This window comes from Canis lupus, chromosome 1, assembly GCF_011100685.1.
Source record: "Canis lupus familiaris isolate Mischka breed German Shepherd chromosome 1, alternate assembly UU_Cfam_GSD_1.0, whole genome shotgun sequence".
NCBI lineage: Eukaryota > Metazoa > Chordata > Mammalia > Carnivora > Canidae > Canis > Canis lupus.
In genome coordinates, this window is record NC_049222.1 from 11,533,207 (window position 1) to 11,605,295 (window position 72,089).

The window sequence follows — 72,089 nt, forward strand, 5'->3', positions numbered from 1 at the left end:
TTCTTCCTAAAAATTTAAAGTCTTTAAGTGGAATTATTCATAGTATTTATGCCTTATCTAAAGTAAATTTAAAATGGTTTTTAATTTTATATAAATAATTTCTTGACAGCTGTTGAAAATTGTGCAGCCCATGTTTGTCTTTTCTACTATCCTGGTGTCTATTCTACAGATTCTAGTATGTTTCTACTATTTTCTACTATCCTGATATATGTTCCAAAAACATGGCCCAAGGAGAATTTGAACAACATAGAATATATCCCATTATGTTCCCACATGAAATTTCCTAATATGGTCATTAAGCATGTTAAGTATTTGTACTTTAATATTTCTCCTAGTTTATTTACATATTTTGATATTTTCTTTCACCTTATTTTGGCTTTTATAAAGCCACTACGCAATTCTGAGAGCTCACCTTTACAGAGCTTCACCCAGATTACAGACACCTTAATTCTCAAACTGTTAACGGCACCACTGTTCACTCTGTCATTTAAGTCAGAAATTTATTTTTGAGTCATTTTTTCTCCTACTTCATATACTGTGAAAATGATTCCCATTTCAGAATTATATCCAGATTTTTAAAAATTTACCTACAAAATAAGACGTAATACTAGATTATTTTTGGCATGAGTCTTGAATAGGTACTTCTCAAAACAGTATCCTAATTGACAATACAGATATTAAGACATCCTGTCTCCTTATCCATCAGGGAAATGCAAACTAAAACCTAACCATATAACACTAAACACCAAATGGCTTATTGCAAAGAAAAGTAATAGAATAAAAAAAGATAATCCCAGTGGTTGCAAAGAGAGGGAGCAATGAAATTCTTACAGATTCTTACAGTTAAGAACATAAACTGAAATTCTTACAGTTAAGAACATAAACTGAAATAAGCACTTGAGCAAACTGATAGCATTTATTAAATTTGACTTTATGAATACCTATGGCTAATAATGACCAATTATATACCCAAAAGAAATGTATGCATGTGTTCACCAAAAGACTTAAAAGAATGGTCAAAGGAACACTAATAGCAAGCTAATCCTGGAAATCATTTAAAACACATTTGTTGATATTTGATTATATGGGTAGTATACTGAATGAAAAAGTAATGAACTGATTTCAGATATATACATATATAAAATAATTCTATATTGTATAGGATATTATATATTGGCTATATGGATAAATATAAATGCATTAGATGTTTTATAAAATGAACAAATGCACAGAAATGTTTGTGGTGAGTCTCACATTTGCATAACTGTGGTATCAACACAGCAGAGACAGGATTCTCAGATAAACATAATATTGAAACAAAAATATGTACTTTGGAGAGACGATATACAGATGTTTCATAAAGAAAATGCTACGTAAACTTTAGTAAAAGGCGATCTCAATTAAAATATCATCAAAATAATATTGAATTGTATATTCGAAATTATATATTTTTTGTGATACTATTCAATTCTGAAATTTTCCATATACAACATTAGGCATCTGTAAATAGATTATTATTGAGTGTATTGTGCTGTTGGATGTTTAAAAAATTGCTACCCAGTCTGCTATGCACAAAATTGTGCTCCCCTCCCCACAATGCCCAATTCATATGTTGAAGCCCTAGCCCCCAGTAACTTGGAATATGACTGTATATAGAAAATATATTTATTTTTCTTTAAATTTTGCCTGCAATGCCTAAATATGGTACACTGTTTCCTTTGAGGTATAATATTTCTGCTATATCCTATCTTGGTGTTCTGTAATGTACATTGAGACTTAATGGGCTATGATAGAGCTTTAAATCTACAATTTTTATTTTTTTTAAAAGATTTTATGTATTTATTCATGAGAGACAGAGAGATAGGCAGTGACGTAAGCAGAAGGAGAAGCAGGCTCTATGCAGGGAGCCTGACGTGGGACTCGATCCCGGGACGGTGAGATCACACCCTGAGCCAAAGGCAGGTGCTCAACTGCTGAGCCACCCAGGCGTCCCTAAATCTACAATTTTTAAATCTAATATTTCAAATATATTCCTTCTAGTATGGCTTTCTTTTTTTTAATTTAATTTTTTTTAGTATGGCTTTAAAAACTATTTTTGCACATGTATTCTCTACTCTTACCCATTTGTAACAACTATATATATTACATATAATATATAGCATATATATATACACACACCACAATATAAAGTATATGTCATTTATATCTTTCTTTTCTAATTTCTGTGTCATTCTCTCCCTCCTTCCCTCCTTCTGTCTCAGTCTCCCTTCTTGCCCTGTGTTTCTGTCTGTATGATATTCTAGAACTTTTCTCCATGTCACTCATTCCAAATTCTGCTCAGTTCATTTCTGCTGAGTTCATCTCTGCTCTGCTTTTGCATCTTTAATTCAGTTGTACTTTCAGAATTGATGTATATCTTATTTTAATCACTTGTGCAAAATATGTCACTAAACTATATAGTATATTAGACCATGAAAAATTTAAAAAATAAGACAAAAATATTTTAGAAAATGTACGATTTTACAAAATTGGGGTGGTTGATGATATAATTTCTCATAAAATGATGATTAGGTAAGTCTCACTAAGAAAATTAATTTTGAGAAAAGGCCTAGAGTAATTTAGCCAAGTAGATATACTGGAGAGGGTCATTCTGTTTAAAGGAATTAACAAGAACTGACACAGATTGGAGTGTAAAATATCATGCTTTATGAGGACAGGGAGATCGGAGAGGAGGTCCTGCAGAGGGTAGGGAGTGGAGGGAGAGATTGCAGTTCCTGGAAATAATTTTGATTTCTATTCTGAGGGATATAGGAAGCCATAAAAGGATTTTGAAGAACAGAATGATATCTTATTTAAAGTTTAATAGAGCACTTTGACTGTTGTACTGAGAATTAACTGGAGAATAATAACGGTAGAAGCAGGAAAGATAATAATGGTGGTAGAGATGACACAAAATGCTCTACTTTATTATAGACTCTGCTTTCAATTATTAAAACTTTTTAATTGCATACACATAAGATTTACTGCCTTAACCATATTTAAGTGTACATTTCAGTAGTGTTAAACATATTCCCATCATTGAAAAAACAGGTCTCCAGAACTTTTTCATTTTTTTCCAAAACTTTTTCATATTAAAAACCTGAAGCTCTGTACCTATTAAGCAATACCTCCATTTATTCACCCTCACTCTAGCTCCTAGTAACCACCATTCTACTTTGTTTCTATGAACTTCTCTACTTCCTGTATTTCTGATGATTGGAATTATAAAGTATCTTTTGTGTCTGACTTATTGCATTAGCATTATGTTCTTAAAATTTAACCATGTTATATTATCACAGAATTTCCTTCATTTTTAAGGCTGGATAATATTCCATTGTATGTATGAATCACGTATTGTTTATCCATCTTTCCATGTACTTTGGGGCTGCTTCCACCTCTTGACCATTGTAAATAGTGCTGCTGTGAACATGGGTGTACAAATACCTCTACATGATCCCCCTGTCAGTTCTTTGGAAGTCAATTTTTTGACATCAGGAAGTGTGAATCTTCCAATTTTTTTTTCAAAACCATTTTGGCTGTTCAAAGTCCCTTGAAATTTCATATGAAATTCAGGATAAACTTTTTTACTTCTATCAAAAAAAAATGCCATTGAATTTGAATAGAGTAGAGTTTGCACTGAATCTCTAGATTGCTTTATTATTTACTTCTTCACAATATTCTTTCAATCCATGAACATAAGATGCCTTTCTATTTAATCATGCCTTTCCTTTGACAGTTGTAGTTTTTGGTATGTGTCTTTTACCTTCTTGGTTAGTTTTATTCCTATGTATTTTGTTCTTTTTTGAAGCCATTATAAATGGAATTGTTTTCTTAATTACTTTTCCAAATTGTTCAAAGTCTGTGTATATAAACCACTGATTTTTGTGATTTTTCTATGTTGACTTTGTTGAATTCATTTTAGTTCTGTGTGTGTGTGTGTGTGTGAAATTTTTAATGTTTTCTACTTATAAAATGTGGTCTTCAAAAAAATATTATATCTATCTAGCTTGGATGCCTTTTATTTCTTGCCTAATTGCTCTAGCTAGTATTTCTATACTGTTTTGTCCATCCCTCTACTCCAGGACCACACCGTGAGCTAAAGGCAGATGTTCAACCATTGAGCCATCTAGGCTCCCCTGATCTTTTTTTTCTTTAGCATCAGTAGTAATGTCCCCTCTTTCATCTCTGATTTTAACTATTTGAGTCTTTCTCTTTTTCCTAATCTAGCTAAGTGTTTATCAATTTTATTTTATTTTTTAAAGATTTTATTATTCATGAGAGACACAGAGAGAGGCAGAGACATAGGCAGAGAGAGAAGCAGGCTCCCTATGCAGAGCCCAACGCAGAACGTAATCCCAAGACCCTGTTATCATGACCTGAGCCAAAAGCACTCCAAAAGCACTAAACCACTGAGCCACCCAGATGCCTCTCAATTTTATTTTTTCAAAGAAACACCTCAGTGTTGCTTTTTTCCCTACTGTTGTATTTTCTATTTTGTATATCTCAGTTCTAATTTTTATTATCCTTCATCTGCTAGCTTTAGGTTTAATTTCTTCCTTTTCTAGTTTCTAGAGGTGAAAGTTGTTTGATATTTTTTCATGTTAAATGTATACATTTATAGCTATATACTTTAATCTTAGCTGTATCTATATCCTTTCATCTTACATGTTTTCACTACATCTTGTAAGATTTGATACATTGTGTTTTCATTTTTTTTTTCTCAAGGTATTTTCTAACTGGTTTAGTGATTTATCCAACTCATTTGTTATTTAAAAGTGAATTTAATTTCAATATATTTGCAGATTTCCCAGTTTACTCTGTCCTATTTCTAGTTGCATTGCACTTTGAACCAAAAAAATGCTTTGATTTTGAGTTTCTTTAATTTATTAAGACTTGTCTTGTGGCCTAACACGTGGTTTTATCTTGGAGAATATTCCTATATGCACTTGAGAAGAATGTATTTTCTATTGTTGCAGAGTTCTTTATGTCTATTACAGGGCATGGATGCTTATTATACATATAATTAGAGTCTGAAGCTATGGATATAAAGATCTGGGATTCAGAAGAGTGCTCTAAGTCTGACCTATAAATATGAGTGTATCCTAGAATATAGAAAGTATTTTGTGTCAAAGATCTAGAGGGGACATCTAAAAAGTGAAAACAAATAGAAAAAGAGAAGTGGTCCAAAGACTTATCCATAATGTACTGACACATTGAGAGTTTGGGGCGTTGAAGAGGATAGAAAAAGGGAATGAGTAGTAGGCAAAATGGTAGGAAGAAAGTCAGATGAAACTGGTGTAATAAAATATAAGGAAGTATTTTGAAGAGGAAGAAGTAGTGGCCAAATGTTTCTAGTCAGGTAAGACTTTATTACCTTGACAAAGGTAGTTTGGTGAGGAGGTGGGGCAAAACTAACTGGAGATAGTGATGGAAATAAGATTTTTTTTGAAATATTCACTGTAAGAAAGAAAGGAATTGTAGGGATAACTAGAAAGTAAAGTTAAAAAAAAAAAACACTCTTTCTACCTGACACAGTAAATCACAATCATCTTAGTCTTTCAGAAAAAAAATGGTGTTGTCTTTATATACTCCAACCAAAGGAATGATTATAATAAGAGAAACTTCAGGTCAAGCACATAGAGAGAGAAATCTACATGAAGGCAGTGAAAGAAGTATTGAAAAATAGTAATACTAAAGTATTACTAAAAAATAGTCCACAACATGGTGTAATTTATGTCCTTTTGATCATTAATCTTTATATATGATATTCCAACAAGAATTCCAACCCCCTTCACAACAAATGAGTTTGTAAATGTTGGGGGAATACTGTCCCCTTACATCATGAGAGACCTGTAGGTCAGTTCTCAAAGAATTATGTTTTGTTTGTTGAAAAAGACCTATTTTCTTTCTACCCAGTAGATAAACCATCTTATGTAAACTGCCATTATTTGAATGCATGCTCTAATTTGATTGAGTTGCATTGTTTCTGAGCTACTCTTTTGAATAATGGATTACTTGTGTTTGAAAATATTGATAGCATACAAGGTTACAAGTATGCCGCCCATGTTTTATAATGTTCTATTATTTGTAAATTTTAAAACATGCTAAAATTTCAAAATAAGAAGGCAAATAATTTCAAAGGCAAGAATTGAAAAGAACAAATTTACAAAAACAACCGCTCAACATACCAGTTCACAGAGTGAATTCAGCTCTAGTGATGTAACAGGCAGCATGACCAAAGGCTGAGCTGTGTATGTCCTGTCAGTAGGATCCACACATTTATCTCAACAGCCTGAGTCTGCTGCTACTAGATTCTTTGTTCTTTTTTGGTTAAATAAATTAGGACAGCAAGACATGTAGGCTGATACAACATCAGGAACAAAGATATTTCCTTTGTCTTTAGCAACTTAATGATTTTTTGTCAGCTGAAATGGAGGTTCTGGAATTCAGTGTTTGGTGGTTATCCACATTCCACATTTTTGCTACAACTTTTTAAAAACAGAACACCTGTAGACACCACAACATTTGAATGGAACTGTTCAAAAGTTTGTTTCACCTCATTGCTGCCCTTTGCATTTTCTGCTGGTAACTCCTAGTTTCTTCCAGGTTTCTCTTTATATTCTTAGATGAATTACTCAGCAATCTGTCAAGATATATATATTATTAGTGTTAAGACTTCTTAACAGACCACATACACACATACTCACACTCTTAAAGAGGCCTTTTACTGCTTAAAGAACTTTTTGTCCTCACTGCATCCTCAAGAAGTAGACAGGATACTGTTTCTAGTCCTCATATGTGATAATGGAATTAAAAACTCTACGGTTTTCTATAAAGCCCCAATGTTGTTTCTCCCTATCTCAAATGTTGAAATAAAATCTATTCAAAGTTAAATTTCAAAAAAAAAAAAAAAATAGAAGGCAAAAAGGTAAGGCATGGAGTATTTGAGCTACTTAAAATTGGTATTTTTGACTTAGCTTAGTCCCTAAGCTGTCTTCATACAGAGAATTAAGTTTGTAGCATCGGACTGCCCCTTCCATGTTTGTGCAAAGTCTGAAATAGTAAAAGGCACGTATATCAATTTAATTCCTTAGTACTTCACTCAAAGAACTTTTAGGAAAGCAATGCTGTAAAATGACTCATGTTACTAAGAATGTACAGTGTGCTTGTCTCCTAAGACCATTTGAATGTTCACTTCTAGTTTAGGGAAAAAAAGTATTTCTTTGTCTCAAAAGAGTATATTGATTAATTAAATGCAATCATTCAACTAGATGAACACTTAATAGGAGGCTTATCATGAAAATCATACTTCTAGGCAATGTTGATACCCCCCAAGATTCAGCAGGGGGAGCTTACCACATGGTGAGTATTATAGTTCATATTCAAACTCGAAGCTTCATCAGTTAGAACTTGATAGCACATTCCCATAAAGTCCTGACTAAAGTATATGAAAGACTGGAGTGTCTGCCTTGCAGCCTATTGATACAAAATCACTAGGATTTTAACTGGTTGATTCCATCTTTTTAGGTTTTCTGTATTGTGTGATAACGAATCAATCTTCATTCTAATTCGAGTCTCTCTATTTAATACCATTATCTCCCTCCAATGGCCTCACTTCATCCTGACTGACTGGTGCATTCTATCCTAGATATAGTTTAGGAAGCTGTTCAATGAACATGCTCTATGGAGACTGCTCTGACTACTATTTTCCCCCCACTTCTTCTCTTTCCCATCGTACACCAGGGTTAATTACTTAGAAGTATAGTTAATTTTTTTTATTTTCTAGACTTCTATTATGGCATTTAATAACTTGAACAATGCTTCTCAAGTAGGGGTGGTTTTGTCCCTAGGGGACATTTGCCAGTTTCTGGAGAAATTTTTGGATGTCACAATTGGGAGAGAGGTATAAATAAGATAATTTAATGGATGGATGCTATTATTTCAGCTAAACATCCTACAATGCACAGGACAGATCTCACCATAAAGCAGTTTCTGGCCCCAAATGTCAATAGTGTTGAGGCTGAAACCTATGGCCTGAAATTACATTATGTACCTATAGATGTCTTGCTTACTCTCTAGGTTTCCTAATAAAGAGCTATGGCTTGCTCATCTTTGATTACCTAGTACCTAATACAATTCCTGGATCATGATTGCCATCTTAGGGAGGTTAGTACAATTCATGATACTAAAACTAACACATGACAAAAACCCACATTAGTGGTTTCTCCACATTAGTAGAGAAACAGTTTCTAAGATATACAACCCTACACAATGCTTTTCCTCAAAAATTTTTGGCTTCAAATTGGTTGATTTGGACAGATTTAGAACCTAATTTCTAATCACAATTTATCTTATATTTAGTTGATCTAAGTTGATTCTTCCTTATACCAATATTTTGATTATGCTATAGGAAATACACATATTTTTAATCCTTATTGGCTTTCCATTAAGTAGAATCAGGAATCAGCTATATTTGCTGCCTAGTTTTGCAAATGTGGAGCTTAGGTAGCACTAAAATTGGTACATCTTTTCATGGGGTGGCTGCCCTGCTATTTGGGATAAAAGCAGCTGTGATTTTATCAGGTGACTTTCACACAATGAAAAAAAGGTCCCCCAAAGAAATATATTTGCTTTATCTTGGAGGATAAAGCAAATATTTTTTTACAATTATATTAAAGGACCAACTATACATGTTCTATAATATTTTCCCTTAGCTTTTACTGAACCTAAGATAAATGTACATCTAGTGGAGGAAATTTCAAAATTTATCATGGAAACCATTCATTTATTATAGGAGATATGAAACTGCAAAACTGAATTGGCATAAATAGAAACTATCAGCTATTTTATTAGAACGATGCAAGATTGTAACCTAATTCCAGTAAACACATATATACTGCCTATATAGTATATTCAAACATAAATTTGGCCAGAGAATCTATGTAGATAATCAACCTAGAATCAGACAAATCCAAGGTTGGAATTTTTAAATGTATTAAGGACCATTCTGAGAATTGATTTACTTAACAAAAATCTTTAACTTCCAATTTCTGTCTACTAAAGAAAGAATGGATGTAACATTGAATCAGACCTGTTTTTCCCCCCGCCTTGGTATGAGAAGTATTACACAAAGTGTTTATTATCTTGCATCCAAATTTGAGACCTCATCTCAAAATTGAGGACATTTAAGACAGGAACACCTTCCTTCTTTCCACCATGACATAACCTCAGTTCACAATCATTAGATAAATGAGAGAGAAATTTCATAATTTGCTCAGTCCTTAATTACTTTAATATTTAAATTCTGGCCTTATGGCAAGTCTCAGGTGGTGCAGTCAAAATTTATATTAAAATGCAAATGGGAAATTAAATAATTGAAGTTTTTTAAATAATGTGTATTCTTTTTTTTCATACCTGCCTCAATATAGATTGTAAAGACAATTTATCCTAGAAAATTATGAGGCTTTTTGTTAAAAATGCTGTTCTCATACAGAAATTAATCATGTCTTTCTTCACCTCTCTTAATTTTGGATTACTTCATAATTTTCTTTTTTCATGACAGCTCAAATGAATTTAAATTTTCCCTGTAAATAACCAGCTTAGATAAATTTAATTATGAAATTTTCATTTAAAACTACACAAATTATGAATGTATGTAGATAAGCTATTCCAAAGTATATATATTTATCCAGAATAAGAAATATTGGTGATATGGGGAGTATATGCATATGTATCACATTAATATAATGGCCTGAATTTTCTCATCTGTAATAAACAGCAATTTCCTCCTCTATGCTTAAGACCACTTCAAAATTGAGACCTATAAAATACTTTGCCATTTTTGTCAGTGGGATGATTAGCTACCCTACTAATATAAAGAAAGAATTTTGCTGAAAGGGAGATAGCTGAGAATATTTACTTTAAAAAAAAAAATTTAGTATATCCAGGTAAGTTGACAATGTACTTACAATTCACTTTGGAGAAAAGAATGAATTTTCTTATGATACTTTTAGTATTCAATTTTGTCTAAAAGAAACTTTTATTTTTCAAGAAATAACTGTGAAAATGTATAATCCCATAATGCTTTTAAAAATGGGTAGTTTCCTTCATTTACCAGAACCTGTGGCCTCAGCAAACATAGCAAAAATTACTTAGTAAATTACAGGAGTATTGATCTGTCTTTCTCTTCAGAGAAGGCACTGACACCTAGCTTTTTTTTTTTTTTAAAGTATCTGCCAGTTCATGAAAGTGAGTTATATATTCCCATCACTCTTCCATAAGCCAAAATATAAGAGTAGCATCCCCAGTGTTATTGATGTGAGTCACACACACTGTGAGATTTTCTGTATGGTGACTGAGTAACCTTTTCCTTTTGGTTTACATTTGTGGGAAAACTGAATGAGGTAGCTAAATCCCTAATCACCCAATGGATAATCAGAGCTATACAGCTGGAAGAAGTGGTAATGGGGAGGGGGGATGAGACATTTACTCTGCCTTTTTCCTGTTTAAAATATATCTTATGAATTGCTCTTTTTTGGGAGGGCAAGTCTCAACCAGGAAGACAGATACAAATGAAAAAAACCCAGGTCCTCTCTCACATGAAGATTGTTAAATAGTTGGTATCTTTTGATAAAAGAGTGACCCAAAGAAAAAGATTTTATTGGATCTCATTAAAGTATTGAAATTTCATCTATATAGATTGTAACTAAACTGACACAAATCATTTATTTGGTTTTAGTAACATAAGAATATGGCTCTATGACTTTATTTTACATGAAAAAACCTATCAGCCCTCTGTTATAAGCACTGAGGAAAACTGAAAATTGTTCTCTGCCTCTTATCTGCCCTTTTTCCTGTACCTTCCAAATCCCTAAGAACAAGTCTGAGTCCCAATGTCTGGTTTAAGGTGCTTTATGAAGTTTAAAAGAGATATGTCGCGGAGCTCAGGTGGGGGAGCTCATACACCTTTTGGGTCTCTCCTTCTATGAAATGATGTTTTAATTCTGTATTAGAACTAAGGCAAAAAAGAAAAGAAAAAAAAAGAAAAAAAAAAAGGGATCCCTGGGTGGTGCAGCGGTTTGGCGCCTGCCTTTGGCCCAGGGCGCGATCCTGGAGACCCGGGATCGAATCCCACATCGGGCTCCCGGTGCATGGAGCCTGCTTCTCCCTCTCCCTGTGTCTCTGCCTCTCTCTCTCTCTCTCTCTCTCTGCGACTATCATAAATAAATAAAAATTAAAAAAAAAAAAAAAAGAACTAAGGCAACATCCAATTCTTGGCCATCCTGAGAAGATCCAGTAGATGAAACTGTCTGAATCATACTGAACTGGGTTTATTATACCAGCTTAGCTATTCACAAGCTTTAAATGACCTTGGACATGATATCACAAACTCTTAGTTTCAGCATCCACACTTATAAAATAGGGAAATAATAGCACTTCTTGTGATTTGATGGGATACTTTGAAGTGTCTGGCATACAGGTTTATAACTAATGTTAGTTTTTCTCTCCATCAAATTATTTTCTTCCTTTCTCTCTATAATTGTGAAATACTACTAATAGTTCAGTAACATTATGAATTTAGTAGTTGTTTGTTTTCTTTTTGATTGATTCACTTTGGACCTTACCACTCTTATCTACAACGTTTCTCTGACACCATGCATTGCATTCTAAACAATCGCCATGCAGACATCTGAAACATAATCTGTAATTCAATGATTTCTTCTTTTGCCTGTTTTCTGATATATGTCACCTAGTGGAAGCAAGAAGTACCTGTATGAAATGTTTTTGTTACTATTGGAAATGGAGTGATTAAAGTGAGTCCATTAAAATGAGTACAGTATCACAACATATTAAATAACACAAAAGAAGCCAAAGATAATAGTATTCTAGTCAATAATAAATGGAAGGGGTGGATGAAGAATGTCATTATCATCAAGGCTATATGATGATTTGTGCCTCTATGGCCACAGAATCCTTCACGCTGACTTCCAAATTGCATTGTCTCCTTTGTATAAGAAGAAAAGATCGGCTCTGGCTTGACCATGAGTCAGTCTTCTCCTGTAACAGAAAGAAATTCCTTCTATTCAGGGACACTCAGGGCTCATCACACACCATGAAGTACAGCAGCGGGCAATAATTAGCTTCTCTTTCCCATTCAGCTATCATATTGTCTACCTCACTTCATCTTTTCATTCTTGCTGCAAACAAAACCACTAGATGACATTTTTTTTTGTTTCTAAATGAGTATTTATGAAGATCAACACCTAAAATTAAATTAGTTAAACTAAATATCTCTCAGCTTGTAGATGAATATTGTAAAAGAAAAAGGCATGAATATATGCCCACGTAAATTGAAAGTACTTTGTACAATCTCCTTTTTCCTTTTCTGCTTCATGCATAAACTTTGACAACTGCAATTGTAGACATGTATACTATGATGTAAGGACTGTGCAAACATAGAATGAAGGCAAGCCTGAGCTCAGAAAGAGCTGAATTCTGCGGATGTCATCTCTGCTTGTCTAATTCTGGTCAGATAGCTACCTAAGTCACCAAGGACAAACACCCTCATAACTTTCCCTGCTGATGCTGAGCCATTGTCCTGAGCTGAGTTTCAGCTTTTGAGGAACCTAAGGTCCAGCCTGCTCTCTGAATGTTATGCTGTGCCATATACAGCACAAAAAAGAGACTATATGAAATTATTACTGAAGATTTTCCAGCAGGCTAATGCCTCGTATGTTTGCAGATAAGCATACAATATTGGGCAAAGACTGAGCTCCACTTCTCAACAATGAGAGCAAATGCCATCACGTAGTTTGAGCTGTGAAAAAGCACATCTCTATCAAGTATCTCACACATTCATACTCAGCAATTCTAGATATAATGAGGTAACTCAACACCATCGTATCTGAACTGATTTTCACTCGCATATAAGAAATATTTGAGTAATTACTTGTTGGAAGGAAAAGTGGAAGAATGTTTGAAATGAAGCTAGCTGCTTATACTGCAGCTAAATAAACTGGCTCCAACCCAAGAAACTTCTTGACATAAAGACACTTCAAGCCCCTATCTCTCCATGTCCAAAGCCCCTCAGGATTACCATGGTGTATTTGTTTTAATGCCAGTATCTTTGTTCTTGGTTCTTCCTCAAAACAAAGCCTGAGCAAACTATGGAGTGCAGGTAGCTTATTTAGGAAATTGATCCCAGGACACAGGATTTGAGGCTGGGAGTAGAAAGGAAGTAAAGGGAAGGTCAGTCAAGGGATACATGATGAAGCTGACTACCTCTGTGTAGTGTCCCCTGAAGCCACCTGAGGAAGTACTTATGCTCTGGCTCATACTCACTGGTCCAAGTGTTAATGTCCTTTCACATCCAGGTTTGTTCTTATATCGATGTATCTGTTGAGTTTCCAACAAGTGTGCCAAATGGTGATGTCACAGAAGCTTGGGGCAGAAAGTGAGAGAGATTCAATGTAACTGCAATGAGCTGCTCTCACTTTACACTTTTGCCCAGAGGTGGGCTAATGACTAGAGTTCAGAATTCAAAGTTAGGCTAAGAGAATATCAGAAAGGTCATAACCCCTCCATTCCCAGCACCATTAAGAGAAATTAATATCCTATAAAGAGTCTAACCCATTACAGTAAAAAAGTTGGCCAGTTGCTGTGCCTAGGCCAGCAGAGTGTATAATTATCAGCATGGGGAAAAACATTCTGCAAGTGCATCTTTGGTGGAGGGAGCAATATTACTTTCATCCCTGGATCAGATCCCCACATTCTAGTTAGTAGGGATACATATCCATACATCCGTTGTGGAATAGTGTATATACTGCATTATATAGGGTGTTTTCCAGGAGTGTCATCCTAATCAGGTAATACTCAATTGGCTATCTCAGAGATGTGTTCTTGTAAGACCACTAATACCATGGTCTTGAACTGAACATTTTACCTGTCATAATTTTTAGTAAGCTCCTTGGTTTTAGGCACTATTATGAAGAATCTCTTATGGTAAATTAGATACCCTATTAGCATATGGATAGTGGTATTTACAGGTCTGTTATGCAAAAACTGTTCTGGCTGACAGGAGAGAGTAGCTGACGTCCATTAGAAGACTCCTGTTTCAACACTTTCTCCTTAGTGGCAAATACTGTCTGGCTGTTAAGAAAATGAGACCTAAAGATCAGCATTCTTTGTGTCCACTCCCATAGATCTATGTATTTGCACATTTCCTAAACATATTGGCTTCAGTCTTCTATTCTTGCTTCTTCTAGGCCCCTAACTGAATATCCAAACCTCTTGTTCAAGAATCCATGTATATCTGCACATCAGGTATCCTTCCATAAGGCAATAACCAATAACACAGCTAACTGCTCTGCTCAGTGCAAAGATTTTTGTTGACCATTGCCCTCAAAGCCATCCTTGGTAGGTCTGTTGGGTAGCAGAATAAATATAATACACAATCACTTGTACTTGCACTTGTGAACAAAGCCATTCTCCCTTATGAGATTATTGCAAAGAAGCCCCTAAAGGCCACATATATAAATTAAGAATAAAGCATTGACAAAACTAAGGGAGGTGACAAAGGAGTCTAAGTCATCTATTCATTCAACATATCTTTGCCTTCTGGACCTTCCAAGGCCAGATCTACAATGCATTATTTTCTATGCACAGTGGATTGTTACCATGGCTGCCTAAACCTGCCTGATGGATCTTGGAATATTTGGGTCAGAATGGGCTGCTCTGATTGCATAGTAATTAGTTGCTGATTGTTAGTAATTCCTCAGGAGCTTCTTAAGTATAATCTGAGATTGGTCCCCGTACATGAGGAAAGGGAGAGACCAAAGAGGCTGACTACTCCAGATTGGTAGGTGGCAGATTTAATGAGCAAGGGAACTTATGTAAGAGCTTGTCTTGGGGGATCCCTGGGTGGTGCAGCAGTTTGGCGCCTGCCTTTGGCCCAGGGCACGATCCTGGAGACCCGGGATCAAATCCCACATCAGGCTCCCGGTACCTGGAGCCTGCTTCTCCCTCTGCCTATGTCTCTGCCCCTCTCTCTCTCTCTCTCTCTCTCTCTCTCTCTCTATCATAAGTAAATAAAAATTTAAAAATAAATAAATAAATAAAAAATAAAAAAAAAATAAAAAAAAGAGCTTGTCTTGGGTGGCTGCTATAAGACCAGTAGATCTCCATGCCCACTGGAATCTTGAATTTAGAGATCTTAACTGGATTTAATTCTGTATATTCTCTAGATAGTCTTGATACCACATCTCTATCTCAGACCTTTATTCATCACACAGCTTCTGGGAATGGGGAAGGTAAGAAGAACATACATTCCAAGAATGAGGGAAGGGATAAGGGGGGGGGGACTTCAGTTGCCCCAGTCCTGCTAGTAGGTCAACTAGTGGTCACATCTTCTTAATGACCTCCCTACACACATAGTTACTTGTTTCATGGTCAGATGTTTAACCCTAATAGGACCAATGCCATAACAACAGCTATTTTTAAATAAGTATTTTTCTGCTAGACAATTTAAGACTGGACTTCAGTTCCTGAGGAGTCTGCTCTGTGACACTCTCTGGGCTTCCTAGAGCTACCACACAGTACTTTATCTGCTCAAATAGCTCCAGCATTGTCAAATCTATGGAGTCATGTAGCATGAGTGGAAAGGCAGCTTATACTGTGACTTAGAAATCCTGGACGTCACTTTTTTTTTGCCCACGGGCTTCTGAGTCACCTGATAAATTCATTAGAATAATATTCTATATATAACATATGTCATCTCCAGAATCCAAAGAGGCCCAGGAAGCTTAAAGTAAGGTGTCACAAATGTGCAAGAAATGGCCCTATACCATAGAGGACATATGTGGGCATGACTTACACTATCAGAGCCCACAAATTGTTCTCGGCAGGGCAGATCCCTTAGTCTTTGTGGCTCTTATTTGCCACTCTCTGGAATGCATGTGTCTTACTAAAGTACCCAGAATTCTACTTCCTGATTAGTGTGATTGCAATGAGCATGACTGCATTAATATGGTGACCAGTGTGATGATGATCTGAGGGGGGAAAAAAAGGATGGTAAACCCCGTTGCAGACTATACTATAACAGAGTACAGAAAAGTAAGCACAACCCTAGGGGAAGACAGAAAATGTGTACTGCTGCCTTTTTCACATTAGGAAACTTTATTAAAGTATAAATAGAGAAAAGTAAACAAATCAGAAGTTTTCACATTGGTAAATTTTCAGAGTGGACACATGCTTATAACCAGCACTATGGCAAAATTAAATATCAATGGTTTTCCTGTGATTACCTGCTCCACTGTCCTGGTATTTTAATACCATAGGCTGATTTTGCTTTTTTCAGTACTTCTTTGTATCCATCTCCTTTTAACATTTTTGTCAGATCATCCATATTATTGTGTGTAGTTGTAATTTTTTTTTCTCACTGCTTTAAATGATTCCATTTATGAATATTCATAATATTGTTTATTCATAAATTGTTTATGCACAATTGAATCTTCAATTTGAGGCTATAGTGCTTTAAAAAGAAACTTGTACATGGATTTTGTTAAATATTTGATATTTTTTCCTCTTGTATACACCTAGGAGATCATTAAGTGATAAGATTTGCAAAGGTATAGCTTTAGTTTATATTGCTAAGCCGTTCTTAGTTGTGATGTTCCAGCTTATACCTAATATACATAAATCATTCCTTTTGATATACGTCCCTCCAACACTACATCTCTTTTCACTTTTGGAAATATTGGGGGGTATTTTGAGGTATCACATTGTGTGATTTTAATTTGTATTTCCTTATTAACTAATGAATTTTCAACTTAAAACACATTTTTATATTTATTACCAATTTTATACCTATTTTGTAAAGGACTTGCCCAATGAGTATTGCTCATTTTTCAATTGGGTTGGCTGCATTTTTATTAATACCATCCTTTTTGTATTTGAATATGAATAATTTGTTGGCTATACTTATTGTAACTATCCTTTCTATGGGGCCTGACTTTTTAACTCTCTCATTGATGTCTTTTCATGGCAATTCTAACTTTGATCAATAGCCAAATACCCAGTGCCAGAGGCTGTGTTATTTGCATATCAATACCATATGTGACATACCAGCGGCAATTGAAGTACCGTCTGTTTAAGTTTATGATATTCCACAACTATCTGGCACAATTCTAGTTTTTTAGTGCCCAGACTGGGAACTAAATGTGGATTTTTAGAGCATACTACCGTACATCCTTTTTGATGGTGGCATTAACCTGTTTAATTTATCCTAGTATGGGTTTGCTTGTGTGATGGAGGGAAAGAAGAGTTTCAAGAAATTCAACTCGGTCTTCCCCATCTCAATAGCTCTTAATTCACAAGTAAGACGAAGTTATTGGAATTCTTTCAGTACAATCTATACATTCCAATTATATAATAAAAAAAATAATTACACAATGAGTACCTGGACATTTTGGAAAAACTGAGAGAGTTGTATGCTAGAATGCCATTCATCACCTGGCTGCCATGTACTTTCACTATAACCATTACTATATTTTGGTTCTGCTTATATCCTAATCCATTCAGACCTGATACTCAACAGCTTTTGGTTCCTTGAATTACAGCATTTTGGGTCTGATAATTAACCTAAATCTGGAAATGATTAATGGATCATTATTTACACTTGCTGCGTCTGACTTCCTGCAGAGACATTTTGCTCTCTGTTGTTTCTCTTTTGTGATTTTGTTAAGTGATATCCAAGCTGGTTTGCCACCTATCTAATCTTTAAGATCATTAATCTATTAGCCATTGCCAAAAAAATTCCTGCAGGTCAAATCGTCATGGTTTTCTCTCCAAACCTGCTGTCTACCTTGCCTTGGTCAGTTAATTACCACCACTGGGCCTCTGCTGATCTAAAGCCCTATTATAAATAATAATAGAGAGCCTAACTACACAACAGCCTTCCCTACCATCAACTCCAGCATAGAGAAGACAGTTATTACTTCTCAAAGGTATTACTGTATTATTTACCCAATAACCTTCTTTATTTACAGCTTTAACAATATGAAGTGGCCTTGTGTCACTCCTGGAGAACATAGATTATGGTACCCTGGTCTCACATAGTAAATCTATTCTAACATCCCCACATTGACATCTGTGAGGCTTCTTTTATCTTTTACATTCTCTACTGTTCATTGTGGCTCCCACTGTGTCCATCACAAAACTAACCCAGCAGCATATAAGGAATAGTTTCAGGTATTATTGACCAAATCTTCAAACTCAGATCACAAGGGTATACACTCATATCAATAAATTCTCCCTTATCTTCCCTAAAATCTCCCTTTCTGGTCCAACACATTCAAGATTACTGTTAACATATAATCACCTGTTTCCAGATCTGAAAACTCTTTGATAAATAAGTTGTGTCTTCTCATAGTGGAGAAAGAACTTACAACCTTGGGCTTTGTTGAGGTAAGCCCAAGTTATTCACCAGGAAATGATAATAATAAAACAGAAAAATTTAGGACAGATTTTAGGAGCCCTTGGAAAACACCCATTTCATACAGGGGGAGGGTTCAAGATAATCCAAGGGTTCAGGTTTATTCACCTGAATGCTGAATTCCAAGACTCAGCATCCCATTCTTTGGGTCAAAGTCTTGACTTTGACAAAGGGCATCTGCTGAGGCTGAACATTCAAATTTTTTGTAGCTTGGAAGCTATTGTCAGATAGCTGATGTCTCGTATTTGTAATTATTTCCCTGTTTCCTTCAAGTAGTACCACTGACAACTAAACCAATGCTTCACTTTCCACCTATATCTTATCAAGTTCACTACCAGTTAAATGATAATTGTGAAACAATTATACATCAGGTGTTACATCTTCACATCTATCCCTAGTAATAGGGTCATTATTGATCCTTATACAAATCAGAGGACCTAGTTCTAAAGTCTCTTCCAGAAGGGGTCCTTAGCACCAAATTGATAACCATTCTCTTAATCTGGGTTCCGCCAAAAGCTTAGCCTAAGAAAATATCTTGAACAGAGGATTTGAAGTCTGGAATTAATCCCAATCAAAAGACAATTATAAAGAGCAAAACAGGGAATGTTAATACAAAGATGAAATATTGACCTGATCACCACTGTGCACAAATGGATTATATCTTGCTGACAACTTTCTAAAGAGTCTTATAGAATGCACCTCAGAGCTCTCCATCATAAAGATAGATTAAAAGAGCATTTATTAATCAGATAACTAGATAACCCCTTTCAGTAAGAGTTGCCCCAAAAAAGGTTAATTCACTTATACTTCCATGTTGTGCAAGGTCATGATAGCTGACAGAGTACCTGCAGAGATGTTCTGAGTGACATCTGTGTACAGTGAAGTAGGATGCTGCCACTTTACAACTGTGATTGGTTGGTTTGGGCAGCAATATTGTAAGTAAAATTATGGGCTGAGAAAACGTATGTGGTATACAGATGCTACAATTTCAAGTTTTGTTTGATTCTCTTGGTCTTAAATGCTGACTTTCACTCTTCTTTTCTTTTTTGTCTTTTTGATTTATATGTATTAAAGACCTTGTAGATGTATTTATATAAATCTTTTTCACAAGAATGTTAGAGGTGCCTGGGTGGCTCTGTTGATTGAGCATCCAACTCTTGGTTTTGGCTCAGGTCATGATCTCATGGGTTGCAAGATGAAGCCCCATCTTGGGCTCTGGCTCAGTGAGGGAGTCTACTGGAAGATTCTCTCCCTCTGCCCCTCCCCCCCTTCCTTCAATCCTATTTGAGTATGCATGCATGTGCACATGCGCTGTCTCTCTCAAATAAATAAATTATAAATTGTGAGTAAGTCAGGGTACGTTTAGAGTGATACATGAGTGATACAGAATAAGGAGTTTATTATAAAAATTAGACTTAATTTAGGGAGCTGGGGAAATGTGATAGGTCAGCCAGGCTGATGGTAGGGAAGGAGAATGGAATGTGATCTGGAGAGATAAGGGCAAACTAGAACCCGTGAGAATAAACTAGGACCTATGAGAACAAACTGGAAACCATGTTTCCTGTCATTTCATCTGACATGCAGTAAAATAGTACTTTTCAACACAGAACTGCTTAAATACTTGGATCAGTTCTCAGAGAAGCCAAAAGAGGTCTAGTGTCCCTATATGTACCTTATACCAGCAAGGTGACCAAGTCATCCCATGGCAACTTGTAGGTGTCACGTCACTTGGTGCTTAGCTCCAAACTTCATATAGAACAGCTTTCTCTTCTTTTCTTTCAAATCTTATATAAATTTCTTTCATGAACCATAAAGGAAATCAAATACATGGTAAAATATTTCCAGTTTAACTATATTGACCTATAATATCACATACATATCATATCTATAATATCACATATAATATCATCCCGGTCTGCTTCTTATCAACTTAGCACTTCCTTCAATCCTTATGAACTTCCAAAGAGAGAGAATAACACAATTATGCTTGCACCTAATGGCATCCAACCATCCCTGATGGAGCTGAGAGCAAAAATTACCTGTTCCTTCAAAGAGGATGCACAGTTCCTTCATCCATTTTTGGGTGATATGTATTCCTTTCCTAGCCAAATCACACTTGTCCTTTAATATACTGTAATATAAATACAGAGGTAGAAGGTTTACTATTAACACATCTTCTTTATTCCAGACATTCTTCTAACTGATGTTATATAGTGGCGATTCAATTTCCCTCTGAAATCAGAATTGATCACCCTAGCCAGGACACTAATACTTTGTTTACCTGTTAATTCACTGTCATGAGAAACCCAAAGTGGCCAGGTGGAAGTCTCAACTTACAGTTTAATGGAATCATTGTCTGGCCCTTTGATAGAAGCATTTTCCACTTGAAAATTAAGATTACCACACCAGTAAAAGCAAAAGTCATGAGAATAGGAAACAAACACCTCATTAGTGGGTCACTAGAAGCAGTAGTGAAAGAATCCATTTTCATTTTCACCTCACTGGTTCCCTAGACCTTTTAATCCTGGCTGCGGAACAAACAACATATTTTAATCACAGATTCAGAACATAGACTGCATCTTAGAGCTCATTGTACTACCCTTCAAGAGGTGGACACATAAGAACTAAATCTTTAAAAGTCTGTTTCAGTGTTCTATCAGGCCACCTGCTTCAGAATTATGGATAACATAAAAACAGTGATTTCAAGAGAATGAGCCCATTGCCACACTCTATCTGATCTAAAATGAATTCGTTGTCAGAGGTAATCTGAGTGGATTGCCATTGTGGTAAATAAGGCATTTTGTAATCCCACAGGTGACAGTTATAGAGGAAGCACTGTGTCAGGGTAGGTTAATCCGTAAAGCCACCCCACAATATAAATATTGTTTGATTTTTATAGACTTTCTAAAGTATAACAAGAAGGCAAACTAGCCAATATTGTTCCCTTCCTTAGTTTGGTGACAGACTATTGAATTAGAGAAAATATATAATATTTTATGTTAGCATATTATAAAAACATAACTTAATAATCCCCCATAAATTGTTGTTAACTTAAATATATATGGGTATGTTGTTAGATACTTATCTCCCTTCAAAGAGATGTGTCAACTAGGTCCACATCACATCACTTTTTAAATGTGTTCCCTGTTATCACAGATGTGAATAAAAAAATCTTATATTTTAGGAAATCACCTGGAGTTTTCAAAACAAACTACAATTACATATTCATCATATAGTGTCAAATATTTCCATATAATTCCCAGTAGGAGAGATTTGTTATGTGTTACATCATGCTGTGTCTTATGGCTTTTTTTTTTTTTTTTTTTTTGCAATTGATTATTGCTCACAGATGGTATTTTCTTGACCTCCTACTTCAAATCACAACAATCTGTTGCCTTATCTAAGAGTTTATCTAGGATGACATAAAGATGTAGAGTTAGGAATGTTGTTCCTAGCTGTGTCAAGTTGTATTTAAAAGAAACTTTGTAAATTATCAAGCTGATTCCTCCCTCCTGAGGGATTTGTGGGGGTATTGGAAAAATGTATGATACATTTGTGAAACCTTAAGAATTGTGATCCACCACAAGAATAAAACTATGCAAATATTGTAAGGAGCACTAATTGGGTACTACCAAATTGCTATGTGGTTACTATAATTTACTGAAATAACCATCTTTTGATGCTTTTTTTCTTAAGAGGACTCTGAGTTTCATGTTTTTGTTTTCTTCCTGATAGAGCACTAAAAAAAGAGAATGCACAGAGAGCTCTATTATTGGATGTGGAGAGCACATAGGCAAAGGATGTTTACAGTTTATAACAATTTTCAATTTTCTGCTCCTAAGCCCAGTGTGTTCATTAGAAAAGCAAGTGCTATCTGTGACCACTACTAACTATTTTAATAAAATATTTATAAACAAAAAGGTCAGAATTAAAAAGATATTAGCCAAATCATTGCTTCACTTCTAGCCCATGGGCTTTGTTGTTCTCTGCCTGGAGGAACAATTTTCCTACTGTTTAGAGTTAGATTCCTCTTCAAAGGCAAGCAATAGCTGACCTGTGTCTTCAAAACCAAAAGCTAAATTCTCACACTGGCATTCTTGATCTTTCAACATCTGGCTCATAGATATTTCTACATTATATCATACTACTCTCCTTTAAAACAATCATCAAGTCAGCTAAACCTTTAATAATTCTGAATTTACCTTTAATAATTCTGAATTTCCTCTAATAATTCTGAATTTACCTAAACTTTTACTTTATTCTCCTTATTTAAAATATTTTCCTCAAATGCTCACTCTTTATACAAATCACATCATTGAATATCTATTTCCAATACCATCTCCTTCAAACTTTCTTGATACTTTGTAATAGGTATAATCTTTTAAGCTATCAAAAACACTCATTTTTTTTAATTCTTACTTCGCCTTGGTTTTCTATGATATCTGTATTAGTTAAATGTAGTTGATACTTAATTATGTGTTAACCTTAAAAATAAAACTGTCAATTATTTTACCATCAAAAGAGTTTGCTGGTAAGGATTTATTAAGGAATAGCAGAGAACTGCAACCCAGGACAAGCAAGCTAAAATAAAACCAAAGGCAAGTTTGATGAGCAAAAGAAAGCAATGTTCTTTTATACAGCAAGAAAGGAGTTGGGAGGGGCTGTTATAAACTAAAAGTTCATTGGAATAATCTGAAAGCTGGAAGTATTCACTTGCAAAGTCCATTTCTTGCTATTGCAATTGACTGGTAAGACTGAGAAGCCTCCCGGCCAGCCTCTAAACTCCTTTTTAAATGAGATTTCCGTTTAATTTTCACATATGTAAATAAACCATAAATTGGCATATCTAAGTGGTGGGACCTCATGAACTTTCTGTAAAGTAACTACCAGAATCTGTCAGTTCAATTGTCTGCATTGTACTATTAAAAAAATAATAATAAATTTTAAGGCAGTGTGTACCATGTATATAAATGGTCATGACATAAATAAACTAGAATCTCCAATTTTAGGTTCATATTTGAAAGTGTAAATCCGGAAACAAAGATTCTATTATTTTAGGCATGTGGACATTTTTATGAAATAGTGCTCTTCAGAGATTATTTTCTTTCTCCTACAAAAATCACGATAATTCATAAACCCTTGCTGTCATTCTGATAGAAAAATAGATATTACAAAGAAATTGAGAAAGACTATTTTAAAGTAAAGGTGAATACTCCAACCTTCTGGAATGTTCACGTAGTTGTATACAAGATATATCAAGAGCATCATAATGAAGGATACAGACATTTTGGTGACAAAACCACTGTTGTTCATTATGAGCTGCTATAAATATTGTACAAAATTTGAAATTGTTTTACAATGAAAATATCAATTTGTATTAAAGGAAGCAAAATGAAGGGCACGTTAAGATTTGAGTTAAGTAATAACAAATGGACCAATTTCTGGAGTTACATTTAATCATGGTTTCAGAATTCCACCATAGAGTAGACATTCTTGGCATTAGTGGGGGTAAGCATACCAAAGGTGACTGCTTAACTAGTTGTATATCATTAATTCCATACATGAATTGACTTAGATTTTGCCCTTTAAATAAAGTTCCATGATAAAATATTTTCTCCAAATAGTATTTTAAGTAGATTTTCTGTTTAAAAAGGAAGAAAACAACCCAAAGGCTTTAAGAAACTTGAATCCATTGTGAATGAACTCAGTAAGCATATTAATAGAAAGGAATCTAAACAAGGCAAATAATTATTTGACAAAGTCACAGGGATAGAAACAATTCTTATTTCTCCTAATAACATTTTTTTTTATTTTTGAGAAGATTAAGCACTCTACTAAGAAATCTTAGGCTACATCGTATATCAATTTTTTATCAAGACACTCTGAAGAACTTTTTACACTTAGTAAAATAGGCTGTGCTGCCTTAAAGTGAATAGCTATTTTGATGTGTAATGGAGAACTGTGTTATTTTGGAACTTAATGACTAAATAGGCTACAAGTGTTCAGTAAAAGGAATTAAAAGACAAAATGAAGTTTTACTTGTGAGGCAAATCTCATCCCCCATCCCTCTACCTTGGAGCTGACCTATGATAAATTGTCTGTGTTATTCAGGACTGGAGAGAGTTAATTCACTTGCAATAGTACCACAGTTGTTACAGTTTCAAAGTTTCCATTTTTTAGTCATGAATGGTAGAGCATAAGGAGATGAAATTACAATAGTAATATAAAAACGATGAGAATTATATTGCATTTTTGTCTCACATGGAATCAAAGACCACACCCACATTATGGACAATAGTTGAAAATCATGCTGCCGAATGATGAGTATGCTTTTCTCCCTCTTCTATAGTTAATAAAGGATGTTCTGTGAGCTATGTATATGCCATACACTACTTCAGGAATAAAATCATTAGCAGAAATGTGCATCATTACTTTTGGGGACCAATGAATGCCCCCTGATTTTCAAACTCAAGCTAATGTTAAAAATGAACATTTTCCATGTTTGCATTTCTTTGCACTTCTGAGAAGCAGCTGAGACCAGAAGCAAAAATGCTAATATTCCATGAGAGCAGCTGTTGTTATGGTATTTCTGGACTAGCTGCTTACAGAAAGATTAAATCTTGCTGTAAAGCTTGCATTTTCTCCTAGAATTCTCAGCTCAATTTCATAAACTCAAAAGGTTTGAGTAGGTGAGATGGAATTGTGATAAGCAACCCCAATCAGGTTATTTCTCTGAACTAAAACAAGCCTTTAAAATTTTCTCAGCTCTAATGCATCTCCATTAATAGTGTTAAAGCCATGAGTTACAGTGGAAGTCACAAATAAATATCTAATCTGCAGAAAATGAGAAATCCTGAAATAGGAAAAGGAAAATCTGGAGTGAGGGAAAAAGCCCTAGAACTTTTTACTTTTCAATCTCTGAATATATATGTATATATGTGCATATATGTATATGTGTATATGTATGTGTATCTACATGTATATACATCCATTTGACATCTATTGAAAATGATGATTGCTTACACCTCAGCAAAATATTTGATTTACATACAAAGAAACAGTAAATTAAAACAGTAAGATAACAAACAGCAGATCAATTCACTATAACCACCAACCACAACAGTGTATTTTAACAAAATACAAGTGGACTGGTTGTTCCATAGAACATAAATGGTTTTACTCAGGACAAAACCTTGGCTAGAAGACTTTTTGAACCACTAGTTTCTCATTCAACACATGGTAACTTTTAAGTCCTAGAAATAGCTATATTAAATTATTTTAAAGTCTGCTCTTCTTTGGAATCTCTTCTTTTGTAATGTAAAAAATAAAAAGAAAATACAAATACTATAAAGGTGATATACTAATTATATATTATATTTTATGTACTTGATAATTTGATAAGATGTTTCAATAATTTTACTAAATAAATTTCAAGAATATAATTGGTGAGTAATGCCAATGAATCAATCATGCTGCAAATGTTAATTAAGTGTCCACTCTATTTTAGCTTCCCTGATGACTTCAACTAAGAGAAACACTATTCTAAAGAAGTATCTAATCAATCCAGGGGGAAAGAAATTTAGGTTCCCCAATTATCATATAAAGAATTCCAGTCCTAAACTGTTCTTTATTATAAAAAGTCCATGAATTCATAAGTAAAAATGTTTAATCTGGTTTATAATTGCAAAGAAAAGTGTCATAAACAAAAGACAACTACTTGATCTGAAAGGATTAAAATAAGCTGAAAGAAGTGAGATAGGATGACATTATTAAAGTGAGCAGAAAAAAAATTAAATTAAAAAAAAATTAAAAATTAAAAAAAAGTGGGCAGTGACCTAGTGACCTCAAATGTGGGAAAGATCTTGATAAATACATATATATGTAATTATACATATATACATACATACATGCAAGCACATGTAATACACATATATACATACATATATTTCTAAACATAAATATGCAATGAATTAACAGACCAATAATAATTGTGAAATAATTGTTTCCGAATTCCTATTTCATATATACCTATATATTTCCTAGATAATTTATCCATGTATTTATATATATGTGTGTGTATAGTTTATAATTTATATGTATATGTATATATAATATACATTGTCATTATATAGAAAGGAAGATAATTCAAGAAATGGTAAGATTAGGTTTAGTCCATCAATGATCTGTTACCATGAAGTAAGGAAGTACCTGTAAGGGGTAGATGGGACAGTGTGTTGTAAGCAGAACATGTTTAAAGTTATTTCAGAATACGCTGTATTCTGTAACTTCTCTCATTCACAGCATCTATTAGGTGCTCAAAAATTATTTAACTTGTTCAATCAAAAGATATATTCACTTCATTTTGACCTTCTATATAGTTACTGGTACAGACAAGCTCAGGTTCACATCAGGGAAAATCTTGATCCCAAATTACAAGAGAACTGAACCACTGTCTCCATTAGAACATAAAGAAAAGGAAAAATTACAAGTATCTTGTATAATTTTGAAATCAAAAGAAAAGGTTTACAGAAGTCAGAAAATGATGAAAGGGGGCAGGAACTTTTTAAAGACAGAGGGTAAAGTCTCATTCGCTACAATAAATGATTATATATGCTCATTGTTTCTCCCATTTTCATTCTGATTAAATTTTAGAAAAAAGGAAAGAAGTAGATTTGCCTGTAAATTGATCAAATTTAATTGCTTCCCATCAGGTTTTTACTTGTCACTGTACTGAAGCTGCTATTTTAGAAAGGTCATCAATGACATATTGACCAATTACATTTTCATCTTTGAACTTTTTATCTTTGTTCAATATGTTTCACGGTTCAGACTTCTTTGTGTGTGAATTAAACTGGTTCTCCAATCACGTATTCATCCATTTATCCATCCATTCATAAATGTATACAACATTGATAATTTTAAAGACTAAGCACTTGTAATTTTAGAATCACCTAGCCTTGAAATCTCAACTTCCAAAGGTATTAAAGTCTTCCTCTTTTTAATTGACTATTTATGATCATTTGCCACTATTTTTAGATTTTATTACCACTCTGCATTTTGATCTCCTACACTGTCACATGAAACCAAGTGCTTTAGTTTTGATTATTATTACTCTGAAAAACATTTTATACAAAAGACCATAGTGAGTAGTCACCAGTAGAAATTTAAGAAGGAATATTCACTTTGTCAAATACTTTTGTTATAGTTGAGGAATTTCCTCTGTATGACACTAACTACAATTCATTGTGAGCATTCAGTGTGCATACTCAAGAACCTTTCATTCTAAAGAAATAAAAAGTCAAAACTTTTATATTTTAAGGTATATTAAATGAAGTGCATATTAAATCAAGTCACTTTTTTCTTTTAATAGGTCATTTTTGTGAAAATAGGCATTGTCTGCATAAATGAAATTAAAAATGTAGATGGGGTGGTATTTAAACAGAAGTAGAAATAACCCATATTAGAAATTAACAGAAGTGAAACAATATTCTCACTTTATTATTTTTTAAAGATTTTATTTATTTATTTGTAAGAAGCACACAGAGAAAGGAGACATAGGCAGAAGGAGAAGTAGGCTCCCAGCAGGGAGCCCGATGTGGGACTCCATCCCAGGACCCTGGGATCACGACCTGACCCAAAGGCAGATGCTCAATTGCTGAGCCACCCAGGTATCTCAAAAATATTCTCACTTTAGAAGTGAATATAATTTAAATCAATTTCTCATTTCCTTTCCAAAAAAAAAAAAAAATGCTTCCTTGTTTTGATAAGAGGTTATATAAATCACCATCTTATTTGGTCTAGTATAAATTCACTAGAACTTTTATAAATTATTTCCACATCAGGATAATTAGACTAAGATTACTTTTATATAAATGATAAATACAAAAATGTGTTGAGTGAGTGATGGGGTAGATGTTCTCAAGTGAAAGGAAGTATTAAAAATATATCAAGAACAAAGTATTAAACTCATATATGTTTATGTAATCTAAAAAGGGATGCTAAATAAAGATTTTTGTTTTGTTTTACTTATTTTTAATTTTTTATTTTATTCAAGTTCAATTTGCCAGCATATAGTATAACACCTAGTGCCTATCCCGTCAAGTGCCCCCCTCAGGGCCTGTCACCCAGTCACCCCATCCCCCCCCACCTCCCCTTCCACTACCCTTTGTTCATTCCCCATGGTTAGAAGTCTCTCATGGTTTGTCACTCTCTCTAATTTTTCCCACTCAGTTTCCCTCCTTTCCCTTATAATCTCTTTCACAATTTCTTATATTCCCCATATGAGTGAAACCATATCAAGATTGTATATTCAGAATACACAACGGCCTGTGGACAAAATAGCACAATTAAAATATATATATACTGGAGATTTCATGAGGATGTTTCAATCAAACTTAAAGGGTTTAAGATATTTTTACAGTTTTATTTTTTTATTGAGTATAACCAACAAGGTACACATACTTTATACTCCATTACTTTTCATAAAGTATATGTTAGTGTTCTGTATTTTTCAGCCTTTTGCTATATTGTATTTGGTTTACCTCTGTCTGCCTTATTTCTTTGTAGTTATTCATATATTCTGTATATGAGACCACTGGCAGATATATATATCTGTGTGTGCATATATATATATGCATATATATTTCTGTGTATGTATATGCCTGTGCATATATATCTCTCTATATATCATATATATATATATATATATATATATATATACACACACACATACACATATATACGTATATATGTAGACATATCTAACTATATACACTCACACAAATATCTTCTCCTAGTCCATGGCTGGCAATTTCATCTTAATATTATCTTTCGATGAATATGACGGTGATTTTAACAAATTTCAATTAATCTCACCTTTATGGGAAACTTCCTAATTAACTTTTGAGATCTAAAATTAAAGGTTTGCTTTATGTTTTATTCTAGAATTTTTATTTTATTACCATTCAATTTTATGTTTAAATCCCACTGAAAATTAATTTTATGTGTTTTTTTTTCTCTAAAGTTTAAAGATGTTTTTCTATGACTTCTAGTTCACTCACCAAACGTTTTTTAAAATGGTTATCTTTTTCATTGAACTTTACTGGTTTTACCAGCATCATATGATGATACATAGCTACGTCTGTTTCTGTTGTTTCTATTTATTCTGTCAATTTATTTGTTGAACTTGGTACCAATAATGTCCTATGTTAGTTACAGTAAAAGTAAAAAAATCTCAATAGCTGATAATGTTAGTTGTCCATACTTGAACATTTTCTTTCAAATCAAATAACTACTCCAGACTCTTTGTTTCTCCATTTACATTCTAGAAACCATGTCAAATTTCTACCAAAAACTTTTTTCTGTGCAATTTGTATTGGAATTACGTCGAATATGTACAGTATTCCAAATCACTAACATAATACCTTTCTTCATTTGTTAAGATATTTTATTGTTATTAGGAAGGTGTTATAGCTTTTAGAGGAGTGACCTGAACATCATTATAGCTTTTCTGAGATATTACATTGTTGCTAGTGTTATTATATTTTTTGTCATTTATTTTTATTTACTAATTGCATGTTGCTAATAAATAGATGTTTTTAATATATAATATATGTTTTTTATATATATGTTTTTTTACTTTCTTGAACTTGAGCAACTTTGCCAATTTTGCAAATTAACTCTGTTCATAAATTCTTGATTTATATAGACACAATTATATTCTTTGCAAAATAATAAAATTTTTTGTTCCTTTCAATCTTTATACTTCATATTTCTTTTTCTTAAATAATTTCACTAGATTCATTATTAAAAGAGGTGATAGCAGACATGTCTCATTGCTGAACACAGAAGAAAGCATTAACTACTTACCAATTAAGTATGATTTTCAGATGGTATATCAGTTTGAGAAAGTTCCATTCTGTTCCTCCTTTGTTAATAGTTTTGGATTTTGTCGGATGCATTTATAGCATTTATTGAGACATTAGGGGACACAGAGTGAGCAAGGAAAACATAATATAAATTATGTCTAAGAAGTGATAGAGGCCAGCTTATAAGATTTTGGGGGGGGGGGTTATAAGACTTTTTATTTAAAAAATTGGTTTTAGGGATACCTGGGTGGCTCAGCGGTTGAGCATCTGCCTTCAGCCCAGGATGTGATCCTGGAGTCCTGAGATTGAGTCCCACATCAGGCTCCCTGTGAGGAACCTGCTTCTCCCTCTGCCTATGTCCCTGCCTCTCTCTGCATCTTTCATCAATAAATAAATAGAATCTTAAAAAAAAAAAAAAAGAAAGAAAAAAGAAAAAAGTTGGCTTTATTATGACAAAAATAGGGAGATTTGTAGGGCTTAATCAGAGACATGAAGAGATTATACTATTAATATTTGTTTCTATTTTGAGAACTAAGGGAAGATTAGATGAAAACAAAGTAAAAATTTAGGAGGCATTATCAATAATACAGGAAAAATATGAGTGACTTGGAAAACAGATGGAGTCATTGATATATTTAGAAGAAAAAACAATAGAATTTCTGAGGAAATAGTTATAAACTTGAGGTGAAAAGAAAAAACTTGAAAGATTCAGGCCTGTGCAATAAGAAGTATGGTATAGCTATTAAGCGATAAGAGGAAATTGTTAGTAGGCCAGATTTTGGGAGAATCTTTTTAGAATTTTAGTTTTGAGAATATTAAGTAAAAGAAATTAATTGAACAGTAGTAAGTGAAGGCATCAAACACAAGTTTGAAGTTCACCAGAGAATTTTTCTGGAGACCCAGTTTGTGGGTTAGCAGGATGTGAGTGGTAAGATGTGAATGAATTACATTACCACAAGAGTGAATGCAAATAAAGTAGAGACTATATACGAGGATTTTGACTGAATCCAAAATTAAGGTTAACTATTAAAAGAATCACCAAAGTAAGCTGAGAACAAACAGCTAGAAGAAGGGAGGCAGGGAGGTGCATGTGTTACATTATTGAAATACATTTAAAAAAAAAAAAAAAAGTGTTCCTGAAGGAAAGAATGGTGGCTAATGTCAAAATGAGGTCAAGTAAGATAAGAACTGAGAATGACTTTTGGATTTAGCAGGAAGAAGCTCACTGGTGGTCTTGACATAATTTCTGTGAAATGATGGTTTGCGTATGTGTGTAAGACTTGGTAGACTTAAGAGTGTGAAAGAGAGGGAAGACAGGAGACAATGAATTTAACTATTTCTAAGAGATTAGCTAAAAAGGGTGAAAGAATTTGACGCTCTTTTAAAGGCAAGATAGAATTTGTTTATAAGTTTTAAGAAAGAATAAAAGCACATATTAGCTCTTGAGGGGAACAATCCAATAGTGAAGGAAAAATTTATTAGAAGAGGGAAAAAATATTTGATGTATTCTCAAAAAAGTAAAAGGGGAGGAGATGTAGATCCTGAGCAAAGGCTTTAACAAAGGAAAAGCACAAAGACTGTCATTTACAGGAGGAAGCAATGTAGTAGAGGTATAAAGATATGGGAAAGTGGGAACCTGGTGAAGTTATTTTCTCACTAATTCATTTTTTTCACAAGCATAAAATTATTAGCTGAGAGTTCATAGAAGATGTTGAGCCTTAAAGAAAACACATGCAATAATTTTCTGGAGAAGGTAAGGTAAATATATTTGAGAAAGTGATTGCAGGTCAGTACTAAATACTTTATTTTGCTTTATGGTTATGATTTTCAAACTAGATCAGTCTGTTCTGCACTGTAATTTTCTCCAGCTGTCTTCAAATATAACAATTGTTTTGTTTTGTTTTGTTTTCCCAAATGAGGGAAAGAGAGGAAGGAATAAGGAAATGAGAGAAGAAAGATTGCTGAAGATCTATGCAATAAACTAATAATTTACCATGGGTTTTAAAATTTATAAGGAGGAAAGATTAACAGATTAAAAGAGTTAGTAGATACAATGAGTTGGAACTCTTTTAGGTCAAAGGATTATTGAAGCCATGGCACTGTGAAAGTAAGCTGGAAAGATGGGGTGGTGACCCCAAAGAGTCTTGCATGACAATTGAGATTATAAGGGAATGAGGCCTGATGAGGTAAAGGGTAGCAGAATGAAAATGACTAAGTATGTGAGGAATAAGTTCATTGGAAGAAAGATGGAATGGTGTTAGAGAAAAATAGGAATAAGTTATGAGCTAAGGATCACAATGTGAGGAGCTAATTTAAGGGTTTGAAGAGGATAACAACAGTGATGGATAATGGGTGACATAGTCTGATGACATGAGGTACAAGGTGGGGGTTTTAGGGAGGGTAGGATCACAGTCTAGAAGCAACAAGAGAGTAAGCAGTGCCTCTTCCCTTCTTTCTCCAAAGGTACAAACAGTGTGAGGGCATCAAGGGCTGTTGGCAAAACAGAAGATACTTAAAAGCCAATTTTCTGTAATAATGAGAAAATATTTAACATAAGAAAAATGTTGCCAATGAACACTTAATACCTGAGGGTACCAGTGAAATGCTTTAGAAATTAAGGGGCAGAACAGAGGATGTGCAGAGCATAAGGTAACAGAGAGAAGTACGTCTTGGAGCTCTGGCTTTTCATGTGGAGAATGGGATTATACTCGAGTAGTGGGTGTTATGGGATTTGTTCTAATAAACTCATGGCATTTAGCAGTGGAGGCGTTTTCCCTGGTGGAGAGATAGGCTCTCTCTAAACGTTTGACAGTATAATTCTTGTGAGTATAACTATTAAAGGACTTCAGGTAAATTTTTCAGGATGGGGCAAGTTAAATTTTTGAAGAAGGAAGAAGCAGGACGCCAGTGAGGATCATAAATACAATAGCTTCTATTCAGGGTTTTTTGTTCAAAGACTTCATTATAATTTTCGTTTGACCTGGGAATCTAGATTTTCTCATTTCTGTGCTCAAGAACTAGTGTGGTCTCCAAGAGAAAAAATTTGAAAAATGTGATGAGTTTTCTACAATGAAACTAAATGCATTATTTTGTAATGTCATTTTTACTTTTTGGAAATCAATATGGTGATAAAACCTGGTAAGTCATAGTCATTGCTTTTGTTTGCTTTTTAAGGGTTTTTCAAAAACCTGTGTACTGTATACCCATTGATTCTTTTATTTATATTTAATTTGACTGCTTTAATGGGGGTATAATATCTAAGATTTCATTTTTTTCAATATCTTTCCCAAGGCTTGTTAATTCATTTTTATCTCTGAGGAAGGTGTGCTATTGGCTGAATAATGTAGTATTTGCATTTTGATTTCAATATTGCCTTTGAAACCTTAGGAGCAAGTGTTTCTGCTCTAGAAGTCAATTTACTTTGTGTCTACTCTTTAGGAAGTCACTGTGGCTCACCACAAAGTGTCTTTAAAAAAAAAAAAAAAAAAAAAAACCCTCACCAGCACTGTGATCTGACAATGGTGGCTTCTACTTTCCTCCTGTGGCCAAAACCATTTACAGCAGTCTCCTTGGGTGCTAGGGATTTAGTGCCAGGTTGTACAGTCTGGAAATATGTGACAATTCTCCTCTTCTTAAGCTCCACTTTGACTCATGATCTGCAGTATTCACCCTTCTCTCTTGATAAGGAATGCTAAATCTAATTACTGCAATCCAAGCATCATCTGGTGCCTCTTTCAGAACTGTGCCATCCACTTCTAGGAATACCAGTAGGAGTAGGTTCTCATGTTATCACTACATTTTGGCCCAAATTTTTCCCAATATTCTTTATACTTGCACTTTCATGTTTGGACTGTTAGTATAATTTTTTTAAGTTAAGTTTTATTTCTCCATTTAACTTCTCTTTTTTTAATTCTACTTTGGTTCAGAGAAGCTAGTAGATAAAACTGCCTTTACTCTGGCATCTGAAACCAGTTATATTTAAATTTCCTAGCTTTTTAATTTTAAGGAGAGGGTTTGGGAAACCCTGGTACTCCTAACATAATATCACTACTGTGTTCTCTGCCAGTGTCTTTCCCCTGGGTTTGCAATTTTAAATAAGTTGCAAAGCTCTCTAGGTATTTTAGTGAGTGCCTGAGAGTGAGAGGAAAAGATGAGCTCAGGGCTGAAGGGGCTAGAGAGGAAGTCAGGAGCACTGCATCCCAAAGGGAGCGGTAGCAGCCCTGCTCAGCAACACCTGGCAGGCCAACTCTCTATTGGTGGCCAATGATTGGATAATGTGTTCACTTTACTATATTATTTATGGAATGTATTGATTCCAACCTTATTATGCAAGCATGGGAATTAAACCAATAAGAGTAAAAGCATTTTATATCCTGTATAGTTCATAATGATTCATTCTATGATGGCAAAATGTTCAGGCATTGGGCTGCATTCATACAGCCCGATTTGAATTTATGGAATTATATCAAATCCAGCAGAGCAAAGAACTTAAAAAAAAATCAGTATAGCAATGCTGTTGATGCACACAATGTACTTATTTCACAGAGAAAAGTTCTCTTTCTTTCTTCTACATCTAGAACCATTATGCTGTTTTTATCAAGTCATTGGTGAAAGTTGATAGCTATTGCTCTGTTACATTAAGGCTTTGATGTGTAAGGTCTATATACAGTTGAATAACCTGAATGTAAATGGCAAACTCACTCAGAATGGCTTATCACAGGCTTTCCTGGCAGTAGATCTTAAGTGTCCTGTGTTTAATGCCTGCCCATTAGAGGGTAATATGCTGGCTTGCTGAGACATACTACAGGGGAATTACTAGGACTTGAAATAGTGTTTTGGTCTGGTATAGGCCTGTTGTCTTTGATGCCAAAGTGATTTGAAATAGTCTATACATTTCCCAGGTGATATACAAAAAAGCACATTAGGAAATCGCTTACCTCACTCACAATATCTGAAAATCTCCTTGATTTGTTAAAATGTGCTTTAAGGAAAAGTTACCAAAGCCAGAAAATTAAATTTAAAGTGCTCCAAGCCTCCTATTTTATCTTTGCATCCTTTAATTCTCTGTATTACTCTTTAACATTGATTCCATCTCAGAAACTATATCATGCTATTTGTTTTAATGACTGTGCTTTGGCAACCTGCTCTGTATAGTCATCACGTTCTAAAAGAAATAGTTCAGCCTACAGAGTTTGCATGTGTGTTTTCCAACATGAGGAAATGCTGAAGTGATAGCATCATCATGTTGATCAACAACATAATCTTATCCTGGCCAATTTCAACTCACATCATCAAGATTCTTAATGTCCTATTTCTGAGTCAGATTTGGGTAGTCAGCCTTCTGAGTTTTTCCGGTTACTTTTAATACCTCACAAGATGCTACTCTGTAGTAATACATCCTTATTGAATTACATCATGATTAATTTTGAAGAAAAATTGTAAAGGATGTTTATTTTCTGCCTGCAATGAAGCATAAACTATAAGATAGCATTTTATCTGGGGTACCCGGGTGGCTCAGTGGTTGAGTGCCTTCAGCTCAAGTCATGACCCCGGGGTCCTGGCATTGAGTCCTGCATTGGGCTCTCCACAGGGAGCCTGCTTCTCCCTCTGCCTGTGTCTCTGCGTCTTCTCTCTCTCTCTCTCTCTCTCTCTCTGTCTCTGTGTCTCTCGCGAATAAGTGTTTTTAAAAAAAGATATCATTTTATTTAATCATTAAAACAATCATGGCTTATAATTGACTCATTTTTCAGAAAATATAAATGAGACTAAGAAAAGAAAAAAAGAAAAAGAAACCTTACCTGAGAACATGCCGCTACATCAGCTACCTTGAATTTATCTCATATACATTTCAAAGAGTAGCGTGCATTCCTAATGGATTGAATTTCCTTTCATTTTAAAATGGCTACAAAATAATATTTCAAAATAATTGTTATAAACATTTACAGTTTGTGAACTAATAAAATATACATTAAGTGCATCCTAAAAATTTGTTTCTATTGTCATATATCTGCTTCTCTTTTATAATTGATTCTTCCTAAACTAAAATATTTTTATCTTTAATAGTCAAATCAGATTATACTTGCATGAAAATGTCTTCCCCGGTGATTCCTAACCCCTATCTTTCCCTTCTTAATTTTATTTAGTTCATGTGTTTTGTGTTGTCACATGAATACTTACTTTCCTAGTTCTAATTTTTGCTGTGAAAGAATTTGACCTTTTATTGTCAATATTTGATTATATATATAGACTTCTTACTATGATTTTCACTTGTCTGGTCACCTCAAATAGTTTATGAAATAGGCTTGAGGGCAAGGTCTTATGTACAGAGAGAGGGTTTATTAAAGCTCTATTAGTAATTAGCTGACTTTAAAGAGATATCAGGAAAAGAATAGCTAGTAAATGAAAAAGTATGCAGAGGATTTTAATTTTATTTTGAGGAGGATAATAAAGTCATGTTGCTTAGATATGCAAAGTGAATATCTTTCAGGATTCAATACATAGTTAATAAGAACTTCATACTTGTCCAAGATACAGCCACAAAATCACATAAATGTCTAAAAGTTAATTTTTGTCCCCAAGGTGGACTCAACAAGCCAGAAAATACTAATTAGATCATCAGTCCTCAGAATGGGTCTGAAGAAGTGATGAAGTCATATACATAAGCTTTGAGTTTGACTGTCAGACCCTTAAAGAAGTTAGACCTCCAGGTGAAAGAAAGAATGAAGGTGTACACATGAATATAGAAAATGTCTTGTCATAAAGCAATGAGGCACACTTCAGCCAGTATTCCAGTTATTACTGGGGGGAAAAGCTGGAGAGAATTGGCTTGTTTGATGTTTAGGAAATTGATAATTACCAAAAGAGTAGTGCTAATTGAAAATTTTCCAAATTTTGCTTCTGTTTGTTTCAAAGTGCTTGCCTGTCTCCATGTGACTGCCATGATGTCTAAGTTATCTGCTCTCAGATATCCAAAACTATTTTCTGCTTCTCTCTTTTTGATGTTTTTAACTTCCCCTTTTGCATCATTTTTTGAGGAGTTTTAGGAAAATCCACAGAAAACAAATGTCTAATACTCTATATTTTCCCCTATTGAAGATGCTGGTATGAGGATGAAGGAAGCTGAATATTTAAGTCTTCTGTGTCACTCCCCTGTCTCCTATAAGAACCCTTTTATCTGAATTATATACATTTTTTTTGAAGTGTCATAGAGAAAGAAAGGCTTACTGGGTAAGTTTTATTATAATTTATATAGTAGGAAGAAGTAAATACTCTGTAACTACCTGATTTGTCATTAATTAATCACACACAATCAATATCTCTAGCCTGATTAGAAAAATGATAAATGCAGGTTAAATGTATTAACAGCAGATGCATGCAAATATGAGAGCACAATAGGTTGAGATCCACAGAGCATGAGTTTGATTAAACAGAACAATTTTTAGTTTTTCATTTGAAGACATATTCATATGAATTCACAGCTTTATTATTTCATGCCCAAATTTATGGCCAAAAAATGTATGGTTTAAAAATCACAACTTGAGTTCAATAGCAATGAAACCTCATGTAGAAATCGATATTATCATGAACTACATGTAAGCTGTTTAGCCGATTTCTGAAATCAGGGCTACAAATACAAGAGTTTCATTATTTCCAATCATTCCTTCAACCATATTTTGCTGAATCTTTTCCATCTTTTAATAAGTTCTCTGGTTAAGTCTATGAATCTCCAATCACTTTTAACCAAATTTTTAAAAGATGTGGCCTCTTCTATTTGATCTTATCCAATCTATCATCCTACTCCTATGCCCAAATATTTTTGTCTATGGTTTGTCCTGATGACCTAGAGGAGACGAGGTGAACACAATACACACTGAAATCCTTTTCCATGTCCCTTATCTTTGGAGTGACAAGACAATTATAGGTTCGTATTTTTTTTAACATGTTGGAAAAGAGAGAGAGCTGAGGTTATCTTATTTAACCAATTACTGGTTGGTGTTGCAGAGACACCCTATGCTCCCCTGGGACAGCTAGTGGCTTTCCCTGTTACTGGCTTCTGCTTATGTGGTGGCCTCTGTGTGTGATTATCTTGAGGATCTTTTCAACCCAGCACACATTTCCAAAGATGACCTCCTTCTAGAGGGCCACTTATGTATTCTTTTTATCCCCTAAACCTTTCCTGCCTGCTGCTTTGCTCTCCAAGAAGGTTACCTTGTAGGACATGCAGATGACTATGCAAACTCACCCATTTTCCTTTGTCCTCAAATCTCCATGTAGAACCACAAGGTCTTTATCCATGCCATTCAAGGGCACAGAAGTGGTATGGAAGGAAGGGGCATTCTCTTCCCAAGCACACTGCACAAGTTTTCTTTGTCCTATGAATGCAGTGTGCTCCAGCAAGCCTAATGACTTAAGAAATAGCCAGGGAAGAAGCAAGTAGGCTGGAGAATATGTGTCAAGCTCCTCTATAGAAATAACAAGGGGAGGGATTAAAAGTTGAGCAGTTTAGCATTCTCTAACGATAATGTCCACTTAATATAGTATGGCCCCTTCTTCCTTTTTGTAAAAGGCCTCCAACTTAACAAGTGTCCTATAAATGTCCCTCTATTTGATTAGGATATGGAGGCAGTGTCCTCATCCATGATGAGGAAGAGAAAGCCATAGCATTTCTCACTTTGCACTCAACCAATAACTGAATATGACAATGAATCTTTAACCTTCTTTTATAATTCTTGACCCTTGGGTAGACTTGCTTTCTGCTCACTTTAGAATATGAGGCACTTGATAACTTTTTACCTTCAATTTTGCATTCTATCCTCCAACCCAACAGCAGAAATCATGTTCAATATATTTCTATAGATTCGCCAGTACATATTTTGTTTAAACCAGTTATAGCAACAAAGCTGGAGTTTTAGAAAACCAAAGTTGTCCAAGACATTTTTTTGAAAATTTATTTTCAAACATTGATTTAACCATTTAATATGTACTAGGTATTTCTGGGAAGGGAAAAAAAAAAGTTTTTTGCCTTTAAAGTTTTTTTTTGTTTGTTTTTTGTGGGTTTTTTTTGTTTTGTTTTGTTTTGTTTTTTTGTTTTTTGTTTTTTTTAATTCATGAGAGACACAGAGAGAGAGGCAGAGACACAGGCAGAGGGAGAAGCAGGCTCCATGCAGGGAGCCTGACTGGGACTCAATTCCAAGTCTCCAGGATCATGCCCTGGGCTGAAGGCAGGCGCTAAACCGCTGAGCCACCCAGGGATCTCTGTTTTTTTTGCCTTTAATGAGTTTAGAAAGCAAAAGCATAGCTACAATACAGTGCAATCAGTTCCAAAGGGAGATACAAAAGGGTGTTTAATTGAGCAGTCCCTACAGGTGAGCAGATCTTGAGAGCAGATACTTTTTTTCCAGACTGCAAAAAAGAAGGAAATTTTTAAACCACACTTGGAATTTAAATTTGGTATTTCAATACTTGAGTGTGGGGCAGCCCTGGTGGTTCAGTGGTTTATCGCCGCTTTGAGCCAAGGGCGCAATCCTGGAGACCGGGGATTGAGTCCCACTTTGGGCTCCTGTCTCTGCCTCTTGCCTCTCTCTCTCTCTCTCTCTCTGTGTGTGTGTGTGTGTGTCTCTCATGAATAAATAAATACAATCTTTAAAATATATATATTAAAAAAATACTTGAGTGTGCCACTATAAGTCTGTCTATAAGCAGGACAATTCAGTAATTAGAAATATATAAAACATTCATTTATTTTTATACTTTCCCGGTTTAATCTTTTAAGATATTTGATCTACCTAGAACTTTGAGAATGTTACAATATATTACAAGGCAAAACTACGTAAATCTAAAACATTAATTTATTTTAGCATTGACGCATACTTTTCAAAGAACTTTAAAGACTTGAATAATATACATTAACTTCTAAAGCTCTTAAGTTTTTTTTTAAGTTTTTAATTTCTAGGAATACATCAGAATCTATAGTCTCATAAAAGTAGGAATAGCGTGAATTGTGAAGTATTCGTGAGATGTAAGATAAACTAAAGGGACAGAAACCAAAGTTCTATGATTTTTGCTTTTCAAGATAGTGAGAAAACTAAGTTACTACTTGAGTGCCTTACTGTATTAATTTTTGCCTACTTTTTATTTGGATCATCATAAATGACACATTCAACAAATTACTATATACAGAGAGCAATCTTAATTCTTTGTGTGTATATCCCCATGGATGTCAGCGTTAAAATATTTACTGCCCTGAGCTCAATCAAGGTAAGATACAATGTAAATATAGAGACTTTATTGCCCTGTAGGGCCATAACATAAATAATTTCCTGTAGCACAAGTAGTTCTTATTAAGTAGTTGTTTTTCTCTTGCTCTCCTGTATTGAATATAATATTTAGTTACTCCTATGTCCTCCAATGACCAACCTCTTTTATCTTTCTAAGGCCTTCTGGGAAAGGAAGTAGAAAGGCTACATATGTATACACACATGTATAGATAGATAGATAGATAGATAGATAGATAGATAGATAGATAGATATAGATATATGGATAGATGGACCTCAACCATTTGTCCAGCTAACATATGAACTGCATAATAGGGAAAAAAGAAAACCTTCTCATGACATTCCTACTTGAACATCAGAGCAGTTGTTAACTACCTGTCAGGTAAATACAGGAAAATTTAAATGAGTTAAATTGTGAAAGGGCCACAAATGATTAAAGGAAGGAGAGTAAGCAATAAGAAAATATAGCTAACCAGCAAAATATGACCTTTAATTTCTAGATCTGAAACCCTACACCAGAACTCAAGACACCAGAGGGGGAGAGAAGAAAGATATGCCTGTCACCCATGAAAGCCTACTGGAAAGGCAACCGTGTTGAGTGGAAAGCCTTTCTAGACACACTGCATATTTTCTTTCATATTCAAAATTGTTCCGATGGTTAGATTTTAAAATGAGCAAACTAAATATTAGTGATTTGTTTAGAATGTACAAGTACACATGGCACTTATGGTGGAATCAGGTTTAAGTCTCTAATTTTCAAAAACAATCTGTCCCATCCACCACCAGCCTTTGATCTCAATTATCAGAGAAGCATTAAAATAAAGATATGGCTGTTTTTCACTTTTCACTATAAGAAATATTGTAGTTTTCTTTATGGGGGGCAAGGGGTATCATGCCTTTCAGATTAAATATCAAATTATGTGATAAAGCCAAATTATTTAATTTTTGGTGAAAAGTCATATTTCCTTTTACCTGTTCTATTATTTTAGTACCCACTTCCCAGTGAGGTATTAGTACTCATTGTATTTATGTATATCCCACTCCTTGCCATTATATTGTGAGTTCATCTCTGTCCACTATAACACCAAAGACACAATTTAATATTTAATCGATTTCCATTGGCAGCATTATATCTCACTCCTGATTTGAATAAATAGAATATAAAGTGCAAAGCCTGCATTTTCATTCCTATTTCTGTTTTATTGACCCATTTTTCTTCTCTATATCTGTCCCCTTTTTCAGTTAAAGTTTATTTCACCATGAGTTCAAAATTTTACAGGAAGAATATTTTACAAGAGAAATTATTAATAGTTTCCTGATATTTCTTCCAGTATATCAACTTTTTCTCTTGTTTTAAAAGCAAATAGTTACAAAAAGATGTAACAAATATATTAATCAAACCATAGTGTAAATCACTACCAAGCCTATTTAAATAAGATTTATTTTTCAAAATATTGAAAAACAAAATAAGCAAAAGCAAACTACTAACAGCTATTTGGATGTTTAGAATCTTGCTTATACTGAAATGTCTCTCAAACAATCAACTACTTGTAAAACATGACTTGCTAACCAGAGGAAATCACATCTATAAATATAGAATTAAAAACCATACTCTCTTACCACCTTTATTAATTCCCTCACATAATGCTTTTAACACCATAAAATATGGTGGATATAGTGTAAAAGTCTTAACTATATTCCACCAAACTTGACTTTGAAAATGTAGGAGTCTAGTTTTAATAAATATTTGTTCACTACAAAGTTTTATTTGATCTTTTGCTTCATGTAAAGGTAGAACCTCTTTAATCTTTTTAATGTATTTATAAACTAATATTTTTATTCTTTAAGGCAAAACATTGACAAGTAAGGTAATTTAGATTCTATTTCATTAGGACAAGAATCAGCAAATAAAATGACAGAGCAAAATAGTTAAGAGGAATGTATATAGAAAAAATTTAGCATGTAATGAAGTGGAATTTTAAGTCATTGTGGAAAAATTGTTTTCTGAAATACTTTCTTATTATGGGATAAAACAGGGATTTCTGGGTGGATCAGTTGGTTAAGCCTCTGTCTTTGTTTGGCTCAGGTCATGATCTCAGAATCCTGGGATTGAGCCTCTCATAGGACTGTTGGTTCAGTGGGGAGTCTTTCTGCCTCTGCCTTTGCTCCTCCCCTGCTCATTCTCTCTCTAAAAATAAATAATGTCTTCAAAAAAAAACAACAATAACAAATAAATATGACATAAAATGGACACTACAAAGCATAGAACTAACAGATTTAAATATCAAAAAATATTTTAAAATATGTATTTAATAAAATACACAAAGCAACATGATACATTGTAGACTATTGAAGATCTTTATGGTATGAGTGACATTAACGTACAGAATCTTTGAGGAATATATACAAATTAATAGGAGACAACCCAATTTTTACAATGGTCATATTATATAACCAGGAAATTCACACAAGAAATACACACAGCCAATGAAAACATTTTTAAATGTTAAATTCTACTAAAAGAAGTATAAATCAAAATACAAAACACTCACAATTTTTATAAAAATAAATTGGGAGGAATAAAACCTAATAACAACACAATAAAACCTAACAGTTGTTAGATGTTTGAGAGAAAAGGCACATTTATACTATTAGGTTTAGAAACAGTTTTAGCCATCTTGGATTCTTGGGGGAAAGTGGAGCACTATTTGACTAGTGATTTTATTTTTATGAAAATATTCTACAGAAAAGTCTGTATATGAATGGAAAGATTTTGTGCAAGTGTAAGTAGTCATTGTTTATAATAGCAAAAACTGGAAAACAGATTTATTATTCATTAATAAAATTATTAACATTTATTAACATTTTTTCTTTGTCCCTACTGAAAATACTTTGAAACCATTAAAAATGTGGTATGTGAAAATACTTTGAAACCATTAAAAATGTGGTATGTGTATGTGTTTTGACAGAGAAAAAATAATAATTGCAACAAGTATGTTATGAACAATATATCTGGCTTCATCCAATCTAGAAAGTGAAAATAAACCAAATACATAGATACATAGCTATATAGACAAAGATAGGTATAGATACATAAGAAAACTAAATATATAAGAAAAGAACTTAAAACACAAGTGTCTGGGAAAAGATACGATGAACTTGTTCACTTCTCTATAAAGGATTTTCAATAAATGATTAATACATTTTACATTAATAAAACAATGAAACTGATTATCTATAAAAAAATTCCAAGAAAGATCATAAAGTTATAGAAGTTCTTAGAAAAAGAGTAAGAAAGTTATTTGAAAGAAATTTTTTGAGTCGTAGGACAAACCCTGAATATGTTTTAGGTTTAGAATTTGAAAAATCTATTGTAAGTAATAAGATCTTTTTAAACTATGCAAATTATTCCTATTTAAAAGAACAAAACTAGTATGTTTTATCTTTTACACTTTTTCTTAGATTGTACAACTCTTTGAAGCAAGCAGCTGCCATGAATTTTGAAAACTAAGCTGCCTTCATTCAATATCTATGCAAAAGATGTTTAAAAGAATTTTGGATCAGTATGACTGTCAAGTGAGAGTGAGCCACATCAGGAGATGATACTGTGAGTCATAGTTGTTAGTTGAGAAGGTGAAATCAATTAATCACGTGTTTCTCTAGAGAGAAATACTCCATACACAGCAAGTCTGTGGAAGAGTACAAACAGATGCTCTCTGAAACTGCATGAGATGATACAGGAAAGACATTTAAAATATATTAGGGAAAAAACATATTAGGTAAAATAAATTACCATCACTAACACTCAATGATAAAACATTATTTTAAGTAGCCAAGACAATTTTTACAAATAGATATCTATTTTATAAATATCTATTAGTATTTTAAAACCAGGAAATGGTGATTTAACAATAAGTTTAATACAGTGAGAAACATCAACACATAAAATATTGCTGCTAGAATTAGTTGGACAAAACAACTAATTTTCAAAATTGTTTTCCTGTTAAGTAATTTATTGTCAAAACTATCAAGCTCCTTTTTTTTTCTTTTTAAAGTTTTTTTTTTTTTTTTTCATTCATGAGAGACCCAAAGAGAGAGGCAGAGACACAGGCAGAGGGAGAAGCAGGTTCCCTGCAGGGAACCTGATGTGGGACTGGTTCCCAGCACCGCGGGATCACTACCTGAGCCAAAAGCAGAGGCTCAACCACTAAGCCACCCAGGCACCCCACAAGCTCTTTTTAATGCAGATGAAAGCATGTTTATAAAAAATTTAAAATGTATAGACCACATTTAAATGCATATTTATGAATATGCACAGTCATTAAAACTATTACATTATTTAACAAAGAGGTCAAGTAGTGCATTTCATCAATGTTAAAAGTTTGGTAAACTACAATTGTTTAGTAAACAGCAATAGATAATCTAGAACTTGAAATAAGATTCTTAATGAAAAAAAAATAGATCATAGACTTTATTAATTTCTATCCACATAGAGGGAAACAGTAAATGTTAATTGCAACATCATAGACATATATACTTTCAGAAGGCAAAATTAGGCACTTTAACCTTTTTTGGTGATACAATAATGTGTCTTGTCTAAGTTTCCTTGATTACCTCTGATTAAAACAAAACACTATATTTGCACTTGTGCTTTCTTGGGAATAGCATAGAGCATTGCAACTATAATTGATAAAATTATGGAATATAAAAATAATCTCACTTGGGCCGCAGATCAAATAGTGAGTCAGCTGGTTCACTTAAAGTTAGAATTCAAAACAAAGCCTGAAAGAATCATTCTGACAATAAAAAATGGCATTGGATTGGTGCTGATCTTCCAATGTATAAGAAGAAAGGAAAAACTGGTGAATTTGGATATTTACACCTCAGTGCTCTTTGTTAAAGAGAAGGTTTACCAATTATGGTCAATGAGATGCAGTGATATGTCCCCACTCCCAATTCCTGCTCCTCCTTGGTGAAGTTTTGCTTCCCCAGCTGCTAAGGCAGCCTTACTCTATTTTGTCTTACCTGTTGGTCCCATTGACACTTGTCTTCACTGCAAACTTCTGCTTTGTTTCCTTTGAGATCCAAGCAAGTGTTCAATGCATGTTGGTAGTGGGAACAGAGAAATCCACCCCATTTCTGGGTGGACTTAGATGGTACTGACTTTAGATGGTACTGACGATAGATTTATCTAACCCGTGTGATCAAATTGTTTTTAAGCTTTACTGCTAATGCTTAATTTTATCATAATCATTGCGGGAATTATTTCATGGATTTTGCACTCTGAGTAGTTTCTTTAAACATGCAATAAAAATGCAGTCAAAATTTGAGATGTTTAATAAGTATTCATAGATACAACAGGGAAAATAGCAAAATTTTTCAATAAGGTGGATAGGAAAGCTGGCAAATCATTTTCATTCACTTTCCTCAGATGTATGTCACCTTCCCCCTTGCCAAAAAAGTGACATTCTAAAACATTTTTTAAAAGGCCTTCAAAAGATCTTTTTAAATCTCCGTAAAAGACATTGTATAACACATTTTTTGTTTTGAAAATATATGTAGAGTTATGACTTTTATAGAACACAGATGTACACATCTATTTCTATCATCTATTAGTCAGCTGCAATTATAGTTCTTTTTAAAAACCATATAGTTTAAGGCACACTTCAGTGTCCCAAATCTCTTTACTTTGTTAGAAGTGAACACAGAATATTGAAGCAGTAATGTGATAGTTCAAAAAAGGTACTTTAAATATTTCTAGTGACACAAGATTCAAAGTCAGTTAATAAAACATGTATATAGCATATTTTATTTTAATATATTAATATATGAGTCATCTATTAAGTATATTAAATATGCTAGCATATTAATACAGGAAAGACATTTTGTAAAATCCATTAATGCACATTTTATAGTTTTCTTCTATTTGTCATCAAGATGGAAATAGTCTTTAATCATTTATTAATTAGATGCATTACAGTTGCAATGAAATGGCTTTTGTGTTTATTTCATGAATACATTTGATTACATAAATTAATATGAGCTTCCATAAATTAACAGCAATGATTGAATAGTTCATACCTAATGTGAAACTACACATAGTTAAGAAAATTTATGTAACCAGGTAATATTTTGCTAAAATTAATGATCAGGTTTATATTTTTATCAACTTCAAGATCACTCTTTAGAGTTGTTTTTTGTCTCTTTCAAGAGGGTGTTCTAATAATCTGCTTTAAAGTGAAATAGTAACACAATACATAGTTTTAATAAAAGTATTTTGAATGCAGTGGGCTATATTTAGTTTGCTAGAGAACTTAGAACAAACTTTGTCTTTGGAGGCAAAACTACAGTGATCCTAGAGTCATAAAGACTTCTAAAAATCAAATATAAAATTGAATTCAATCTCAAGAAGGCAGAAGTCAAGACAAAAAGATTCAACATGGTAATCAGATCCATGTATTCAATACATGGAGTCATGTTAGCTAAATCATTGTAGGAGAAAAATAAACTTACTTGGTAACTACAGTTCAGGAAGGAAAATCAATTCAGGTAATTGGAAAGATAAAAATATTTTAATTTCCATAAGTTGCTTTTGTAGAGCAGCTCTTGCCCCTCCCTCCCAAAAAAAGGATTTTGAAGGTAGAGTACATTAAAAATGCTTTCATTTGATATATTCATAATATTTCATTGATTGAATTTCAGAAAAATCCATCACTTTTCTCATCCTTACATATTAGAAGATCACAGCCAACTTGATATATCATTTTTCACTGTCTGAGAATTTGGTTCCTGCTTTCTATTTGAATTAAAAGTTCAGGTAACCTGACTGACTCACCAAGTGATCCACAATCCAATCAAGGTCATGTTTCAATTTAATGTTTGCCATTTTAAGAGATGATTTCCCTTCTGAGGTCATTCTGAATAGGAGGTTCAATTTGATTTTTCTGTACATAGACAATTCAGTTTTCTTAGAACAATGAAACCAACAAAAATCATGGGACAAAAAAAATCAGGTTTAAAATAGAAAGGTTTGTATACTGAACTCAATTTGGTCTTCAATTCCTAGTTAAATTTAATCATTTCAGAATTTCCCTTTGTTTAGAACATATTTCATTACTTTATCCTTATAATTGGGGCAGGAGCTATATCCAGTAGTTAGTAGCGTGAGCTGTGAGATATATTACTTCACCTTCTCTTTAGTCTTTGGCATGTGACTAGGTCTATTTGGGCTGTGATAACAAATACCATTGACTGAGTAGCTTATATACAACAGAAATTTGTTTCCTCACAGCCCTGGAGACTGGAAGTCTGAGATCAGAGCATCAGCATGATGGGGTGAGGGCCCTCTTCCAAATGGCAGACTCTTCCTTGTTTCTTTAAATTGCAGAAGGGACCAAGGGAGCTCGATCAGGCCTCTTTTATAAGGACACTAATCCTACTCCTGACCTAATCACTCCCCAGCAGGATCTGGCTCCTAATACCAACACCTTGGGGGGTAGGTTTCAACATATAAATTCTGGGAACATATTCAGACCATGCTTACATTACTGCTCCACTTCTCTGAAGTTTCTCTATCCTACCTATTCCCATGTTCTTTTTTCCTAAAGCCTACCCTCTCATGTTTATGATGGTCTTCTGTGGATTTGTGTACCTGCCTTCAGCACCCCTGTGAGACACTGAAAAAATGTTTAGTACTCTGAGACTGAGACTCTAAAATATTAGGGCTGCTTCAGCTCTCTCTCCTTAGGATATCATGCAAATATCTAAATAATGACTCCATACAAATATGGCATGAGGAATAAAGACACATTATTGCCTTAAAATTACAGCCCCTATTAATCCAGCAACATGTTGGTGAAAGGCAAGGAAATGTCTTGTGTGCACCAATTCTCAAGGAAGTTATCCTAAGGCTGTCACACCACCTCTCCGCTTGCATCCTTTATGTTAACTAGAACTTAAACATATGATTGCATCCAGCTATAGGAGGGCTTGGAAATGTAGTCTTTTTTTTTTTTTAAGATTTTATTCATCGATTCATGAAAGACACAGAGAGAAAGAGAGAGAAGCAAAGACACAGGCAGAAGGAGAAGCAGGTCCCTGCAGGGGACTCAATCCCGGGGCCTCCAGGATCATGCCCCAGGCTGAAGGCAAGAGCTAAACTGCTGAGCCATCTGGACTGCCCGAAATGTATAGTCTTTTTATTTTGGATGGGTATATGCCTAGATGGAAGTTCTAATATTACAGAAGAGAGAAAAATACAACACTTCGGAGGAGTTGACTGTAATGTCCCATCCACTTAATGCATCTAGCTCTACTTCACCACATTGCCAAGCACTTAGAAACCTGGTTCTTGGGTTGCCTGGGTAGCTCAGACGGTGGTTAAGCATCTGCCTTTGGCTCAGGTCACAATCCCAGGGTCCTGGGATCGAGCTCTACCTCAGGCTGTCTGCTCAGTGGGGATCCTGCTTCTCCCTCTCCCTCTCTTTCTCCCTGCTGCTCCCCCTGCTTGTATTTTCTCTCTTGCTCTCTCTCTCTTTCACTGCTCTCTCTCTCTTGTAAATAAATAAATTTTTAAAAAGGAAGAAACTTAGTTCTCACCCTTATCATTCTGTGGGCATAAGTTAGGGAGCCATCCTTCCAATATCCTAAATAAAGGAAATATGAAATTCTCCAAGTTGAAGACTCTTTCCACTCACTTGAGGTAAAGTGAAACCCACTATTCACCCCAAACTTCACTCCACTTTGGATATAATGGGAATCATAACCCAGCTATCTCTAAAGTTACATCCTATAAAACATTTTACCCTTAACAGAAGGAAAGTGTGTGAAGTCATGTAAACAGTTTGTTTTCATATTTTTTCAAGATCTCTAGGTGGTCTAACTCATTTCACACACATACTGCTACCGGATATCTATTATCCCTTGGTATCGTAGTTACATATTCCAATATAACATCCTGTTATGTATACATTGGTTTATGATTTTGGGATTTAACCAAATATATATTTTAAAATTTCTTTAGTATCCTTTGCCCTTCCTATGATTCAAGTAGCTAAGTGTATTTTCCATCAGAAAAGTATTTTTAACAGCATAAAAACATAGCTACAGGCTTTGTTTTTCAAAAGCATCTGCTCAGCACTATTAAGTTCTCCAGAAAAGACAGCAGTGTTCAACAAACATTGCAGCTGCTAACTACCTGTTCTAGTTAGTGCGGTTAGGCATGACCAAGGGCCTCATTCCATCCAATATTCTCTGAAATGAAGTGGCATGTGTCACTAATCAGCTGAAATGTATCACTAATCAACTAACATTAAAAAATTGTGGCCTTCTAGCTCTCTCTTCCTGCCTTGGCAACTGAGGAATGTTTTCAGATTACACAGTTTAAGAGAATCTTGGAATGTTTTACAGGCTCCTTGAGTGACTACAGGAGCTTGTCCCCTAACTACTATAGTGGAAGTTTAGAATACAACAGACAAATCATTTTTAGTTTTAAACCCCTGCAGTTGGAGTTTTACCTAACCTATTCCAATTCATATATCTTCTGAAAGATTGTTAGGACTGAGGGCAAGGTGGAGAAAAAGCCTATGTAAAGGTTTGGTTCTTGAGAAAAGTTCCTATAGCATACCCCTTACTATATCTTGACCAAGAATCCTTGTGACAGGAACTCCAGAAATTTGAAAACCCTAAGAGCAGAAAGGGAGGTCTATGCCCAGAAAGAGATCAGAAAAACTACTAAAACTCAAGTATTAAAAGATTCCAGGGAAAAATAAATTTGTTAGCTATGGTCTTCTAAGAAGCAAACATTATGATGGAATTAAACATGTAAGAGATATACTGAAAAAAGAAAAATGTCTACAGAGGATAAAGGGGAAGAATCAGAAGTAGGCATAGAGAGCCTTTGGCAGTAATGCAGTTCTGACATCTGTGAAATGAAAGGGAGCAGGGAGGAAGGGGCCAGAAAAATCTTGGGCTTAAGATTACTCTCAGAAAATTTCTTCAGGCTGATGCAGAGTGCTCAAAACCAAGATTCCCCTAGAGGATCCTGCGTCCTACAATGGGCCAGCACTAGTACCTGTGCAGTAACACTCTATTATTAGTTGGGAGCACATAGGGGAGTGAGAAAATCTCTGGTTAATGCTCTGGGGCTATGCTCCCTGCAGCCAGTGCTCTTAAAGGATATCTGAAAGATTTGGTTCCAGAGATGCCACAGTCTACTCATTGTGCCAACAGAGTCCATTTCCATGCACATTTAAGAGGTATCTACTCTAAGGCTCTTCTGGCCCTTTTTATTCTGAAGGAAATTTATAGTAAAAACAATGTTGACAAACTCATCTGTATTCATTCTTGCTGCAATTTGTGTCAAGACCAAAATATAGTTTTCTCCCTTCTCCACTACTAATGCTAAATGTTTCTCAGCTATTCAGCCAATCTGGATGGCTTAAGTGTTAATTTAACCCAATCTCTTATTCCTGGGAGGTCTGAGCCCCAAGTACTCATACTCTTCCAAAGGTAGGATTGCTGCGTGTCAATCCAACTGGATCTCCTGTATTCTATAACCCACTGGATTAAGAGAGTGACACCTTCCTTTGTTGAAAAGGGTCATTTTCCTTGGAAGATGTTGACTCCTCTTCTCACCTACTGGTCTGTAGACATGAGGAGTACAAAGTTCTCTAATGGAATCCCAACCATGCAGAACCAGAGTAGTGGAGATGGACAAGTATCTGATGGGTCACCGGGAGCCGCTGAAGACAAGTATTGCTTTCATACTTTGGTTCTTACACCTGTGAACATTTTCTATTGGAGATAAAATGCAGTGGTCTCTAGTTTAACACATATACTGCATCCTGAAAAATGGTACCCCATGTGTTCAGAGAACTTCCTCCACACCGGTACTTCACTTGAGTCTTTATTAGGCTACTCTAACACTCTATGAGGTTAACTACATCAAGATGTTTTGGTATATGATGATAGAATGAGTAGATTTCATGGTCAGGGCCCCGTCCTTTGCTGTAAAGAGAATCTTCTAGTTGGCTGTGTTATTGTAAATCAAGCATCCATAAGTTCTCAAATAATGATGCTGGCTGAGGTTTTGCAGTTATAAGGCACTCATATTCAGAATAAATATACCTGAGAAGGTACTAATGGACCTTCCAGAAGGGGGAGGTTCATTGTAACTAACTTGCCACCAAGCAGCCCACTGGACTATTATATCTATGAACCTCTTTTTAAAAAAATCAAAATCTCAAGGTAAGAAGTACAGCGGCTTTACAAAAACAAGAGGAATGAAATAGATAAAATGTAACCCAGAAAATAAAATGAATATTTTCAGATTACTGGTGTAATACTAGTCTTCCCAATACCTCAAGGTATTTGTTTTTTTGCTTTGTTGTTGTTAAGTTTCATACTTCTAATTTAAGATCTATGTTGCTGTGGAAAATTTTGTGATCTCATTTTTCCATGGAATCATAATAGTGGAGGAATTTCATATATATTCTCCTCATCTTTAATTTTTCTCCAGTTCCGAACTGTTATATGTGGCTTCATTTTAATTACTGTACAATATCATTTTAAACCCTGGGGCCTTTTATAACTTCTGACCTCTTCTGCTTCCTCCTAAGTGTAGACTTATCTCTTTCTTCAGAGTACTACTCATGCAAGGCTATTGTGTCTAAGGGATCTTTCTGAGTATTTGAGAACCACTCTAGTGATGTCTGTCTGCCACCAAGTGGCTATGGCCTTTCGCTTGATTCTTTTTAGAGACCATTTTCCCAAGTCTATGGCTTTTCCTAGAAATAAATAAAGAAATAAAGGAAGAAAGACATTTTTATAACAAAAAGATAGAAAAAACATTTTTTCTTCCAATTCTACAAGGAAAATAATCCATTTCTACTATTTGGAGCAATGAACACCAATTGCCTTCAACCTTTCCATCGAGAATAGTCCAAAACTTTCTTTCTTTCTATTTCAAAGCAAGATGGCTACTCATATAGTCTCCCCTAAAAATAGGCTTCTACACCAAGTTTCTATGCTTAGAGACATAAAGTGATATAAAAAAAAAACTCTGAAATTATATTTTTTTCCTTTAATTTTTCATGTATGTGTACCAATTTATGATTTTCTTTTCACAATCTCTGTAAAAAGAAGTGAGGTACAAATACTATATTTTTCTTTCTGAACCATATGATGTTTCTTATAACTTCTTATTTACACTTAGTCTTTACTAAAAGTTTACTTCCTGCAAATCTTGTATTTTCCCTTTGGCACTGAGTGAGAAAACATAATTATTTCCTGAATAAAATACTTTTATGCCTTAAATAGCTTTGACCTATTATATATAGCATGCACACACAGAGAAAGATATTTTGGACTTCCAGTCAGAGATGTCTAAGTGAGGCTGGAATGGATATTTAAATGGACACACTGGGTGGGTGCAGAGGATAGAGGCTTCTCAAAATCCAAAATTGTCTATAGAGATGGATACATGGGTATGTTAAGCAATTGGTCTACCTTGGCCAATTCTCTACAGAAAAATCCAACTTTTCCTAGATTTCTAAGAGATATTCCCATAATCTTCACCACCCCTCCTGTGATTGAACTATCTTAACAGGGTATCCATCCCTCGAAACCAAATGGTCTCTCACTAACCCAGTGCACTACAAGATATATTAGGATGAAAAGAATACTTAATGAAAGAGGATGTACACGGCAAAAGTACTGAGGAACAGTGGAATTTTTTCAGAAGATGAGTGAAAAAGAAAAAAAAAAGGCAACTGAAAAATGTATAGCCACCAATTTTCCTTGTGATATTGCATTTCATCTATCTTATTACTCATTCCTCATGCTTTTAAAAACAAACAATTTAGAAAATTTCAATTCTTAAGAATAAGTTTTTGTTTGAAAAATACATGAAATACCTCAGAATATACCAAAGTTCTGTAGTACATTGTTTTCTATTATACCTATTATCACAGCTCACTAGTTCTAAGTGACAGTCTAAGTCATTAAAACAAAACAAAACAAAAAGTCAGAAGGCAGGTCCCAGAAAGGGGTTCATACAAGTTCAATAGTCTGTAAAAACTGCCTGCAATTAGAGCTTGAAAGGTCAGATGAATCACCCCATTTCCTAATTCATTGGAAATTACTAATTACAGAAATAGCTAGAAATGTAGCATATTGCAGTTGCTTATACTGCTGTCTCATTCAAATGTACTATAAATAATCAGAGAACTTCAGCTGATGGGACTAATTAAAGAAAAAATATGTTTTATATTTTCCATTTAAATATGCAATATTATGTTAACATATGATATGTATCCTATGTTATAATCTATAAAGTTTTCCACGTTTTTTATACAATTTCTTAAAAGTTTATAAACCTTTATAAAACTTTTATAAAAGTTTATAGCAAATTTTATAGTGGAATACACGTAAACCCTCCCCACTTCTATATTCTGCTATTGTATAAGAAAATGTAGTACCTACTTCTTAGCACTGTGATGTGGATTGCTTGACCAATAGCAAATTATTTACTAAATAGAAGTTAATAATATCTGAGAACATAGTCTTAATTTGATGATTTGTTTTTGTGTCTTTATGGGTTAAACAGGAATTTATTTGCTCACAGTTCTAAAGGCTAAAAATCCAAGATCAGGGTATCATAAGTTGCCTTGATTTTTTTGAGTTCTCTTTCCTTGGCTTGCAGATGGCCACCTTCTCACTGTGTCCTCATGTACACATACATATATCCCTACTGTTTGCCCAAATTTCCTCTCCTTATAATGGCACTTGTCATTTAATCACGTCTTTAAAGACCTTCCAATAGAGACACATTCTGAGGTTCTGGGGTGTAAGGCTTCAATGTGTGGGTTTTGAGGAAACACATTTCAACTCATAATACCACCTATGAATGAGTAGTTGGATATTTATCAGCCTTTAGATTTGTCCAAGCTTGTGCTCTTTGGGTATTCATTGTTTTATTGTAGTAAAAAGTACATAATATTTATTGCCTCAACTTTTTTAAGTGTATAGTACAGTAGTGATAACTTTTTACATGGTTGTGCAACAGGTCACTACCACTCTTCCATCTTTGCCAAACTGAAACTCTTATACTCCTGTTGATTTTTTACCAATCCCTTTTGTCACCTTGGTTGCTGCATAGCTATAGTGATAAAGCTCATCCAGCAAACTGCTCCTGTATCTGACATAATTTTGGGAAGCATTACTATGCAGTGTTAAACAGTACGTCACAGGACATACTGATGTGGACTCCATTTCTGGTACAACTTAGTGCACACTCCTCCCAATCAGCTATGGAGGCTGCAATGATCAGGTCTTCTAGGCTTATGGAGCAGGCGATCTCATTCTATTTAGGACTGATTTTTTTTTTATGAAAGAACTTATTCACAAATATTTATAGAGTAATTAGACTGTATCACTAACAAGTGTCATTTTATACAGAGTTATGAAGTGAATAATAGATAAATCTGAACTGCAGTGGGATTGGAGATTAGATCTTGCATGGATAAGTACCATGCAACAGACAAATCCCTAAAGGAATTTGGTTTTAACCAGTGCCCCAAGATGATATGTACTATTAAATAGGCCTAACAAAAATTTTACACATTGTAGTGCTCAACATAACTTTCATTGACACAAAAATTAATCAAAATTCATATTGACCAGTATAGCTAAGACAGAAAATTAAGATGCCTATATGTTTCATCATTTGCTTTAATCTTATTTTTGAGTATATGGTAGGGCAAGCAGCAGGATGGAAGAAAAATAGTCTTATTTATGATCCTGATACTCCATGAATATTCGAAAAAAATATATTTTTTCCTTTTAAATATTTCATTTATTTATTTGAGAGAGGGGGAGGGAGAGAGAGAGAGAGAGAGAATCCCATCCAGCCTCCGTGCTGACATGAGGCTTGATCCTAGGACCCATGATCATGACCAGAGCCAAAATAAGAGTTGGTGCTTTGAATGAGCTACCCAGGCAGCCCAAAAATAATTTATACTTGAGAAGCAAACTAGATTGATTACATTTCCCAATTTGGTCAAATTTTGTATCCCTTTCATATCTGACCTTATATTTGACCTCTTAAAAATTTCAATCTGTGATATGAAATTCTTTCTGCCACCGAGTTATAAGAGACTTTACAATGGCCTTGAAAACTTTACCACATTTTAAAATTTCAGTGCCTCAAGATCTATCAGCAACATTACTATACCCTGTTGTTACTTGATTTAAAAGCATTTTCCTTTGGTCATATCCAGCTGAAGCCAAGTACTCTTTAAAAGTAATGTCTGCAACCACAGCTGCTAAAAGTAGGCCTTGGGTAATACCTCTAGTTTTTTACAGGGAGAAAATTTGCCATATTCTTCTTAATGGAATAGTCCCATATGTCTTTCAATCCAAAATAGCTCTTTATGATTTTAAGGTAGTGGGCACATGCAGAGGTAAATGGTGGAATGTATATACATCAAAATAATTATTAAATGGGCTTTTGGGGTTCCTTGGTTGAGAAGTACCCTTCTCATGCAGAGGGGAAGTGTAGTGGGTCAAAATGAGCTCAGTGTGACAGGCTGAAATTTTCCTTGATGCTTCTCTCCTATTTAATGCATTCCCTCCATTACCAAGCAATGCCCTTAGCATGGAGCAGCAGGGAGAAAATCTGGAATAGCTTCTGTGAAACCAGCCTCATCAAAATGAAGGACTAGGGTTTTCATTATTGTTGTTGTAGGTTTGGGACATCATGGGAAATTTAGTGTATATTTCACAATTATTTGAATAAACACCATGATATGTGAGAGGAAAAAAATATATATTAATATGGACATCCCCAGACACTGAAAGGAGTCTGAAAGGCTCCCTGTGAGCAGGTTTAACCGCAGAATACTTAAAGGCAGTCCTTCCATCTTCATTCATAATTTATGTTGTTGTGAGATAATTCTGATGAGCAATGCAGCTTGATTTTGTAGAGGGGGCTCTGCACATGGCAGTATGGCCATTTCCAAGGTAACACAGGATGTAGGCTCTCAGTTACAACCCTGATTACATTATATTCACTCATGACAGTAGATAATATAATGGAGGGAAGCACAGAGAAGGATGACTTTTTATGTGCCTATAAATTTTTATATAGAGAACAGTCCTGATTTAACAAAAAATCAGTGCAATTTGATTTAGGGTGATATGCTTTTGTAGTTGAAAAGTGCTAATGATATTCTTAGATTGTTTTAGTGGCCTCTTTTGAAAAATAAAGTTAAAAGAAAGTTGTTTATTGCATGGCTGCCCTTTAAAAATGTATGTCAATAACTTAGATAATTTTCTCTCACAAATGATATTTTAACTAAAACCTTGTGGACTGTGGAAACAAAATGTAATTGGCTTGTTTCAAAGAAACTGAAAAATGATAAGAACAAATACCATCTGTTTCCATCATATTTACCTATATCATAGTCAATATTAGTGTCTCTCTCTCTCTCCCTCTCCCTCACTCCTCCCCCCATTGCTCCTTATTATCTCTTCTTCACTTCTCCAAAGACCTTGACCCAAACTAACAGGGTGTCTCATCCTGACATATATACCTAACCACCACGTTTTACTTTGTGTGCTGAGCAAAGTAACCATGTGCCGACATGGTTTCAGTCCTATGCCAGTTCTGGTCCTTGAGCTTGCAGATACCAGTCACCATACTGCATTATTTAGAATAATATCTTAGTATTGAAAAGGACATTAAATTTCATCTAATCCAACTCCCCACTGATTGTACAGCCCCACTCTGGCTTGGTAGTGGCTGGATCTCTGTGCTCTGCTCTCTAATGCTCAATTCTGTCATAGTTTGCTTAGTTATAAATATCCCTCATATCTATGATGGACTGACTGTCATTGCTGCTCCACAGACAATACTGCCTGCCTTCATACAGTTTTAAAATCAATCCCAGGCCTGCCTATTAGGAGTTCCACTGATTGTAATTATAATAATGGGAAAATCCCAGACTAGACATCAATTCTTAGGATACTGCAGGAATTTTAGTAAGCCAGCTATTTTGGCTGGTTGGAGGTACAGTGGTCAAGATTAGGACATTTTGCAAGGTGAGATAATCCATGTCTGTGCATAATTCCTTCAATTATCATGGAGAGAGATGGTAAATTTAGATATCCAATGAAGAAAAAAAATAAAGGGATGAGAATATTTGGCAGGGGGGCAGGAAATTTGGAACTCAGAAAAGTAAAATAACCTATAAATTGAATGATATTATATACAGCCGACTTAATTTTTATCGAGTAGAGAAAAAGTAAATTATAACAAACAACATTTATTTTCAGTTAAAACTTCTTGACTTATGGAACAGAAGCTGTGGATACTTTAACAAAGACCATTTCACAGTGTACTTCACTGAAGACACAAAGACAAAAAAAAAAAAAAAAACACAAAAGTACTTACTCATACATCCATAGGGTCCTATGAAGATGCCAAAATGGGTGGTTTTAGCTTGTTTTCCTTTTTAGTAACCTTTATAAATAATACTGCATATAAAATCAATGCTTCAGATGATTCCAGTCTGATATTCTGGGATAATTTGATTATTAAAAAATATCTGTAATACTAGTTCCAAATTAAATTGAAAGTCATTGGAACTTCTAGAAATGTATTCTTAAACCTTAAGCTTTTACCATTTCAGTGTTGTAGTAATTTATTAGGATGGATATTTTATTTATTTCTTCCTTAAAGAATAAATAGTATCATGCCCTGACCTATAAACTAGATTTAAGAGTTTAGTGACTCTTGAATGTTTCCAGAGACTTTATTAATATCTAATAAATTAAGCTCTTCTATTTCATTACATGCTGAGTAAAATAGTGTTTGTGTCTCAATAATTATAGAAGACACAACAAAATTGTAAAAATTAAGGTCCCAGTGTAATCACTGAGTTTTATCATCTAGCTGCCAGACATCAGCCAACTACATGATACATTTTATTTTTGTGTTGACTATTATTTTTGAGAACTGCCATTTCAATGAGTGGAAAACAAAAATAAATTTGGACAAGACTCCTAGCTTAAATCTGTTTTTTCAATAGCAAATATTATGATTTAAATAACATTTTAACATTAGTTCAATCTGCCAACATACACAAACATACAAATTGCATCTAGATATTATAATCTAACACAATTGTTGCCATTGCAAAAGGGAACTCTTTGATCAGAATCCTCATGACAGACTCCACTTCTGATTCACAAAATTTTAAGAGATCTATATTTTGAACTTATTAAAGGGGGAAAAAATCAATTTATGGGAAAAGATAGGTCAACAGAGATTTAAATCGGTTTAGACCTGTACTTAAAGGTACTTAGATTGGCTGCAGTGGATGATGTAATCCTTCAATGAAGGGAAAACACAGCTATTGACATGCTAATCAGGAACTCCATTGGACTCAGAGATTGATAATACTTTGCATCAAGTTATTGCTGATAATAAGGAGAATTGTTGAGTTTTCTGTGCCTGGGAACAGAGGGTCAACTTTCTACAGTATGTGAGCTTATCTCATACATACAATTTTGTGAATGTCCTCGTGACCCAGATAAAAGGGTGGAGATAAATATTGGAGAGAAAGATTTCAGTACGTTGTCTTATGCTGTCTCTGGATTATATTTATAGTTATAAATCGTGATTTTGTAAATTGATCAATTATGGTATCAAAAAGAGGTATCTCCCCTCACACATCTACTAAACACTAGATATTACTCAATGAATGCATGCAGTGCTCAATAGGGAGAATCTGGGCAGGTAAACAAAAAACAATCTTTTAAAGATAGGATTTCTTGAAGGTTTTGTCAGCGAAGTGAGGTTCACTTTTACCTTAGATGCTGGTATGTTGCTTGAAACTTTTTAACATTTTTACTTTTGGGAGGAGAAAGAGGGATAAGAAAAGAGAAAGAAGAAAGAAACTAAGGAAGACAGGTTGTGGAAGATGTAACAAAATAATAAACCATTTTAAAAATTAAAAAGTGAGAAGTAGAATGTTTACAAAGTTGGAAAGTGGAAAATAAATAACGAAAGAATCTTTGTATGCTTAATTCAACATGGTATGGAAGTAAAGGGAAGTGAAGTTACATTATTGTCAGCAAGCAGAGAAAATAGCTAATTGGTGAAAGAGAAACCAAGTTCAGTATGGAAATGTTTGTTTACCCTTACATGCGTCAAAACAATTGATTTCTAACCCAAAACAGTCAGTGTTCATAAGATATAACTCATAATGCTTACAGATCAACATGGAAAATAATACCATGAAGGGATTTTGGCTTTCTAGTATTATATTAATAACATTTGCTTTTGAAAAGGGTATTCTTCATTTTTAAAAGCCTCATTATCTTAAATTTAATGTATTTGTTGTGTGTCGAAAACCACACATGCACACACACACACCCCATGGCCAAAGAAGAAAATGATCATATTTTACTCATCAATCTACTTCCCCTGCACCAAGAAATAATCTATCTCAAAATGATATTCCACCCCACGGGAACTTCAGAATTCTGCAGGGATCATATGAAACAATATAAACAATAACATGATGGGGGAAAAAAACACTGGAAATGACAAATAACTTCCTTTCCTCACCAAATGAGCAAACATAAAATGTGTTTGCAATTTAGGCTCAAATTTCAAAAAAAAAATCTAAGTCGAGCTCTACCAGAAAACATGCTATATATATGCAAATGTCCTTCTTCATATACTGAGATGAGACCACTGAATTGTTATCAGCATGGTTTGTGCTTTGAATCGCTTCACCAGGGGATTTTTTTTTCTTTAACTTTCATATTCAATTTCACTTTGTAAGAAACAATAGCCGTGTTCAAGAAAGCTGTGTGATCATGAAAAGGAGTTTGAACAAAACAAAATTAATAGGTCTCCTTGGTGCCCCTCCTGCCTATGGGAGCACTGCCTCTTGAGTTTTAGACTAAGTCAGCTTAGATGAACTTTCCTTTACTAACCTCATACCAGACTTTATTTCTGTCCGCTGTTGATATGAATCTGTAGAACAGTCCACTTTATTTGTAAAAATTATGTATATCTGTCTATATAGTTAGAAAGTGGTCACTTACTGTAGTTCAACTAGCTTTGAATTCTGTGCTACTGGCACCTGGCTATTGCAAATCATCTTCACTGAAGGAAACATTAAAAGGAAATCCGCAGGAGAAGCATGGTATCAGCCTCAAGAGTTCAGAATATTTCTGAGCCACACACAAAGAAATGTGCTCCTCCCCATTTCTTTTGTATGACTTCTCAAAAATCAGCCTCCCTGAATTGACATCTTTTATCTGGAAAAATGGTTGGGAGGGGGGTGGATTTTCCCACCTGTCCTTTTTAAGGCTATTATAAGTATCAAAGAAGGTGATATGTGTGATAGGACTTTTTAACTACAATGTCCTACACAAATGTGAATCTTACAACCGCAATCATTGTAGTCATAGTTAAGACAGTCTCACTTCCTTCAGCCATTAAAGCTTCATGACCACAGGTGACTGACCCATAATAAAAACAATGACTCACAAGCCAAACCCAAAAGACAACTTATGAAAACATAATTTATTACTATGACAAAGATGGATATTAATAGACTCTTAAGCATCCCTAGTGATGTAGCACAAACTCCTATGGTTCTATAAAATCACAAAATGATGCTAATCTGTTTTGCATACTCTAAATTTTGAAATATAAAAATTTCCAACACTGTAAGCTCAGAATTTTTTTTTTTTAATTCTCAGAATCCACATGAAGTCAGTTTAAGGAAAATAAAGGCTAACATACACTAAATCCTGGCAATGGAGTCAGGCATTGTTCTAAATTCTCTCCATTGACTAACTCATTGAAGGCTCCAGACATCCCTATTAGATAGGTGATATTGTCATAATTATTTTATAAATGTAGAAACTAAGGCATAAAGATTTCAAGTAACCTGTCCAAAGCCACTTAGCTGGCAAAGATGAAGTTAAGATTAAAAGTCACACGCTCTAGCTCCACAGTCCATAATAGTAAACACCACACAGTATTCCTTCTCTGAGATGATTAAACTTTCCAAATGTTACCAAAAAAGCAAGACAGTGAGACTGAGAAATAGGGATGAGAACTTTAAAAGGCTCTAAATTCTAGAACATATTTAAAAGCGATGAGTCCAAGGATCTACACCTATTAGGTGTTCAATAAATGTTTAGTTTTTCTGAAATCTCTTTACCCTCCCCTCTCTCTCTCACCTTTTGAAGAAGAGATTTATCGGAGATGTATACCAAAATCTTACCTGGAATTATTGGAAATTAGAGATAAAACACATCGTCAGTGATTCTCAAATGCATCAGCATAAGCTAGCAGAAATGCTATTTCCGGTCTCCTGCCTCTATACCTGAAATATTGAGAAGGGATGAGATATCACCTTTTTTTTTTTTTAAATAATCATTCAATTGGTTAACCAACAATACTGTGAAAAAGAAAATGTTTGAATAGATGGCTTTAAGGAAAAGCAAGAGTGAAATGGTATAGCCCTGTAGGTTAGGAAACATTTCAGAAGACTTTCTGTATGTGTTGCCAAGGGATAACATAGTCTTATTCACAAGCAAAGGGTCATACAAAGGCCATATCAAGAGCCAATATAGAAACTCAAAGAAACAAAAATAATAGTCAATTTGAGGAGCAATATCATTGAGATAGTAAGAAATCCTAGAGTGAAAAATGAATGGCAAGTGAACATACTGAAGGTTTTATTCTAGTGAAGAGAAAATTGAGCTCTTGCTGAAAACTCCCAATCCAGCAAACTGAAGGGTATTGCTGACATAGGATAGAACTGATCAACAAATACACAAGAATATGTGAAAAAAGAGCATGAGGCAGGGGTAGAGAGAAAAAAGAAATTCAGAATCCCATGTCATTCAGAGAGAAGAGGGGAGAGTGGAACAAACTGTATAGCCCATTGTGTGTGCAAATGCAGCCAATGCTAGAGCTACACACAGAATGTAGTTTTTCTGAAGCAGTGCTTCCAGGAAAAAAAAAAAAAAAAGTTTGAAGCAGTGAATCTAACTTCAAGGTTTTGTTATTTCTATCTGCTGATGCATCCTTTCTTTGGCTTGAGAGGATGTAGAGCTTAGAGGAGACTACTACTTACTCAAGATCTTGTTGCCATCTGGATGAATAGAAGTAGCAGGATTTAGTTAAGAACAAGGTGTTCTGAGTTGAGCCCTCTTCCTAAATCATGCTAAATTGTTTTCATCTTGTGCATCTGATAATCTGTAATGCAAATTCTCTTATTTCAGCTGCTCTCTGCCAAATCCTCTTCTATTCGCTTCATCTTTTATCGTCTTTCACCATATTTAACCAGAAGCCTTTTAAAAGGCTGGAATGAACAGGAGTGTGTAAATGCATTTTGTATTTCTTCAGCTGGAATAATGGGAAAATGTAAATGAAAGCAGATATTGTTTCATACAAATGTGTATTTGAATATAATCTGCCCTCACTGACATCATGGCCTTGGGTAAACTAAACCTCAGTTATTTTATCTGCAAAATAATGACATAATTACAAATCTCAATCACTTTGTTGGATCTATGGAAGGATTACTTCACACTTGTTGGCTTCGGTGCATATGTGTTCACACAAATCAATACAAACATACATTAAACATTTTGTGCATACGCTGATGAAAATCCATGAATCCTTATCTTTGTCTTCACTAATGAATAGAGAAAATACTTTCTATACTCAAAGAAGCGTTCTAGATGCATTAAGGTTGTTAAATTTCCTTTCACACTGTCTTAAGACTGGAGGTAAGCCAATGGATTTGGGTAAACTAATAGAAACAACCCTTAGATTATCCAGAAGCTTTACTCCCAGTCCACTGGGCTAGCCACAGAGTTAAAGATGGTGGTAAAGACTGCATGAGACTCTGGTAAGGCGGGGAATGCTCAGCAATTTCTGACAGATGGCATCCCTCCTGGGGGAGGTATAGTACCAACATTCCAGGGATTCCCACCCTGGACTTTGGCCCCTTCACCAAGACCCTCAGTGGAGGAGTAGATAAAATTATCACTACCTTTGATGAGAATTTTGAGCATGTCCTGACCAACCTCAAAGCCTGTACCAAAAAAGGCACCATTGTGATCCTTTAGACTTCCTGGTTGTCTTCTGCCTCCCAAAATGCCAGTGTCAGAATTCGGTTTGCCCTAAATGCCTCTTGTGTTTGGCCCAGAAGAGCACTGTAACAGGTCTCAGAGTCTGTGCCAAAAGTAACTATCTCTGGAGCTCCTCCAACCACCAGCCCTTTGCTGTCTGTGACCCCCCAATAGGGCACCTTCTCACCAAGGTGACAGATGAGACCACTGGCTGTTCTCTTTCTTGTGCACACTCCTTTCTTACAGACTCCAAGATCAAGATTTGGGACTTGAATGAACACACAAAGTAGCCAACTTTCCTGGCTGCTCCAAGATGCAACACCACCATTCCCTTCTGAGAATAGCTATTTCCTGACTATAGGAGCCTGACAACTCCCTACCAAACTCCGGAATCTCTGTCAGCTTAAGAACATTAAGACAATGTGGCTAGCTAACAACTTAAGTCACTGAATTTTGACTACCTGAATTTTGTGCTACCTAAGTGGTTCTTGAGAAAACAGGTGTCTACCTGTGCATCTGCAAACAGTGGACAGAGATTCCCCACTCTGAGGGCACACGGCCTGACCATGAGGGTGGGTTTTGGGCACCATGCCAACTTCATCACCTCAACAAGCATGAGCAGGAGACAAGTTCTAAAGCCTATAGGCCCTGTCTCTTCTGACAGAAACTGGGCCTCATCTCAGTTGTAGGGTAGAGTTAGGATGGAAAGGAGGCAGAGGCTACTTGGCAAGAGGGGTCTATGGAGAGAGACAGTCACATCATTTCACTACTAGATGACCATTTAGATCTGAGAAAAGCATGTGAGACACATGGCAGTATGGACCACCTTCACAGAAGTGGCCCCATAGGAACAGATGTGCAAGGAGGAACTGTCACCTTCTAAAGCTTCAGGGTCAGAGCCCAGGGCCTATCCCCTACTGTCACTCATTGAGTTTGTGGTGTTGGCCTGTCCATGAACACTTTGCTTCTATTCCTGTGAGATGGGAAGAGGTTGTAAATAAATTGGGGCTTAGAAAGACACAAATGGGAAGAGAAATTAAGATTGATTTGAATCCAGGACTGACTGCCAAATCTGTGTTCCTAATTATTAAACCTTTTACATTTAATGCTTTTTGTTTTGTTTTGTTTTGTTTTGTTTTGTTTTGTTTTCAGTTCTAAGCATATATTGCTAATGGTCATGTTGAACTTGTGTGTGTGAATGTGTGTATGGTTGCTCTTGTCATAGTTATTCCTAATTTAACGTGTGCCCTAAAGTACCATTAGAAATACGTGCTGTTAAATTTAATGTTAAATATATGTCCTGTGTACTTACATTTCTTTCTTTGGGCTCACACAAATTTAAACCTGGGCCTTAGACCATCAAGTGGGAAATTGTGACATAAAAACATGATGATAAATCAAAACTATAAACATATCTAATCTCATCATTTTTCTACCACCCCATCTCTACTTCCTAATCCCAGAGAATTTATCAGTGGACTCATCTTTATTATGTTCATATTCAATCTAGGGGCATACTGTGAAAGCCAAACTTTTAAATCTGACCCATCATCTGTTTGCATGACAACTATTTTATTTGCCTGTTCTAAATTTCACTGAGAACACTGTTCTGATGGTAATAAGGAATATTTATTTACACATAATAGTATGTAAGTTTTTTTGCTCATTTTCATAAATCATTAGCATTAACATAAGTAATTTAGTCATAAGAAATATAACAAGTGGTTCAAATTTAAGAAATCACTTCTTAAATCTTTTAATCACATTACTTAAGTTTGCTTTTAAAACAGACTAAGCTAAACCCAAGATAGAATAAATCTTTATCCCAGTTATACCTGATAGCTGCCAGCCTCCTGGGGGCTTCTGGTAGAGCTAAAATATAATCCATTTGTCAGCTCTCCATTGGTTGATGTCCTTGGGGAATTTTATCTACAGTAATTTGCAAATGCTTCCTTTTCCTATTGACATTGAGAGAGGTTTTTTATGACGTTAGTGGTTACAGTAGTTGTGAGAGGAGATGTATGGTCTCTCAAACCACTGGTTCTTGGCTGACCACTTGTGCCCATGTATTTCATATCTGGGTCTACATAATTAAGGCTCTCCTATTCTAGTTCCTTTTCTGAATTGGAAACTTGGTTTTAAGGTGACTAAACTCATGACTTACTTTAATACTCCAAATTCCCATAAAAATGTCCATAACTGAGTGTACCAAAAGAGTTGTTTAATTGTGTGCAAGGTCAGACTCATTGGCTTGACCTTACAGAGAGACCACTGATTATAGCCTAAGGTTCTATAGATATCCAAACACTCCCCACAAAGACTTGAGGCAGATTCCTATCTACTACTCTACACTGTGCTAACTTGCCTCTCCTCTAATCAGTTTTACCTTCTACATGACATATTGGTGATTTACATGTGGCGTTATATTCTCTCTCTTTTTTTAAGATTTTATTTATTTATTCATAAGTGACACAGAGAGGCAGAGACACAGGCAGAGGGAGAAGTGGACTCCCCACAGGCAGCCTGATGCAGGACTCAATCCCAGGACCCCAGGGTCATGCCCTGAGCCGAAGGCAGACACTCAATTGCTGAGCCACCCAGGTGTCCCCGGTGGTGTATTCTCAATTCAGAATCCAACATGGAAAAACCATGCATGACTTTTAGACCACAGGGCAATAAGAGAAGTGTGGTCTTTGGAGGATTGCATCACTGTCCATGCCAGCCATGACATAACCTGCCCACACAGGTAGTGTCAGGAGTATCAACAACTCCCAAGAAGAAGCTGGCAGTTGTTTCTCACTTGAGCTAGATTGAGGAGCCACATTAGGCAGTCTTTGAGTGCAATTCCCAAGAGCTTCCTGCTAGTAGCCTTATTTGAGTTCTGTGTAAAACACCAGGATGTATACATTCATTTGGCATATACTACTAATACTTTGTGAACAGTCAATTCACTGGAACCTAGCTGAACTTCCTGAGCCACCATGCTTTTCAGAGCTTAAAATACTTTTTTTCAGTTCAGCCTCCATTGACTTTCAGGCATCTTTTTGGACCTTGGGAATAAGAATCAACAAAATTCCTCAATAAGCAATGTGGTTTTCTGAAAGCCTGAGCAGCCCACTAGTGTCTAAGAGTATTGCTTGGTGACAGGGTCAGTGAGAGAGAATTTATTTCTCAGAATCTTACGACTTTAAATGGAAAAGCACATTCAGCATTCTATTTTTATTTCTTTTTTTATAATTTTATTTTTTTTAGAGCAGCTAAAGGTTCAAAAAAAAAAAAAAAAGGAGGGTAAGGTACAGAGAGTTTATACACAACCTCTATCCCAATGCATGTATAACCTTCTCCATCAACATCACTCGTGAGAGTGGTGCTTTTGCTACAATTAATAAATCTAAATTGACTTATCATTCAAAGTTTATAGTTTACATTAGGGTTCACTTTTGGTGTTGTACAATCTATGGGTTTAGAAAAATATATAATGACATGTATCCACCAGTATAGTATTATACATATCAGTTTCACTGCTTGCCAAAGCTTCTGTGTTCCACCTGCTTATTCCCCCATCTCATCGTCCCCTGGCAATCTCTGGTCATTTTCCTGTCTATAGTTTTGCCTTTTCCAGAATGTCTTATAGTGGGAATCCTACACTATGCAACATTGTCAAATTGACTTTTTTCACTTTTGAAATTGTTCCCTATCTTCTTATAGTTTGATGGTTCATTTATTTTTAGTGCTAAGTACTCGGTTATATAATGTACCACTGTTTATCCATCCACCTACTGAAGGAGATCTTGGTTGCTTCCAAGTTTTGGCAATTATGAACAAAGCTGCTATAAATATCCATATGCAGTATTTTGTTTGGACATGTTTTCAGATCTTTTAGGTCAATATCAAAGAATTTGATTGCAGGGTCACACTGTAAAAGTATGTCTAGTTTTATAAGAAAGTGTTAACTGTCTTCCAAAATGGCTATATAGTTTTGGATGCCCACCAGCAAGGAAGGAAAGCTGCTTTCACTACACACCCTAATAGCAATTTGTAGTGTTGTGGTCCAGATATGGGTCATTCTGGTGGGAGTAGAATGGTATCTTATAGTTTTAATTTCCATTTTCTGGATGACAATTCATATGAGGCATCTTTTAATATGTTTATCGTCTGAATATCTTCTTTGGTGAGGCCTATTTTTTTAGTTCAGTTGTTTGTCTTCTTATTGTTGGATTTTAAGAGTTCTTTGTCCTTAGATATCCTTATTTTAGATAACAGTCTTTAGATGTATCTTTTAACAAACATTCTCCCACTCTGTGGATTTATTTCTCCTTCTCTTTGCATTGCCTTTTGAATAGCAGCAATTTTTAGTTTTAACAAAGTCCAACTTATCAATTATTTATTTTATGGATTATGCCTTTGGTGTTTTATCTAAAATTTTATCACTGTACCCAAGGTCATTTAGGTTTTCTTCTATGTTCTCTTCTGGAACTTTTACAGTTTTGCCTTCTACATTTAGGCCTATGATCCATATTGGGTTAATTTTTGTGAAAAGTGTAAGGTCTGTGTCTAGATGGATCCTTTTGAAAGATGTCTAGTTGTCGCAGCACCATTTGTTGAAAAGACTATTTGCTCCATTATATTACTTTTGTTCCTTTTCTTAAAGATCAGTTAAGATTTATTTGGTCCATTTGTGGGCTTCCTATTCTGTTATAATGATGTTTTTGTCTATCCTTTCACTGATAACCATTACTGTCTTGATTATAGTTGGCTTTATAGTTAAGTCTTGAGGTCAGAGAGTGTTGGTCCTCTGATTTGGTTGTTTTTATTCAATATTGTTTTGGCTATTCTTGATCGTTCATCTCTGAATATAACTTTTATAATCAACTTGTCCATATCAACAAAAATTATTCTCTAGGATTTTGAATGGGATTGCACTGAATGTATATAGAACAAGTTGAAAATAAATGACATTTTGATAAAATTGAGTTTTCTTGTCCTTGAACATAGAATATCTCTTTATTTACTTTTTTTTATTTCATTCATCAGAGAAATATAGTTTCCTGATAGAGTTCTTATATATATTTCACTAGATGTATTCCTATGTATTTCAAATATTTTGGATGCTAATGTAAATGGTATTATATTTCAGATCTCGCTTGTTCATTGCTGATACATAGGAAAATGATTGACTTTTGCATATTAACTTTGTATCTTGTAAACTTCGCTATATTTGCTTATTATTACCAGACATTTCTTCAGATTTTCTATGTAGGTGAACATGTCACCTGCAAACAAGGAAATTTTGTCTCTTGTATTTATTTTTCTTATTGCTTTAACAAGAACTTCCCAGTATGACTTTCAAAAAAAAAAAAAAAACCCACAAAAAACTGACAAAAACAGACATCTTTGCCTTGTTTCTGAACTTAGTGGGAAAGGTTTGAATTTCTCACTAATAAGTATAATATTAGCTGTAGAATTCTTGTAGATATTCTTTCTCAAGCTGATTAAGTGTTCCTCTATCTCTGGCTTGACTGATTTTGTCAAATGCTTTTTCTCCATCTATGAATATGTGATTTTTCTTTTCTAGCCAATTGATTTTTAAATGTTAAACCAGGGATACCTGGGATAATGCATACTTGGGGTAAATTCCACTTGGTTGCAGTGTGTATTTTTATATATTACTACATTTGATTAACTATTTTGCTGAAGATTTTTAGATCTATGCTCATGAAAGATTTTACCTTGTACTTTCCTTGTAATGTTTGTGTCTGATTTTGGTATTAGGGTAACACTGGCCTCACAGAATTAATTAGGAAATATTCACTCTGCTTCTATCCTCTGAAAAAGATTGTAGAGAAGTGATATTTCTTTATTAAATATTTGGTGGAGTTCACAGTAAACCCATCTGGGCTGTTTAGAAGATTATTAATTATTGATTCAATTTTTTCAATAGTTATAGTCCTCTTCAGATTGCTTATTCTTGTGTGAATTTTCGCAGCTTGTGACTTTCCAGGAATTCTGTTTCATCTAGGTTGTCAAGTTTGTGGTCATTAAGTTGTTTGTAATGATATTTTATTGCTCTAATGTCCATAGGATAATTTCTGTCTTACCTTTTTTTTCCTTAGCTAACTTAGATAGAGGTTTATTAATCTTACTGGTCTTTTTAAAGAATTAGCTTTTGTTTCCATTCATTTTTATCCATCAATTTATCCATGATTTTGTTTCAAATTCATTGATTTCTATTCTATTTATTTTCTTCTTAACTTGGATTTTTTTCTAGGTTCCTAAGGTGTAAACTTAGTTGATTGATTTTAGATCTTCTTTTCTAATGTAAAATTGCAATGCTCTAAATGTCCCTGCTCTCACTGCATCCCACAAATTTTGATAAGTTGTGTTATTATTTTTATTCAAAGTATTTTTAAATTTCACTTGAGATTTCTTTATGTGTTATTTAGAAATGTATCTAATTTCCATATATTTGGAGATTTCCTAGTTATCCGTTATTAATTTTTAGTTTAATTCCATTGTGGTCTAAGAGCACATAATATGTATGCTTTCAATTTTTTCAAATTTTTTAAGGTTTATGTTTTATGGTCTAGATATAGTCTATCTTGGTGAAAGTTTCATGTGAGTTTGAGAAGAAGGTGCATTTTTGTTGGATAAAGTCTTCTGATGTTCACTGTATCCAGTTGAGTGATGGCGTTATGGAGTTCAACTATGTCCTTACTAATTTTCTGCCTCCTGGATCTGTCCATTTCTAATAGAGGACTATTGAATTCCCCAACTATGACAGTGGATTCATTTATTTCACTTTGAAATTTTATTAGTTTTTGACTCACATAGCTTGGCACTATGTTTTTAGATGTGTATACATTAAGGATTATTATGTCTTCCTGGAGAATTGACACCTTTATCATTATAAATGTCCTTTTTAATCCCTAATAATTTGCCTTGTTTTAAAATCATTTTTTTAATTAATATAGCTACTTCTGTTTTCTTGTGTTTAGTTTTAGTATGATATATTTTTCCATCCATTTACTTTTAATCTACATGTATCTTTATGTTTAATGTGGGTTTCTTATAGACAACATATAGTTGAGTTATGATTTATGGTCCATTTCAATAATCTGTCTTCTGACTGATGCATTTAGACCACTGACATTTAAAGTGATTATTGGTATCATTGTATTAATTTCTACTATTTTTGTTACTGTTTTCTCTTTGTTGTTGCTTTTGTTCTTTTTTTGCCTTCCATTCTCCCCACCCCAGCATTTTGTGCTTTTAATCATGCTTTTTATGATTCTATTTTCTCAGCATACTAATTATATTTTGTAATTTTTTTAGTGGTGGTCCTAGAATTTGCAATATCCATTTATGTTTAATCCATATCCTGTTTCAAATAATACTGTATCACTTTACAGTTAGCATGATATAAAATAGTTCTAATTCATCTCTCTCATCTCTTGCATCATCCCTTGTATCATCACATATGTGTGTAGAAAACAGAAAATATATTTTTGGCATTATTTTGAACAAACTTGTCTGTTAGATCAATTAAGAATAAGAAAAATCAATTTTGATTTTACCTACATTTGTTACTTCTTCAATGTTCCACCTTTACACATAATCTGAATTTCTGTTTTATATTATTATCTTGCTCTCTAAAGAAATTTTTAACATTTCTTTCAGGGAAGGTCTGCTGGCAACAAATTCCTTCAATAATTGTTAGTTTCAGAAGGTGTCTGTAGCTCTCTCACTTTTGGAGGATAATTTCACAGGTTACAGAATTCTAGGATTGTTTTTTACTCTCATCATTTTAAATATTTCACTCCATGCTCTTCTCGCTTGCACGGTTTGAGGAGAAATCAGATGCAGTTCTTTGTTTCTCTCTATGTAAGATATCTAACTGATTTTTTTCACAATTTTTCTTGATCTTTGATATTCTGTTATTCAAAAATGATATGCATAGGTATCAGTGTTATTTTTTTAATGTTTATTTAGGTTTTCTTTTTCTTTATTATTTTGATTTTCTCTGAGCTTCCCGGACCTGATTTGGTGTCTGACATTAATCTGGGAAAATTCTCAGTCTTTATTGTTTCAAATATTTTGTTGTTGTTGTTCTTCTCTTGGTATTCCTATTATATATGTGATGGCATAAGTAATACCTTTTGTAGCTGCCCCCATGGTCTCTGGATATTCTACTTCTGTTTTTTTCAATCTTTGTTCTCTTTGCTTTGAATTTCCTAGATTTCTATTGA

General features: G+C 34.4%; 1 long non-coding RNA gene across 2 annotated transcripts; it reads right to left on the reverse strand.

Annotated features, from left to right (window-relative positions):
- Positions 1–6,595: 6,595 nt before the first annotated feature.
- On the reverse strand, positions 6,596–49,998 carry LOC111090601. 2 transcript variants are annotated; one of them, XR_005353018.1, is made up of 5 exons: positions 49,868–49,998; positions 36,195–36,298; positions 20,569–20,660; positions 13,381–13,479; positions 6,596–6,682 (listed from the first exon to the last, which is right to left on the reverse strand). It is a non-coding gene; the product is annotated as an uncharacterized LOC111090601 (long non-coding RNA). The 2 variants fall into 2 exon arrangements; XR_005353017.1 differs by lacking the exon at positions 6,596–6,682 and adding an exon at positions 11,399–12,096.
- Between the last annotated feature and the right edge of the window lie 22,091 nt (positions 49,999–72,089).